Source organism: Myripristis murdjan, chromosome 6 (genome assembly GCF_902150065.1).
Source record: "Myripristis murdjan chromosome 6, fMyrMur1.1, whole genome shotgun sequence".
NCBI lineage: Eukaryota > Metazoa > Chordata > Actinopteri > Holocentriformes > Holocentridae > Myripristis > Myripristis murdjan.
Genome location: NC_043985.1, coordinates 28,712,624 through 28,782,849, shown reverse-complemented (window position 1 = coordinate 28,782,849; position 70,226 = coordinate 28,712,624). Strand labels below are relative to the sequence as shown.

The following is a 70,226-nucleotide window of genomic DNA, read 5'->3' as shown; positions in this document are numbered from 1 at the left end:
TTGATGAATTATTTGAAATGCTGACACGTGTAAACATGTTTCCCAGTTTTCCTTCATCTCGATATCTTCACGTCTCTACTAAAATTAAGGTGCATTGTATATTTCTGTAATGAAAGATGCTCCGTTGTTTGAGTGGCAGGCAGCATGGCATTAGTGTTTATGTAAGGTTGTTGTTGCAGAAATGCACAATGCAGATTTCCCTCAGTCATCTTAGTGAAGTTGTTGGGAAGATATTGGATATAATTTAATTAATTCGCTTTGCTAGACAGATAAGCAGAAATGCAGTTGTGGATGCACAGATACATGGATTTTTTTTAAGCAGTTTTTCAAAGGTGCATGAAAACAACCTACTGCAAATTAGACAGGACTTTTGGATTTTAGAGCTGTGTTTTTAAATGACTTGAGCTTGACCAAATACTGGGCCATGAACTTGAATGGAGGGATGTGAAAAGTGAAATATTCCTTTAAATGTCCAAATTATCCTGTTTCCAAAAACCATCAATTCAGTAAAACTATACTCCTTTGTAAGTAAGTTGGGCAAAAATTATATTGATTATCTAAGCCATATTTTAGTCTTTTAAATAGTGTTGGCTGAATGTTGTTGACAAAACTGTATTTCCTTCAGTAACTTATGTGTTTGTTCACCTGGCGGATGTTTTGCAGGTCGTGTCGGGTCTCAGGTTGTAGTCCCTCACCGCTGTGATCAGTATGACGTCATGTACCTCCGGCCCATGGGAGATCTTGGACAGATCATTTTTATGGCAAGAAACATATAACCACACACACACACACACACATTAATAAATGTCTTGCAGAAATGTTGCATCACTTTTGAACAGTGAAATCAGTTTGTATTGAAGTAAGTGAAATGAAACCTCTGTTGTGTTACAGGAATGGGACGCCAGGAACAAAGACTCCATCAAACGAGCTCTGGAGCACTCCAACGTGGTCATCAACCTGGTGGGCAGGGAGTGGGAGACCAGGTAAAAAAAACTACCAAAATGACCTGCGTGTCTTTTTGTGTCCACATGTTGTTTTGAATATAAGAACTAAGAAGAACACACCATACGAACGTCATACACCAGTGGCCCCATTACAGTATTATATTACAGGTTCATTTTAATACCACCAGTGTGTTCTCAGAGCACATGAATGTTGACATTTGCTTGGACCATTTAGAGTCAGCTGACAAAAGAAACAGTCAACTGTACATGCGTCTCATCATTTCCTGATTCACTTCTTTTTTTTTTTTTTTTTTTTTTTTTTTAATCCAAGCGGTCCTCACTTTACTCGACCCTCAGTGTTTATAGTGCATCTTTAATCTATTAATTAACAATGTTTGCCAGTGAATGTCTGTTATTAATTGACCTTGGCTTAGCACTTGAAAGACTAAATAAGCCCAACAGTTAAGAGGCATAATAGTTATCGTTATATTAATTAAAATAATAATAATGATTGACTTGATGAATCCCTGTACGGAAATACTATTTCACTTGTCAGCTACAGTACAGGAGCTGTTATTTTGAAGGTCCAAGGTCCCGGTAGTAGTCACAGTCCCAGCTGCACAGTGATTGTCTCCCTGTCAGCTCCAGTAGGGGGCAGTATTTACCAAAGATTTGTGGTGCCAGTAGGAGGGAGCTGCTTGGAGAAACCTGTAGATTACAGGTGTATTCCTCTTCTTTTTGCATGAAGGAACTATCACTTCGAGGATGTGTTCGTGACCATCCCCCAGCAGATCGCCAAGGCAACCAGAGAGGCCGGCATCACAAAGTTCATCCACATGTCTCACCTCAACGCTGACATCCGCAGTCCCTCCAAGTACCTGAGGAACAAGGTAGCTGGCTGGGGCTCAACCTGCCGCACTTCTGCCACATAAAAAATGCACAATAAAGTATAAATCAATTTAAAACACAGATCATGTGACAAAAAATAGAGAATGGTCTCTGGACTGAAATAATGCATTTTATCATGGTAAAATATTTGGCCATGTTGCACAGCACTGTGTATACATATAAACTGCTGCTGTTGGCTACATCACAGGGTAAAGGAGGTTAAACAGCAGCGGTGTGGTTGACTGGTGTGTGTGTGTGTGTGTGTGTGTGTGGGTGTGTGTGTGTATGATGCTCCTTTTTGCAGGCCGTGGGAGAGACAGCAGTGAGAGATGAGTTCCCTGACGCCATCATCTTGAAGCCGTCAGAGATGTACGGAAGGGAGGACAGATTCTTCAACTATTACGCAAGTAAGACGGCTCACTGTGTGTGAGCGTGCCTGTGTGTATGTGTGTGTGCTATTACTGTCTGTGTGTATTACTCTGTGTGTTTCATTACTGTCTCTTTAATGGGAATTTGACACTGGTGCATATAATCCCTTCACGGATTAAGCCAGCATATTTCACAGTTCAAAATACGTTCGGATAAAAATATGAACATGTTTTCTGATTGTTGTTTAGATATCAGTATTGTATTCATGGACAGTTCTGGAGAGGGACTGCGTGTGGAGCTGCTGTTTGCACATGTTCCTCATTGTGCTTTATGTGAGGAACATGACATTGGAAGTGACTGTGTGTTTTTCCTCCTTTCAGACATGCGCTGGTTCGGCAACGCTATTCCCCTTCTCTCCCTGGGAAAGAAAACGGTGAAGCAGCCTGTCCATGTAAGTCGGTGGGAGGGAAGGTCGGAGGGTCCTCTTAAAACACATATCCTGTAATTACAGTTACAAACATCATTATTGGGTATGAGCACCTTTCGTCCCATCACAACACATACCTGTAATCAAGAAGGTGTCCCCTGCCTGCAGCGTCACTAGAATAGAGAGGTGCCTAACCCTGTTTACCAAACATAATGTCAAACAGTGTGTGGTATTTGCCGAAAATAACTCCAACCGCTCCAGGCCAGCTATTTAACTTTGCTTTAACTGTCTCTTTTCTCCATCAGGTGGTGGATGTGGCCAAGGCTATCATCAATGCCATCAAAGATCCTGATGCCAATGGGAAGACCTATGCCCTGGTGGGGTAGGTACCCGGCACATTTTATTTGAAGCCCCATGCCAAGAAGTGTGGTTATATGGAGCAGTGGGTTTATAACTTATTCAGAATGAAGTTAAGAAAATCTGAAAACAAACTGAATAATGTGAGTAAGCCTGGCTTGAAACCCCTTAAAGACAGGCGTAAGAAATTTGAAATAAAGCCACTAGAAAGTGTGAGGAAAAAAAGCTGAATAATTAAAAAAAAAAACAGGCTGTTGAATTTATAGTGAATCGCATCAAAGTCATAATCTGTAAGTTGCACTTGTTTGAGGTGCACTGCTATCATTTACCACACTGGCACATGAACTTTGTGATAAATGAGCTTCTAGCTTCACTTTATCATTATTTATCAGTACTTGGTCATTGTTTATTGGCTTGCCAAGGTCATGAGCAACATGAGGACTCTTGTGTTGTTCCAGTCATGCCCAGCCATAGAATATATCCAGTGTGTGTTATGTTAGAAAAGCACAGTTGGCTCATGCATAGGCTTTACGTTGCAATGAATTGTCAAAGCTGTTCTTAGAGGGGTCAAGGGTCAGGTGTTAATCTCACTTTCAAAAATAAAACCAGGTAAAAGTTACTGAATGTAATTCTCATGGTGTTGCACTTAAGTGAGTCTGCATAATCAGATAGACTGGGAGTACCACTGCATTTTCATTAAATATTTTTTGTTATCTCTTGTTATGAAGTCCCAACCGCTACCTTCTTCATGATTTGGTGGAGTACATCTACGCCGTGGCCCACAGACCCTTCGTCCCCTACCCGTTGCCCCGCCCACTTTATCAGTAAGTGCCTACGTTGTGATTTCTTCTCCGAGGTTTTCAGAGGGCAGTTCTCTTCGGAGTCAATTTTGCACTGGTTTAATGCAGCTTATTTGCATTTGACCCGGCGTGTTAATGTACACCTTGCTCCCTTTTTAAAAGTGGAATTTCTTTCTTCTAGCTATTTCAAATATAGAAGGTCAGAAAACCAGAAAAACCAGAAAAGGGAGGATTTACTACCTTCTGCAGAGCTTTACACAACAAGTCAGTGCATCATTTTAGAGAGATGCCGTTTGGACTGGATATCTGTGTGACATTCTGCTGTTTCATAAGTTGTTCAGGCTCATTTTGTGGAGGACAGGTCAAAGGGGAAAAAAGCCCTCCAAGGAAGTTTGGTTTTCCCATTAGATTGACTGTCAGTTTGTCAGCAGGATATTTTTTCAAAAGCTTATGAACAGATTTCCATGAAATTTAGAGGACAGATAGACATGTTGACAATTACTTAGCATTGCTGGTGATACACATAAGGGATGTCGCCAGCGTAATACTGAAGATGACATTCCTTACTGTGATATCCTAATAATGCAAACAGCTGGGACATCTGTTATTACGGCTGTATCTTTTTTCTTTCTTGTTTCTCTTTCATGTTTCTTATTATTTTAATGTTTGTCCTTTTTCATTTCAGCTTGGCTGCTCAGATATTTGCAATGAGCCCATTTGAGCCCTGGGTAACCCCAGACAAAATCGATCGGGTAAGAAAAGAAAAATATGCACCTCCAGGGAAACCTTTGCTATGATTTTTTTTTTCATAGATAATGACGTTTTCAATCAGTTTTGCCCCACTAAACCAAAACTCTGTACCGTGTTGATTTGTCCGCAGTTTCACACGACAGATATGAAGTACCCAGGACTCCCTGGTCTGGAGGATCTCGGTATCGTTCCTTCCACTGTAGAGCAAAAGGCGATTGAAATTCTGCGTCGCCACCGTCGTTTCCGTTACCTGGAAGCTGAGCTGGATGAGACAAAACCAGCCAAGACTGTCAGCCACTGAGTTAACCCCCCCGACAAACTGCCCTGTACCAACATGGAAGTGACAAGCAGATCCCCCATGTCGTTAACAATATTCTGTACATAAATAAAGGTTTATCCTCTAACATGTTTGTCGACTGCTGAAACGTCTTTATTTGTTTTGATTAGTTGCTGTTACCACATCTTCCATAAAAGCGGCTAATGTGCACTTTGAAACCTCCAGTTTATGGTCAGCTGTCCCACACTGCTCCGCCCTCCAAAACTGCCTTCTTACCCTCAGAGCTGAAGGGGGCCACTGAACATTTACAGGTTTAACCAGTAGCTGTCGGTTTCTCTGCAGGTGATCTGCAGAGTTAGGTTGCATTTTTTTGTCCTAGCTCCAAAATCATGTTATTTTGTAGAAATAAGCCCAGCATTAAATGATTGTCAAGTGAAAGACTGCAGCTTGGTAAGTACTTCTTTTAAGTGCAAGCAATGAGGGAATGTTATCTTTTATCTTTCAAGATAAGGTGTGTTTTATTGTGGGCCTACTATTTGAATAAGTTATAAAGTCTGAGGAAATACCTGCTCCAGTATGTGGAACATCATGAATTTGACACAATGGTCCTCAGGAAAAGAGAGATGAAAGCCTTTATACGGGGAGCAGCAGTCGTTGGAGCCCTTTTACTCATCATCTGCATGAAAGTGACTTGGAGAATAAGTACGTCTGCTAAAGAGAAAGCCGCTGATGAAGATTATGTGAGGACCAATCTGGAAAGGATTGAACAGAACCTCAACAAACTGAGTGAGTATGAGCAGCAACCTAAGGACGAGCCAGCACTGCAGTACCTGGACAGACGTTTTTGCTGTTATTACTTTGGATGTAAAATCAAATAATTATGCACCTGATAATAATGTCTGGTCATTTTGAAATATAATAGTATATATATATATATATATATATATATATATATATATAAAGTAACTGCAAGAAGCACCAACTTTATTTATCCATGTGCAGTTTGCAACCTGTAACTCCCAACCTGGGGATACCGTCTTCAGAAAAGCAGCAGTAATTCATGGCTTAGCCATGCACAAGTTACTTAGGAGTTGAAGTGGACAGTCTGCATTTCAGCCATAGTTGCTGCACAGTTCCCATCCAAAGCTCTCTGTAACTTTCTAGAGTGGTTATTGCCACCACTTCAAAAAATTACACCTAATTTTACAGAATAATTTCTCACTCTTTAGGCAAGATCCTCTGCATAATAGATTGATGAACTGAATTTCACAACCCAGAATGTAGGCTCTGTTCCAAAAAGTGCAATGAATCAACTATAAACATTTGTTGTTATATTGGCATTAAATGTGAAGGTTTTCATGTGCTGACGTGTAGATGTATCATTTCCATTCACAAAGGAGCTTTGATTGCCAAGTTAACATCCAGCCACACACTGGATGGCCAGTCATGTATATTTCAAGGACAGAGTGTGCTGGGTCTGAGTAGTGTAATTTTCCAATGAAATGCGCAAAACCTCCATAGTTTTGGGCGGTTTGTACAGGTTGACCGCTTGTGTTTTGGCAATAAATAAATAACAAAAGTGACCTTCTTAAAAGTCAAGAATTTCACTCAAATCCAAGGTGATGAAACTATGAAGAAGAAGAAGTGGTTTTGGTCATATGTTTATTATGTGTATATATTTATTTAAAATATAACAGACCTCATCCACACCAATTAACAACCCAACACTGATACCGGACACTGACACATTGTCACTTTTCACTTTCTCTCAGCTTCAACCAGTTTTCCTTCTTTTTGTGGTCTTTTTTCCTCCAAAGCAAAGTTGATAGAATCATCCAGTCACTCCGGCTCCCCAACCGGACGGCTTCCCATTGTGAAGCAAAAAGTGGAACAAAAAACAGAACAAAAAGTGGTGCTGGTGCCGGTGCCGGTGCCAAAATTATACCCACAGTCACCCCTGTTTGCCAGGTGGGGGGGAAACCTGTCAGAGGTGGAGCAGACTCAGGCAGAAACCCTGTTTCAGAAATATGGATACAACGTCTTCCTGAGTGACCGGCTGCCTTTAAACAGAGAGATTCCAGATACAAGAGACAAAAGGTAAGATGACTCCAGTTTATTGGGTCATAACATTTTTTTTTTTTTTTTTTTGAACAGTGGGATTAAACAAACATGTGCTCCATGGTCCTTTAATGTGTTGTTCTGTGTAATGACAGTTTTGTACCAACATTGTGCTGTCCTGTCCACTGCTGTTTTCTGTGCTGATTATTTGATTATTCTCAAATAATTTCAAATAAATTGTCAGCCTTAAAGTTGATCAGTGGGCTATATCAGCTACAGATTGGGCACCACTGACAATCTTGAAGTAATTTTAAAAAGCTAATTTTTTTTCTTTCAAATTTAAATCATGGAAAAAACTAATCACACCCATCTCATAAAAGTCAGAATAACAAACTGATTAAAGAGAGTATACACACTTTCAGAAAAGTTGTGCTGCACCATCAGACATATCACACCTCTGGACGCCGTCAATCAGATGGGATCTTCCCATTGCCTCTGCTGTTTTGTACACCAAACACACAGGCAGTGCACCAATAGGCAGAGTTAGTAGCCACTCTGTTAATGCTGAAATCAGCTGAGTCATGCTCTGCTTTCCATTGAGACCAGCAAATTTTTGAGACCATCATCAACAAGGAGAAAGTACCACAAACAGAAAAACACATGGCTTGCAACAACCAGGACTAAGGGATTTTGTTTTTAAAACAGTACCTGAAATGCACTGGGTCTTACTGACTTTGCATTTCAATCTGAAGATTTAGTCAAAAAACACACCTTTATTCAGAAAATGTGGGGGTTAAAATACTGTTAATGTAACTGTACCACTGTTATTTTCACGTGTGACCCAATATCATGTGATTTCCAAAGTGGCTGCCAGCTCATACTTGACTTTGGTGGTTTCACCTGACTGAAAAGACTCATTAAATCTCTGACCGTGCAGATGTCTACAGAAGCAGTACCCCAATGACCTGCCAGAGCTGGGAGTGGTGCTCATCTACCTTGACGAGGCTCTTTCGGTCATTCAAAGGGCCATTCGAACCATCATTGACCGCACGCCAAAGTACCTGCTGCAGGAAATCATACTGGTGGATGACCACAGCACGAATAGTAAGTTCAGCGGACTGCATTTGTTGCAGCACTTAGAGATAATGCAATAATGCAGAGGGTGAAGCACATCCTCAGTATTAAATGAAGCTTTAAATTAAATTAACTACGCCACTTTTCAGTTTCATTCAATTTCCCTGTGAAACAAATCTGCAATTATAGAGTTATAAAGTTTTATCTTAAGTGAGGCACTCTAATTTTCATCCTTAGAGGTCAGGCTTCACCTAGATTTGGGTTTTAGTTATTATTAAAATGAGCCCTCCTACACTCTAAAGCATTATTAGCTGAAGTCCCAGGGATACCCGAGTGCAGTTTTTTTTTTTTTTTTTTTTTAATTTCATGGTCAGATTTTTGCATTCATCTGTGGTGCAGTATTCATATTTCACTGTAGATTTGATTTTCAGATGACCTTGGAGAGCAGTTAGAGAAATACATAGATGAGATCCACAGTGAGAGGCCTGGACTCATAAACAAAGTAAGGCACAAGCAACAAATGGGTCTGTCTCAGTCCCGGATCTCAGGCTGGGAGCATGCCACAGCTGATGTTGTGGCCATTTTGGATGCTCACATTGAAGTTATGGAAGGATGGTAAGTATGCAACCCAAATGAAAATATAGATTTGATGGAACCATAATCAGAGATCTTTGTATAAACTCAGGAGCTGAATCCCTTCACTCTCTTGACTTGGAGATATAATCCTGTCATACACATAAATACACAGTAAATTAGTCCTGCCAGTTTGTCTTTGTGTTGTTTTACTCTGGTGTCTGTTTTCAGGGCAGAACCTCTACTGGCGAGAATCAAAGCGGACAGGACAGTGGTGGTGACTCCTGTGTTTGATAAGATCCATTTCGATGATCTGCACGTGGAGCGTTACATCCCGTCCGCTCATGGATTTGACTGGGCTTTGTGGTGCATGTACGACGGCTTCAGACCAGAGTGGTTCAAGATGAACGATGAATCGCAACCTGGGAAGTACGTGGAACAATCAGTCTTGCATTCAGCCAGATTCCTGTTATACTAGGCCGCTAAGTGTGGCGGCCTAATGTAATGACAGTCATTTACGGCTTAACTGGCCATAAATGACTGTCAGGTCTGTAAAGAGGTGAGTTCCCCACAGGGGCCGAGGAGCTGTTTGACTTTGGTAAAAGACTTTTAGCCTTTAGCGGTGAACCATACCTTTAAATTAGTATATGACTAGTCAGCCATCATGATTGCCACCTTGGGGAACCATAGTGGGCAGTGCTGTGATAATTTCAGTTTGAATACCTATTGTCCCACTGTTATACTTTTAAATACAGCTATGAGGAGGAAAAAGAGGATTCCACTATTTTAGTCCAGATGAAGACATATTTGTTTTGATTGCAAGAGATTTTATACCAAAGAAATCCCTATTATCCAAGAAGAACATCTACAAAAACTCATTCATAACCACAGCCATAAACATATTAAATAAACAATGAACAATGGACAAAATAACTCTTACGCACTAGGACAGTTTACACATATCCAGATCTTTCACCTTGTCTATTTTTTTAAATATAGTTTTAATTTTTATACTTGCTTTTAACAATCTATACACACTGTGTTTGCTTTCAGAAATCTGTGTTGCGTGACTGTTTCTAGTCAGTGTGTTGCTGTTTTTATATGTTGAGCAACGTCAAAGAAAATTTTCTGTCACGTCAGACAATAAAGCTTTCTGATTCTGATTCTGAATCTGAAATACTTTGAAGAAACTGTTCTGTTGTCACTGGTGTTGTGCTATTATGAATTTATCGTCATTATTTTGACCAGGAGTCCCTCTATCATGGGCATCTTTGCAGCAGATAGAGTCTTCCTTGGAGAGATTGGCGGGCTTGATGGTGGAATGACAATCTATGGAGGAGAAAATGTTGAATTTGGAATCCGTGTGAGTAGTCGCAACTGTTGAGTAACGCAGAGGTGTGTCACATAGCTCCCAATTTAAAGAAGCACAGAATGCAGGCAAACAATTGACATTGTGCTGGCCTCTAATGGTTGAAAACTTTAACTTTCTGCGGTGATGCATGTTGGGATGGTGAGGTGTGGTCAAAGGTGCAGCAGAGCTAAAGCTTTCAACCCATACAGGTCAGTGCAACAATGCTTTTTATGCATTCAGCTTCTAAAGAATTTAAGGTTGAAGACTGGTGCAAATGGTCAGCTGCTGTGTTTGTGCTGCTGGCCAAACAGGTGTGGCTGTGCGGAGGGAGTGTAGAGGTGGTGCCTTGCTCCAAGGTGGCTCACATCGAGAGGGCTCACAAACCCTACGCCCGTGACCTGAGCCCTTTCATGAGGAGGAACGCCTTGAGAGTCGCAGAAGTCTGGATGGATGAGTACAAGAGGAACGTGATGATTGCCTGGAATCTTCCCCTCCAGGTCGGGTTTACTGTGATGTACTCTGAAGTTTTTAATCGTGCTCACCAATTAACGGTGCATTTATTTTATTAATTAATGCAACAAAGAACAGCATTCTCGTCAGTGTTCTTCATTCCTGTGTGCTGTATCATGTTTGTGAGAAGCGGTTATTGTTCTTGTGGTGAGATATTTGCTCTGAATTTGAGGGAATATGGTTTAGCTGAAGACAGAGCTCTCTGACCTTGACCTGGCATGTCACACACACAGAATCATGGGATAGATATCGGAGATGTCTCGGAGAGGAAGGCGCTCAGAGAAAAGCTGAAATGCAAACCTTTCAAGTGGTACCTGGACAATGTGTACACGAAGCTCAACACATGGGATAACCTGCTGGGTTATGGTGCGGTAAGAGTCATTTTTAATAATGATGAGGAAATTTGCTGATGCAATAATGTTAGTGAGCCTGGATTATGAACACGGTGAATTCAAGCTCTGGTATCAAAAGACATTTTCAGGTATTTTAATTTTATCTAGGCTTTATACAATACTGAGGCTGAGTGCTGTAAATGCAAAAATCCTCATTTTGTGATCGGATAATGTGGTTCGATATAATTAAAACACAATCAGTCAGTAGCCATGTCAAGCTCAAGCCACAAAATAAATAAATGAAAGCCTTATTGTCTGATTGTCTGTTTTAGCTGCAGAACAGCCTCTTGAGGACTCACTGTGTGGACCAGGGAGCTATTCCTGGAAGCATCCCCATCCTGTACGGCTGCCACTTCCAAGCACCACAGGTAGCCTGGCAGTGTGTCTGTGTGTCTGTAAGAAGGAAAAAAAATGATTGAAATGATAATGTTATGATTGTATAACATCAGTTATCCTTTTCCCCAGTACTCTTACTACAACACGGAGGGCGAGATCATAGTTGGGGTGATTAAATCTCACAAATATAACAGAAACCGCTGCCTGGTGGATCCGGGCACCGGCAGCACTCCGACCCTGCAGCAGTGTGAGCTGGCGAAGCAAAGTGAACTGCACATGCACTGGGACTTCCACCAAGTAAGAGTAAACTAAACTCATCTAACCAAAAATGAGTGGAATGAATGTTTAACCAGATCATTTTAGTAGTTAAAGTGTGTGTTTTGATGTGTTTTGATTTCAGTTTTTAGATGATTGGCATTATTTATTTTTTTCTACCCGTACTCCATCACAGAAGTCATTCCCAGATCCTTAAAAGCCATTTTTAATCTACACCTGACGTAACTGTGTGTATGACTTAACCATTTCTAATCTGATGCCTTTTGCCAAAATTTATCAATCCTGTTTGTTGGGTAAGTCATAGCATGCTGTGGCAGAGTATAGGTGAGACATTTTTTTTTTTAATCATTTTGTTTTGCTGGTTATATCTCCTCTGCTCAGGTTTTATAGGTCATTTCATTATTATTATTATACAAAAAAAAAAAAAAAAAAGAAAGAAAAGACTAAAAGTTACATTGCAGATGTTAAAGTGTGTTACATGTAGAGCTGGTTCACAGCAGATTCTTGCTCTGCAGCTCATGAAAGTCACATTATAATACAATTAATTATATAAACTTTTGCAGTGGGTCAGTTGCAAATGATGATCACTAATTTTTGACTCTCGATTTTAATTTTACAGGGCCAAGAGATAAGAAACAGAGCCACTAAGAGATGTCTGGAGATTGCCCAGGGACAAAACTTGTATTATGAGCTCATTATTCAGCAGTGCACGGGACAACACTGGACCATTCAGCATCTCATCAAAACTTTTTAACTTGTACATATCATCAGATCATTTTTTTTAAATAGCACTCTCCTCTGTCTTATGTCTTTTTCAACCTATTTTGTGCATATGTGTAAATAAATAAATTTTTAAAGTCCTTGTGTTAAAAATATTCCACTGGGTGAAGTTTGTGCCACAATGTGATGTGTATATATAATAAAATCTGATATCACACAGGGAGTATTAGTTTTCTGTTCTCTCCATGAGTTGACCAGGATAAAAATGTGAAATGTATGCATTTTTGTTCCATGGAGGATTTGCATGTTTCTTTTTTTTTCTTTTTAAATTCCAGACATTTTTTTTTTTTTTCTAATGTAGGACCTTGCCCTGGGCTGTATGCATAAGAACCCGTTTTAGCAATATATGCCTCAAGAAGCCACTCTTTACAATGATTTTTAAACAGCTAAAGAGCTTTACAAAACATCACTGCATGAAAGAAGAAATGTCCAATAAAAGTTCTGATGGTTTCATAAAGCCTATTTCTTTAACTAGAATATTTCTTGACCAGCACATTAATGCTGTAGTGACTAATGTGTCACGTCACCATGGCCTTCTGCTGGCCCAGCTGGGAGTTTGGCTTGGTGCATTAGAATTAAAGCACCATGCATTTTCTCAAAAAGGATGCATCATTAACACATTTCATTTTATCAATGAGACCGCCAGAGCCGACTGGCACCTCGTACGTTTGTGCACCACCTTGGAATCTGAGGGTAAATTTGTTGAAGGTGTTTTGCAGCGCAAAGGGAAACAAACTCAACTCAAGAAACAAAACCTCTTGAACACAGGAGACAGCAGTGTTACAAGAAAAACTAGTGCTCACTGTGACAGAAGCTGATTACAGCACTGACAACACCTGAGTCCATGTTACCAGCCCTCACCAGAAATAATTTGTCTACAGAAATGAGACCAAAGTATGGTGATAACCTGACAACATTACTGCTGTTTAAAGTATTACAAACAGCATCATTAAATTTCATGTGATTGTTTTATTTTTAAGTGTATTAAAGAGCATTTATCCCCTCTCACTTTTTTTTTTTTTTTTTTTTTTTTTTTTTTACATTTTGATTGGTCATTTAGAGTTATAGGTTAGGGTTAATGATTTTGTTTTGTTTTGTTTTGTTTTACATTTTAGTACTCTTTGGCTCATTGTTAAGGTTAGTTGGGTATAAATTGGCTATGGATAACTTATGGCCCTTTTCCATTAGTATCTACTCGGCTCGACTCAGCTCGCCTCGGCTCGACTCTACTCGCCTCGACACGGTTTAGGTGGTTTTCCATTACAGTTGAGTCGCACCTCGCCGTGGGTGGAGTCGCGGCGCACCGTCCAGCTCCCTCTGGATTCTTTGGGCCGCCAACAAGCTCAGAAAAGTCTCCACGTCTTTATTTGACCGCGGTCGTGGTTTGCTTGCCATTTTCCGACTTTGACAACTTCACTGACGGTCAATGCGCACGGCCGCTGTTGCCGTTTTTTTTTTTTTTTTTAAATGTCGGGTTTTGTTTTCGTGCGGGAGTCGCTCTCGTCACTCCCTGTCCAATCAGTTGCCTGCACGGCGTTAACGTCACATTTTCAGCTCGACTCAGCTCGACTCAGCTCGCTTGGAACCCCGGCTGAGTAGGTGCTAAAATGGGACCTGCTAGCAGGTACTACGACCTAATGGAAAAGCTCTTAAACCGAGTAGAGTCGAGCCGAGTCGAGCTGAGTCGAGCTGAGTAGGTACTAGTGGAAAAGGGGCATTAAAGTCTACTCCGTCGCCGTACTAGGAAACGCAAACTCACCTCCTGGAACGACGGTGGCAAATGAATTCCGTCGCCCTCCTAGGAAAATAAACAAAACAAACGCTGGCTGGTAGAGGCGCTGTGATTGGCTCAGGCGAACACTTCCGAAGGCTGCCGAAACTCCGGTTACCTAGCAACCGATATGTTTGGATCTTGAGCATCGTCCATTGTTTTTCTTCACTGAAGTAGCTCGACACGCTAGTAGCAGAGGATATCTGAGCTAAGTGAGATAAGTAGTGAGATAAGTTTTATTTGTTATTTAATTTCCTCCAACTTGAGAGCGACTTGAGCGGCAGCATGCAGCGGGTGGAGCTGCTGTCGGAGCGGGCCGCCGCCACGAACCTGGAGACGCGCCGCAGCCGGGAGATGCAGCGTCAGCAGAGGATTTTTGATAACAACATGAGAACAATCGGGGTGAGTTTTTTCTCTGTGCACTTTCTGTGTGTGTGTGTGTGTGTGTGTGTGTGTGTGTGTGTGTGTGGTTTGTGTCTGACTATATTCATAAACGTGTGCAATCATCTGTTTTGCAGGTTGATAAGGAAGCCCTGGACAATCAAGTGAGAGAAAAGCAGAAACAGGCAGAAGCGGAGAAAGAGTTTCTGGATGCACACGGTGAGTTTCTGTTTACCTGGCTGCACAAAATACCTGATTATTATTATTATTATTATTATTATTATTATTATTATTATTATTTAATGACAAGACTGCAGCATGTTAAATAACCTAAAATAAATTGTGCACAACTATAATGTCGAGGAAGGCTTCAAGGTGGCTTGCAGTTTTGCACAAGGTGCCCCTGAGTTTGTATTAAATATAAAAGTAGGATGATGTTGTTGGTTTTTTTTTTGTTTGTTTTTTTAAAGAAACAAATAATAGAGTCTGAAAAAACCCAGCCCCAGCAGGTATTAAATATGAGACTTGTTATCACTGACTTAAAAACACCCAAAGTTTAACCTCCCTGTTACCTTCAAATTTATAAACATTTTTTTAATCATCTGGAGTCAACCTGAGCACGGTCATTTCAACCTCCAGAAAATTATTATAATAAAAAGTGTTACCCAAGTTGATGTATCAGGTACTTTATGTCTCTTGTTGACTAAATAAATACAAAATGTGTTCAGGACACTGTAAATATGTCATGGTGCTAATTTTATTTACCTAATTGTCTAGATTAAATCAGGAAAAGTCATTCAATGTGAAGCCAAAAAAGATATTAATAATATATTAAGAGGCATTAAAAATTGAATGGTGTCAAATTGACCCCAAAGATAATAGAAGGGTGGTCTTTAGTTTTACCAGTTAACTATTTACATTCAACACCTCCTATGGAATTCCAAATTTGTAATGTAATCCATTTGTGTGTGTGTGTGTGTGTGTGATATTGTCCACATAGCTGCAGACATGCTGTGCGATAGCAAAGCAGCGTGCCTCCTGGACAGCAGACAGGTGAAACAGGCGCGTGCGGTGGAAAAGGCCATCAGCCAGTACAGACGGAGCTTCCAGCAGCCCAGCAGCCGGCGGGAGTTCGACCTGAACGACCCCGAGCGCCTTCGAAACACAGACGCCGAGGGCGCTCAGATGATGCTTCCAGGCCTGGTGGGCGAGGACCCGGACAGCAAGACCAGAGTGCAGAGACAGAGGGAGCAGCTCCGGCTCTGGTCCCTCCAGCAGCAGCGGGAGCGGGCGGCAGCGAGGCAGCAGCAGCGGATGGACGGTAGGGCAGGCTCGATCAGCGCAAAGACGCCATATCACCTCTGTCGCCTCTCTGTTTGTCTACTATACAGCCCATGCACAACCATCACTGCCCATACCTGCCACCCTCTCAGCCCTCTGACCTCCATTCACACACTCACTTCACTCCTCTGCCCTCAGATCAGCAGTACGACCAAAGCAGAGTCAGCCTGGACAACAAAGCTCTCCAGCTTGAGAAAATTGAGCAGGAGAGGAGGAAGGCGGCAACTCTTGCTACTACGGACTACAACCTGGCCATGGTGAGTCACTCTGCTGCCTGGTAGTCTTTCATCTTCACGTCGACAGGCTCATAGTCTCAAAATAATGGAACAACAACTTGGAGAGGGAGAAATGTTGAAAAGAGCGAAGGGGAAGTTAAATGATGCAACCTTGGAGAAACACCCTGAAAAGCAGAAGAGTTGACAGCATGTAGCCAAAACCACATAAACAAGTCGAGTCCAGGTAAATGAAAGTATAGTAGAGGTTTACTGGCTAAAAAGACTTTTCTGCTCCATTGCAAAAATGACATTCTTCACTTTACAAAGTGACACAAAATGTTTTTTGGCGTCCTCATCATGACCTCCACCTCCTTTTTCACCGCATGCCGTCCCAGTGGGCGCAGATGGAGGACAGGCAGCGTCAGCAGAAGAAACATGACGACGAGAACAATCGAGCAGACATCCTGAACCACCTGCAGGAGGAGCAGGTCGGTGATGAAGTCAGACCCATCCTGGGAGTGCTGGGAGTGCCCCGTCTGCGGCCCAGCACTGACAGGAGAGCCCCTCCTGAAAGCCTGCAGCAGATCCAGCAGTTCCAGCAGTATCAAATAGAGGAGAAGAAGGTACAGCAGGAGGAAATCACACCGGCACAACACTGAAACACACAGCACGAGCATGGTTCTTTCCTCCTCAGTGAAAAAAAGGGAGTCTGAGTCCAGCTCATCAGCAGTTGGTGTGTGTTTGTTTTTGCGTCTGCAGAGGTTGGAGCTGGAGAGAAAGCAGGAAGAGGAGCGACAGGAGTGTCTGCGCGTGGCCTCGGCTCGCGCTGCTCTGCTGCTCGAGAGGCAGCAGACGAGACTCAACAAGCAGCTGAGACGAGAGCTGGACGGCACCAACACCAAACTGGCTGATGCACAGAGACAACAGTCAGCACTTCAGTATTCTTGATATAAAACGCACACAGGCAGGCTAACTCATTGTGCATGACGGTGCATGACAAACCGTCTCACACGCTTTTTTGTGTCGGGTGTCTTTTTCTCTTTCAAGGAACCGAGCGTTTGGAAAGGGAGGCATCGGCAGCTTTGATGACAGCTTCTTCTCCAAATTCAACACCAGCAGCCGATGATGGATGAGACACTCTGCGCTGATGACTGGACTCTTAACATGAATTGGGATCAATCATTTTGTAACATAGGAAGAATCACAAAATAAATGGACCACAGAAGTAAATTATAATACATTATCAGTTTTTACATGATCTCAAGTTTATTTTAATTTTTCAGTTCACAAAATGATTAATGCTCACATTCGTGCTTATCACAGTTGGCTGTTTAAGAACGGGAGATGACACGTGCTTTCAAGTATAGTGCATTTGATTTATGTGGACATAAATAAGTCCCTCCTGTGCAAGGTTACAATCTCTGGTCAAAGAGGAGATTGAATATGACACTATTCCCATGACACTGACAAAGGAAATTGTTTTGCAGACTCTCACTGATGGTTAGAGCTCTCGCATCTCAATAAGTTGAATTATTGTGCGGTTATGACCCACAAATGGACCCATATTTTAAATCACTGTCAGCTGATAATGTTCACAAAGAATGTCTTGGCTCAGGTTTTGTAAAAGTTGAACTGAATAAATCACCCCTCATCAAAATCATAGCACCAAGTAAAAAAAAAAATCAAAATCAAATGCCAAAGGTTTTTATACCCAGCAAAAAAGTAGCAATGATTATCTCACGTCACAAAAGCCACAAATATAACAATGATAACTCATTCAGCTTATGCACTTTGAACAGTAAGCAGTGCTGAGTGGAAATATAACTGTCCACAGCAAAACGGATAAATCCAATCTTCAATAACAGTGCAAATAAAATCCTTAGCAAATAAAAAAAGACACATAAAGAAATACTTTTGATTGAAACTGTTTCTTGAAATTATTTCGGCTCAGATCCTGGTGCGCTCTGCTCTGACTGATTGCACCTCTGGCTGTATAGAGCCCGTTCCACTGGGGGGCAGTATAAGCCGATTTCAATCAAAACCCAGCTTTGTTGCAGCTTCCCACTGACCTGCATGTACAACCAGCAGAATTCACACTCCCCATTTCCATTCACAATTCAAGCTGTGCTAAAAGTTTTCCTTTCCTCAAACGCAGCATGAAGGCACAATAATCAAGTTTGACCTAAAGACATTATGACTAAAAAAACAAAAACAAACTGATGTTAAAATGAGTTTTCAGAGACAAACTTATCCCATCTTCTCTGCCAAAGAGACAGGGCTTTTTCCTGTTGCTCTGGAGACAAAGAGCTATACCTGAAAAACAACAAAGGTAAGAGAAATATCACTGGACAGGCATTTCACAGGTTTTTTAAAAGAGCTGGAAACACTATAGGACTCTAACTGTGAATACTTTATTGATCCCCAGGGGGAAATTACTTTTTGTTATTGTAACAAAAAGTAATTTCCCCCTGGGGATCAATAAAGTATTCTGAATCTGATTCTGAATCAGAATCAGAATCACACTATAGGACTCTAACTGTGCCTTTAGTTTGGTTTCTCTTCACCCGTCCAAATTTTGGGCACTTGCTTTTTTTTAATGATAATCTCATTTCTTGTTAAGTTTATATCTCCTTGAGACACACCTGGTTAAATTAAGGGTAAAAAAAAAAACCTCACCTGATGGAGTTTACAGCCAGTTGTTTGAGAGTGCCTATGTGGGAGCTCTTCCCCCCGAGGCCCACGAACGCCTCGTAGAAGTCATCGGAGAGCCCAGAGGAGCCAAACATGGCGGGGTCGTCGGAGCTGATGACCAGCGGGTGGCCCTCGGACATCAGCACAGCCGCCGGATGGTTTCGCACGTCAGCTACCAGCTTCAGCACCTGGACCATCAGCGCAAAGGAGGTTTTCACTTGTTTGCAAACTGTAGCTTCAATTAGTCTTTCCTTTTCATGTTAAAAAAAAAAAAAAATCAAAAACCGATAAGGATTTTAAACATAAAGATGCAGTTTAAAAGACAGCGGCGTACCTGGTTGGAGATGGGGCAGACCTCCACAGCTACCCCTCTCTTCCTGGAGAGATTTTTAGCCACTGGGTGGCGCAAAAGAGCAAATCCATGACCGATGCGCGACGTGTTGAACAGCAGCGCATCCAGCAGGTTCTGGTCCACCTCTGTACCCTCAAGATCTACATGTGGCAGGGAAACAATGAGTTAATGTAATATCTGTGGCTGTCACACTAACTGATGGTCCTCACATGATTTCAGAGGAGAAATTTAGTATTTATTAGTATTTATTAGTATTTATTACTTTGGTTATGCAGCTGTGCTTCTGTTAGGTGGGCCCTTTGACTGTACAACGACCCACCAGGAGATCAGAGGATCAAAGAGTGCATCTTCTTTTTAGTCACTAAAAACACATTTATACACTGGTGTTTTTGCACATCTGGTTGCCGCAGTCTGAGGCTTCACTGTCCTTTTAGTAATCCTTGTTTTTCATATCTCACGTTGCTTCATTTTATTGTATTTTGCTTCATTTTTTTCATCTAGACTTTTTCTAGCAGATCTTTCCGGCACACAACACTGGGCACATTTGTTCTCAAAATAACCACATGGATGATATATATTTATATATTTATATATCATCCCACAGCTGCCTCACATATGTGTCATTCAACTCAGAGAGCTGACATTTCAGTGCTCTGCATCTGGAGCAATATTCACATTGGACTTTGTCTTATCTGGGCAAAGTTCATCATCACCACCCCTGATATGTGTTATAAAGTGTTAACTACAGAAGATTGAGACAGAGATGCGACTCTGATATGAGAAAGATATAAAACCTGAGCACAACAGTGTTGTATTTTGGGGGTTAATGAGCTCACCAGTCTCTCCAGCATGGAAGAAGAAAGGCAGAGAGACTCCTCTCTTCGCTGGCAGAGACAAAACGTCTCTGAAGTACCAGAGGGATCTGCCGGCGTCCTCACGGCCCACCTACACACACACACACACACACACACACACACACACACACACACACAGAGGGAAGGTGAACACACTTCCAACCAACAGACATGCCGTGCCACTGCTACATCCATTTTTAAATAATTTTGTGCAAGTTTTGTACCAATTGTGATAAAGTCGAATTAAACTTTTAAGAAATTCTGATCAGCAGCGTGGCAAATCTATTGTTTTCTATCTCTATCTCTATCTATGGCCGCTGTTACTACTGTACCTGCTGCTGCTTCTTACCAGGTCAAAACCAGCCATGATCTCTGGGAAGTCTTTCTGCAGCCTCATTGCTTCCTCGATAGCCGCAGTCAACAATGTTGTATTAACACCCCTGTAGCACACACACCAAACACACTCCTGTCAGCATGGTGTGTGCTAATGAGTCAAAAAGCAAGTGAAATATTAGGGTATGAAGGATATGAATGTTAGTTTGAATGTCGTTTTTCTTGAGGTTTGCACTGCAGTCACCTGTGGACCGTGAAGATGATCCTTGCCCCAAAGAAGTCTGGGTGCTCTGCCACAAACTGCCTGGTGATCTCCTGGTAGGTCTTCAGGGTCCACGCTCTGTCGTGCGTGCTGCCGTCCAGCTCATATATCTGAGCCCCCAAAAACACAACAGGAGATGGATCATAATCAAAGAACTTACGGAGATAATGTTGCACATCAAACGTGACAGGGTGTGGTTTGGATGTGTGTAAGTTCACCTGTGGGAGTAAGGCCCGCAGTTCCAGATACATGACGTTGTCCTTGTAGAACTGGGAGAGGCCTTGGTAGTAATAGTCTCTGAAGACGGGAGCGTATGTGACCAGACCCCAGAGCGACATGAAGGCCTGCTCGAACCTCTTCCACACCACATCCTGGCTGGGGTAAAGTGCCTCTGGATCCTGATCAGTGAAGATGGTCAGGCTGGCTTTGATGCTGTCAACAAGGACAACAAGACATGGTTATTGCTGTAGATTAAATGAGAACACCGCCAGAAATGGTCCACTTAGAAAACTGGGCCAAACAGAGAGAAATGAACAGCTGTCAACGAAACTTGTCCATAAACTCAAGCTCTCTAAATTATAATGACTGAAAATTACCAGATGGTGGTTAAGAAGATACACATTTCTATATCTTTATATGAATTGAATGAATGATTTCCCTCTCTGGTTATACGACTGGAATTTAAAAAAAACAAAAAAAAAAACATCTATTTATGTGAGAAAAATCAGATAACAGAATAACTCAACTGTTACTTATTCTAAACCTGAACAAGCTGCAATTCAGAGTATGCTGCTTGCTCTTTTTTAAGGATTGTGAATGACTAAGTTCAAATAATTTAATATTGATTCAGGCCAAGGTCAGATCAAACTGATAGTATTTATTTCTTTTCACAGATTGATGAGGATGAATCAGCAGAATTGATAATCAGTGCACAGATGCAATGATTGAATTATTACACCCCTATCAGAGTTTGTTTTATTGTCTGAAGTACATAAATTAAATTTTAAATGAACCATTTGTGCTTTGCAAACCACAATAAAAAACCTGCCACCTGTTGTCCAGATCTGTGGTGTTGACCATCTTGGCCCTGAGGTGCTCCAGCTGCATCCAGGGCGAGCAGAGCGGCAGAGGTTTGGGCGAGCTGGACGAGAAGAGGAATCTCATGGACTGCTCGCCGGTGACGCACATGTAGCAGTTCGGCCGATAGGTCACGTTCATCGCCAGCCACTCGGCGTCTACCATGGAAAAGTCGTGGATGTGGAGGGCTCCCCCTGAGGAGAAAATGAAAGGGCTCGCTCTGTTGGTCTGAATTACAATTACCCTGACGATTAGTTGGACCAATGCCTAAAGACCTGAGTGTCAGGCAAAGACAACATAAAGACATCATCATTATTCGATTCACTTTGAGTCACATGTACAGGAAATACATCAACTGAAAGTCTGTGCTGGCAAAAACATTATGCATCTGGATGTTCATTTCAATAACAGCAGATGCTCAGAAAAATATTTTCTCTGATAACGCTGCTTACATTGTCTTTTCTGTTGCTTCTGATGCATGACTGGCCAGATGAGGTAGAGTCCTTAGACAAATCAAGTAATTAGGGAGTTTCACGCACACCCAAAATTATTTTTGATATTTTCATATGCACCAAACAACAGCGGGAATCCACATGATCAAAAAAGTTCACCATATAGAGCGTGAAACATGTAGCTTGGGTTCGAATACGTCCAGGAGACAAAGGCTGTGGGAAACGGTGCTGCTGATGTTTACTGAGACTGGGAGCCAGCTGTTTGTATTCTGACACCTGTTCTGAACTTCCTGGATCTAGACCCTGTCAAACACCCACATATTATACCGGTAATAACATTTACACACACAAAAAATGATACTGAAACTAATAAAAACTGAACAAAAACTAAAGATATTTAAATAATAAAAACTAAACTGAGATGAGCAAACCCACTCTGGAAACTAACTAAAACTGAACTGAATTGAACACAAAATAAAAAAATAAAAACAAAATAATAATAGAAGACTATAATAACTGTGGCACCGCTGATACCTTTGGGCATCTTCTGCAGCAGGCTGTACATGGGGCTGCTCCGGATGAGGCTCCTGGCCTTGAAGAAGTGCAGGGCGGGGGGGAAGTCCGGCTTCTTCATCTCCGCCTCCTTCAGCTGCTGCAGCCGCTGGTCCAGCCGCCGCTCTGCCGGGGACAGAACCAGCCGGCCCCCGGTCTGCATGGAGCTCTCCAGCTGCATGAGGGCCTCTCTGTAGCTGGGGTCAGGAGCTCCCAGGACCCCGCTCATCACACCGCACAGCAGCAAACAGGCCGCAGCCACGAGGGGGCGCTGCAGCTGGACGGCCATGTGGTCAGAGCGAACTGGGCCAGGGTAAATCTGATGAAGCAACACTGAAAACAGACAGAGGAAGGAGAGATCAGGAGGCTTGTGACGGCAGGTTTCGACTGAGTGACAGCTGCACCGAAGTTAAAATTAAACAGTTAATTAAAACACAAGGGCTTTCACTTCCTGCTTCCAAACCTGAGTTATTTTAGACGAAAAGAAGAAAAACCACAAAGTGCAAACCTGCAACTTTTAGTCTAGGCTCATGAAGTTTCGTATCATGGGGAAAAATAATAACTAACAAAAACAACAGCCTGAATGCTTTTTATTATTACTTTTTTTTTTTTTTTTTTTTTTTTTTTTTTTAACATAAGCTATGGCTTAAACCAAGTGGAAAACATCACAGCTGCTTTGTGACATTTCCCCCTGCAGCTCCGCTCGCCAGCTGCTGGCGACAGGCCCGTAAACAAACCAGCTGAGAGCAAGCTACCGACAGCGAAACGCGACGACACGCATCCCGACGCGTCCGTGCGCCGTGCGGGTGTTTTTGGCACAGAACCCACTTTGCCACGGCCGCGTCACGGAACCAAAACAAAGGACGGCGACGCACCGGGACTGACAGAGTGACGCTACCGAGCCGACAGTCCTGGTGTCCGCGGTGCAAAACGAACAAACTGACGCTGTTTGCGCCCGTGAAACACCTTGTTTTTATGGTGGTGTCTTTGCGCCTGTTGGCTCGTGTGCGTCTGCGGGTCTGTCATCATCGGTGAACGTACCTGTGCTGCCAGGCGGCTCGGTTTGTGCTGTCGGTAAAAAAAAAAAAAACAAGCCTCCACCACAAAGGATTGACACCGGTGCTGCCTTCACGTGCTGTCGGACTCCTCACGAGCTGTCCACGCATAGGCCGGTAAACAAAAAGGGTAAACAACCTACTGAGCAAATCTGTGAAAGTTGTATTGTAAAAACACGCAACAAATTATAAGACATAGTTATTCAGTTTAAATCAACACATATGAAGAATTAAAATTAAAACTTTGACATGATACAGACATTTCAGCGTTTTTTTTTTTATCAGCTTTTTTTTTTTAGCTTCCACTTTCAATAAATAATATTTTAAGACATTATTTGGACATGAAAATTATGACTTATGACAATAAAACTTTCTCATAGTGTAAACTTGATGTTCATGTTAGCCTATCCGGTAACATGCAACAACAACAACAGTCAACAACAGTCTATATTAATGGATTCAATTTATAGCAATGTGAATACAGAGAGAATGGTAAAGGTGAAGCATCCTATTATTATTATTTTTAGAAATTAATCATTAATCATCATTTCCTTTCCATTCTGCCACTGTCAGCTTTTAAACAATATATAATACATTTAAATAATTTATCATAAATAAAATGGGCAAGTAGGCATTCCTAAATTCATGAGACCCATAAATGAGTTGGTAAATACTTTTCTGTGCTAAGTCGAGGCCCAGCACATATGTAGAGGGGATGATATCAACACAGGGAATGATTTGCGATATGAGGATTTACGAGGGGTCCTTAAAGGCGGCGTGAATCGGCTCTGATAGGGAGCGTCGCGTCACAGCCACGTCACCGACCCCCTCCGGCCTGGGACGGGCCGGTGGAGGGATAAACAGCACCGGGACAGTTTGTGGAGAAGTGCCCGTCAAGAAGATGGAAGCTAATTGAAGCGGACGCTGCGAGGCGCTACAACAGATTAATGCATTGTGCTGCAGCGGCCCACTCGTTTTGTCTGTTTGCATTTCATTAGTTTCAGCCTTTCAATTTCTTCAACGGATTACAGACACATGCCCCATTATCACGGGATGGTGCACCCTTGTCTTAGCCGTCTTTATTCACAAAAGTGTTAATTAGAGAAGGGTTTTTAACTGTAACTGGCTGCAAACTCCTGGTCAAAACAAAAAAGAAAAAAAATCTGCTCCATTGTTGTAAAGGAGTGGCAAGCCCAGTGTAGCTGCATAAATACATTGTTTTTCTTGTTGCTGGTCAAACATAGCAACATTGCTTTCCTATAATTAGATTAGATTAGATTCAATAAATGAGATAATAAAAAAAAAAGGCCCAACGCTCCTTTTCTAAAAACCTCTTCCTCGTCATTTATTTCCCAGAACTCAAAACCAAGAGAGCGAAACAGAATTATTCAGGAAAAAGTTATTTATTTCTAAGAAATGTACAGTATAGAAAATACTTCGGTCCATTTCCAAAATAATCTATGTCAGTCAGATAAGAACTTGTAAACGTCACATAAAAATGAAACATACAGGGTCTTTTTCAATGCCACCATGCTACTGAGGTAAAAGTCAACTGCTTAAAATGAAAACAATAACATCCAAAAAAAAAAAAAAAAAAAAAAAAAAAAAGACAGCACATTTATATTAAAAACAAGTTCCGAAAAATGTACAAAAAATTCTTAAAAGAGCAAATAAATATGATTCACATTTAATCACAACTAGATGGTTTTTTTTCACTAGTGCAGAGAGATGACAGCAGAGTAAAAAGTGAGAGCGAAGTGAGAGTTGTACGCACACTTCCAACCATCCGGTGCAGAGTCTACGCACCAGAAATACACACACATCTGTACACCGTAAGACAGTTTCACAACCTCACAGACCTTTACAAAACAACACCGTCCTTCATACACTGGACAGCGCGAGTGAACACACTACCTCCGACGTGGCCTCATCCGTTAGGCCCACTAAAATCATGAGACAATTCCCTATTTTATCAAAATAGCAACACGTTCCTTGTACAAGCATCATGTGACACATTTATAACATTGTCTCACAGCTTCTAGCGTTTTCCTATTCCACCGTCCTTCTTTAAATGTTTCCTTACAATGCCTTAGCTATCTATTACTAAGGGCATTATAATGCTGCCAAACTCTATGCTGCCTATGACAGACCCTAAACTGTATAACAACAGAAACACTGCCTACAGTTTGTGTAGTTTCCAAACTCGATGGGCAGGAAGGCATGCAATCTGTACAATTAAAAGGGGACCAATAAACCGGGTCCTGGTATCAGACATACGATGTAATATGCCCACTCATCACACTCCAATATTGAAGAGATTAAGCAACAGAAGTAACCGCAGAATCAAAGTACAGACCCGTGAAAAGGACCGTCTGCACTTTCAAGGGTTGCTTCTTTTACAGAAAACACACACACACACACACGCTCACTCAGTGATGAACGGACAAATGAGTAATCACAAGAGAAGGTCAGTCGGTCAGTGCCATCATTTGGCACGGCGAACTGACAAGTTTTCCCCCGAGATGGCGAGGAATCGTAAGGCAATTTCATTAGAACATGTGAGAGCCTAAAACTGGAAGCGGTGATAGAATAACCAGTTGGTCCTGAAATGCTGACTTTACTAACAGGAGCAGGAGACAAAAGTGGAGGGATGTAGTGGTTGCCACCGACTGGCTATATGAGGTAGATTCATTTGCTGCCATCACTAAACTGCACCGAGTGGGGCTCACAGGTGCAACATTGATATGATAAGGTGTGGCGAGAAGCTTCCACAACCCACACAACAGTTACAAGAACACACATTAGTTGTTCTAAAAAATAATAATAATAATAATAATCAGTAGAAAGCAAAGATTGCTTGTGATGACAAAAGCTATGACATGAATTAAAACCGGAATGTAGATCGGCTCAAATTAGCTCCATCTCGCATCTGATGAAAAGGAAAAGCACTCTCAGACTGCTGGACAGGCTTGCTTTTTGAGAAAAAAAAAAAAAAAAAGTTGTTAAAATATAATCGGCAGTAAGCTAGGCCAAGTATTGTCACATGTCAGATAGTACAGATGTAAAAAATTCAACAGGTTTTTCACATAGATCTGAGGTGGATAAATTTGCCATAATTCCAGTCCTACTCTTCCTTGTGTTGCTCCTCCTTCAAATAATTCAGAAAAATACCCGTATATAGAAACTGTACACCCTGAGGATACATTTAGTACAAAGAATTAGGGGAGAAAATGAGAAACGCACTCGAAGGAAACAACCATGCCGGGGGGACTTGCTGTGAATGAACAGAGAAAGATGTTTAAAGGAATCTCTTAAGGAGCTACAGTGGGACAACAATTGTGGGTGAAACACATAAATGACACAATTTAAAAAAGCAAAACAGCAGGATTTGATGGTGGCCATGACGACAACTGAAAAAAAAAAAAAAAAAATCAGACTGTAGTATACAAATAGTTAATTCTAGTTCATAGGTTAGGGTTCATTTTGCGTATGTGCATAAAGCAGCTAGCAGGATGTGTCACCTTGGGAGAATTTCAGTATTCCCTCTTCTGGGACGAGAGGTAAGTCAGCTACAGTGAAGCGTTGTACTTAATATATATTCATTTATAGATATTTATATGGTAACAGGTACCAACTTAAAATAAAACTATCCAAGGCCACTCAGTAACAGGTTGTTTAGACTAATAAAATCCCTAGTGCATAGCAGAGAGTCAGATGCAAACAAAGCCCTCGTCGCCGGTCCCTCTCTGCTAGTCAAAGACATTCTTGAACAATGAAGGCAGCTTTGAGAGATGCATATATGTTTACCCCAGAACTAGAGGAGTGTGATTCAGTTGGGGCGGAAATGGACAGTAATTGGGCCTTTTTTCTTTTATTTCTTTTTTTTTTTCTTTCTGAGGACGGTTTTTGCTTCAGACAGATGATCAGTGTCTTGTCCTTTCACACGCGGCTACTGTGCTCCACTCACATTATCGTCTACTCATTCACACGTACATTCAACAAGGAAACCAAGGCAACTGCAAGGGGCCTGTGAGTTGACAGGGTTTAGGGTGACAGTCTCATAGTACCTCCTTTTCTACACCTGAGTTTAAAAATGCGTTTGGAACAGAAGATAGTAGTAGTAAAACAACAGTCCCTCTTTCCTCTTCATCGTCGGTCCTCTTCCTCCTCAGTAGATTTCCAGTGAGAGCTGGCTTCAGGTCCATCGAGCAAACATGAAACCAAGCCGAGTTCAGTGACTAAAACCAAAATCTATGACTTGAGATCATCCGCATTTGATTGCTGGGAGAGGAGAAGGCTGTCCAGTGTTCTTGCAGCAGGGCGGCCTAGTAGTTAGAGAGACTGCCCTTCGACTGGGGGAGTTAGGCTCAAGCGTCCATCAAGTGTCTTTGAGCAAGACGCTGAATCCCTTCCAGCTCCGAGGGGCTGCTCTGCAGATGACCCTGTGCTCTGACCTCCCAGTGGAGGGAATCAATTTGTGTATCACATTATTTTTTACTATCAATTATTATCATCACAATACCAGCTGCCCTGTTGGATTTTAAAGTCCAGTGGTGGGGAAATAGAGCAGAGTTTGTCCACTAGAAGCAAACCAGTAAAGGATTTACTTGGAGTTTGGTAAAATCCTACAGAGGTTCCAGGGGGAAAAAAAAAGACCGTTTTGCCCACTACCGTCTCTGTCAGCCCAGTCAGGATGCTCTTAGATCTGATGCTGTCATTCTGGTGTAAGTAGAAATTTCCTGGTGCATCCTGACAAATTCAAATAGGCAGAGGGACAGACTGTACAATCCAGATGACAGTTCCGTGGCACAGTCCGATTCTGAGGCTGACAGGCGGGCACCGCTTTGTCCAGATGTTACTTGATAACCTTCAGCCTGAAACAAAGATAAAATAATGAATTCACATTCATATTTTTCTGGACTATTTAAGACTGGACATGAACTCTACAGGCCTACTGACACCTTCAGGGTTAAAGAGAGAGGACTGGTTATGAGAGTAATAACAGTCCCATTCCCCAACTTGATAGTGTCCTGGACAGGGCTCTCACTCTGTGTAAAAGATAAGATTCCCCAACTTTTTTCATGACTTTCTCAAACTAAAAATGCTTAATTCCCATGACTTAAAAAAAAAAACATGTTTCCTTTTCTTGAACAAAATTTTAAGCAACCATTAATTATATTTAGACATTATTTATTTTGTATGGGTACTCAACATAACACAAACACAATAGCCTACAACATAAGACATAACCCAGTATACAAAAAATGTACTTGGTGAATACGTACAAATTGATTTTTATTTATTTATTTATTTATTTATTTATTTTAAATCAAGGCTGACACAATTCCATGATATTCCATGACTTGTCCCAAGACTTTTTTTCAGCTCCCTGACTTTCCTTGTCTAGAACAGACTTTTCAAAAATTACATGACTTTCCAGAAACTCCTAGACCTGTGGGAGCCCTGCCTACAGGATGGCACACACACTTCCCTCATCTTAAGAAAAAAAAAGGTATTCTCACTTACTTTGCTTATATGGTACTTGTCATAATCCCCGTTTACTGCTGGGACCGCCAGGAGCAGCCATCACCTGCTGCCTGTGCGACAAAGGTCAGACAAACAGAAATAAATGAATGAATGAACCCACTATTAAAGAGAGCTTCTCACTGCAACTATCACCACAAGGTCATTTGAGCTCCTTCATCTTCATGGAAACAAATGCTAGTAGTAACTGAATACACTTCATTGATACTATTTTGACTGTGTGATGAAAAGTCTATGGTAGCCCATATAATAAAAAGAAAATAATACTGGTAATATCATACAGGTTGATAAAACTACAAAACAAAACCATATATCAGATTACAAGAACAACTATAAACTTAATGAGAGTGGATGAGACATTTTACCCTGGGTCTAGGAAGTGTTCTAGTGCTAGGCCTCTCTGTTGGAGCATCATGCCCTGGATGGGCCCTCCAGCTCGGGGGTGTTGGTACATGGCCATGCGTGTCTGACCCGGTGAGAAGGGCAGCTGCTGGGGCCTCTGGAGGGCTTCCATCAGGTGCGGGTGAGGTCTTTGGGCAGCGTAGTGTCCCGGATCTGGGTAAGGCTGGCCGGGGTAAGGGGCTCCACTGCCAACCCTGCCAACCCGAGACATCATGTGAGGTGGAGGAACCCCACCCTGCTGCATTCCAGGGTGCACAGCGCGTGGGTCATACATGAAGCTGGAAGCCATGTGTGCAGCAGAGGTGGGGGGCTGTTGCTGTTGAGGTGGCTGGGTGCTACGGCGACGAGCAGCAGCATTATGGCTGTCCAGGTCCAGGATTTCTTTTGGGCTTTCAGGTCGTTCTGAACTCTCCTTGCTATGGGCTTGCTTTGCAGGGCTGGCACCACTGGCTTGCTCCTTGCCTTCAACCCTACCCTCTGCCGGGCCTCCAGGGTGAGGCCCAGCTTCAGACACAGGGCCAGGGGACACCAGACTGGCATTGCTGGAGCCCTCAGAGCCCATTGGTGATAGACTGCTTTCCTTCAACCGCCCGTTGACATTAGCACTGGCTATGGGTAAATAAGCACTGGGGGGCATCGGGTGGCGAGGCTGGTACTGTGATCGATGCCAGTCCTCTGAGGGATAACCCCCTCTACTGTTAGCCTGGGCATGGGCCTGGGTTTGGGGATGGGGCTGGGGGTAGTAGTGTTGCTGCTGGTACTGAGAAGGTGGGTACATGTTGGGTTGGGCCTGAGGGTGCTGCTGGCCTGCCATGTGGTAGGGGTAGGTGGCTCCTCCTTGCTGGTGGTAGGCAGGGTAATGAGCAGGGTTGTGGTGGGGGTTCATGGGCTGGTTGGGATAAGAGTGGTGAGCAGATTGAGGCATGGGCCTCGTCATGTTATGCTGGCTGTAGTGTGGATGGGGAGGGCTCCCCATGCCATACTGACCCAAGGGCCCATTATTCTGGCCTTGAGAATGAGGAGGCATGGCCGGGTTGTGGCCAGGCATAGGTTCCTTGGGTGCCTGCCTGCCCTGGTTACTACCCACTAGCTGAGTCTGGTGAGGATTTGGGCTGAAGTCCAGCTGCTTATAAATACCATTGGGTGGGGCAGATTTCATCATGTTGAGCTGCAGAGGCCCAGCAGCGCCCACTGAGTCTGCTCTGCTTGTAGGCTCACTTGGTCTCTGATCTCCACGCTCTGCTGGGCTGGGGTGTGGGGGCAGCTGGGGTGTAGGGTGGCTGGGTGGAAGAGAAGTGAGGGGAGCTGGCTGAGGGGGGCCAGGCTGGGCCCCTTGTTGGGCGCCCTGCGGCATCCCGTGCATGGTGCTGGCCTGCAGAGGACCACACTGTGGGGGGTTGTTATGAGAAACGTGATGAGGAGGGGGAAGAATTTGAGAACTCTGTTGCTGAGTGTTCTGGACCATGTGCGGGGGCGAGCTCAGAGGATGATGCTGGGGAGGGGTTCTCTGACCCGTCTGAGGTTGCTGCTGCTGCTGTTTTTGGGTCTTCTGCTGATTTTCACTCTGCTGATGTGCTTTTTCCATATGAGGTTCTTTGTTCTCCAACATTTGCAGAGAGGGATTCTGAGATGTTGCAGCATGCGCTGGTGGTACATTCTTCTGAGGAAGTGCAGAGCTCCGAATGTTTTGCTGAGGGCTGTTTTGTGACTGTTGAGGGGCCTTGGGTGTAGAGGGTCCAGCAGGACTAGTATTATTGCTGTTGTTGGGATGTGATGAGACAGCAGTCGGATTACTGGGTTGAGGGGCAAAGTGGCTAGCAGATTGTCCCCGGCCATCCACCGCCTGCTTGTGGCCCTCTGTTGAACTCTGTGGGAGCCCTGGTCCAGACGGATGCTCCTGTGATCTGCCCCAGTTAGGAGTTGGTGGGCTCTGCATCCCCTCTGCTGGCCCACCGTGGGGCTCTGTGGGGCTCGGGAGAGACGGGCGCTCTTGGCTGCATGAAATGGAGTTTTTGTCTGATGAAGCTTGGTTGGTGTTGCTTTTGTCACCCATCTTGGGTTTTGGTGTTGAACCTGTTAACACACAGAATTATACATGTGTAAACATATGAGCCTGAATCAATTCTATAATACAATGTACAATTAATATTATAGAAAAGGTATTGACAACAATATAATTTAGATCACAAGGACAAGGTAACCAAAAAACTGTGCATAAATGTCTCATTTGATCTCTTTGCCAAAACTGCACCCAGATAATACTTGAAATGATACGATGAAATGAACAACTCAAAACTCAAGCAAATATAATTTCTGATAAGCAAATCCCTGTTCCTATAATTTCACACAAAAAGATACACAGACTGGCAAGAGTTGCTCAACTGATGACATGTCATCTCTGCTCTACCCTCAAAGCAACCAGCAAGACATTTCAGCAAACTAATGAATATTCAATTTACCACTTACTGTGAAAAATAATTAAAATCAAATTGAATGAAGCAGAGGATAGAGAGGAGGGGCAATGACAGGGGCTGTGTTGATTAAAAAAAGTAACAAACTACAGTGTAGAAATAATTCTCTGTGGCAAAAACAACAGACTTGTGGTCTTTATGAGCAATGCAGACAGCTGGGAGAGAAAAAGCTGGGAGAGAAGGTCGGGTCTACCTTTGGGCTGCGTGTCTGTCTGTTGTGATGGCTGGCTGTCTGGCCCATTGTCTCTGGCAGGACGCAGCAGCTGAACCTCAAAGGTAGGAGGGGGGTGCTGAGAGGGGTGAGCTGGGGCGCTGCCAATTCCTGACGGGGGCCCCGGCTGCTGAAAGTTGCCCATGTGCTGACGAGGGACACCGGCAGGGGGTCCAGAAGAGGCTGACAGCTGCTGCAGGGCCAGCATCTCTGGGCTCTCCAGCATGGAGGCCAAGCGGGGCCTGCTAGAGGAGTCTGGGTGGGGAGCAGGGGGGCGAGACGACATGGGTCCCGGTGAGCTGACCGCAGTGGGCATTCGGTACTGGGCGCTGGCAGAGGGGTGGGGGTATCCCCCTGCTGGTTCTGGCCATGGTTTATGCCCCATTGGAGGTGGTACTCCACCGTAACTGTAGTTGTGCTGGTTCACCATATTAGGGTCTTGCATGCGCGGCCCACTGGGTCTCTCCTGCCCCTGGTGATTCATACCACTCCACATGTTGGACAGGCCCATGCCAGGAGGTCCAAACCCTGGGTAATTGTGCTGCAGTGGCTCCTCAGGGCCAGAGAATCGGTTGCCCATGGGGTGCATGGTGTGGCCCTCTGGACGTTGGCGGGCTGGGTACATGCTGGCTTCAGGAGGGGGTCCAGGTTGGAGGGCCACGGGACGTGGGCCCAAAGAGGGGCCATGGGTGGGCCCCATGTATGGGTGCTGCTGGTGTTGGGGCTGCATCTGGTGAGGGTCTGGACCCATTGGATACCTAGGGCCCATGTGGTGTCCATCACCTAAGCGATGCTATAATAAAAGATCTTTAATTAGTATACCTCTTTATAAGAGTGTTTCTCACCAGGAATAAATGAAATCATTATATTGTGTTAAAAGACACATAACATATACAAATATTTATATTTTTCAGTAGTGACCACATGGAGTAACTCTGAAACTTGAGCAGTAATGTAATACAATCTAGTGTAGACATTTTCGACTGAGATTAATTTGTGTCAGCGTACATGCATGTTGAAGTTGTGGGGCATGCGGTTCAAGGTGGGGTCTCCATGCCCAGGTATGTGACCTCGGTAGGCAAAGCGTGGGTCCATGGGCATTCTCTGGGCATACATGTGGGGACCATGGGGACCATGGGGACCATGGGGACCTGGAGGACCTGGGGGGCCAGGGGGGCGATGGAGCTGGCAAGATAACAGAGAGAAGAAGAATTTGAGATGAATATCAAGGCCAAGACAACAATTTTGGAGAAGAATAACACATTTTCACATTGCTAAAGTCCATCACCTGATGTAAAACAATAAAAGTGGTAAATGATGTGATCAGGTGGGAAAAAATGGAGAGGAACTTTTTGAAACAAAGCTAAGCTGTCCAAGTTGTACGCTGTGGCTACCTGTTGTCCTGGGTGGTACATGCCCCTGATGTCTCCTTCATGGATGTGTTGCTGGCTTGGAGGCATGCTGTGGGGGTGAGGGGGGCCATTGGCCCAGTGAGGAGGAGGGAGTGGTCGAGCAGGCTTGCTGCCCTCCACCTCTGTGGGGGTGCTGCCCTTGCCCCCCTGGGGGTTTCGTCTGCGCTGGACCTGCTCAGTGGCCTTGATCAAGCTCCCAGGCCCTGCCTGTTTGTTGCCACGGTTGCGCTTCTTCTCCTTGCGCTCCTTGTCTTCACTGCTGATGTGGAATTCCTCATCCGTGTCGCCATCTTCTGAAGGGAAGTGCTTCAGTAGCGCCCGGCTAAAACACCGCTCCAGAGACTCTGCCATTATGGTGTACTCTGCAGAAACACAAACATAAGCATTTAGGCTAAGTTCATTTGTTAAAAACATTCAAAATACCTTCACACAATCACATCCTCCACAAGCCAATGACTAGACATAAACCCAGACATATACAGGTATGGCACACCCTAACATAAGCAACCAAGTAACAGCATTTCATTTGCATGCCACACACATACATTCACTACCTCAGCTCCATACACACTCACACTCCCAAGTCTCAGCTACTCCTCAACACTCAAACGCTGCAGAACAATCTTCATGTCATGCACCTTTAGACACACACACACTCCTCTGTTCTCAGGCCAGTGCTGGCCGGCTGACCAGGTCAGAGGGCGTCAGTTGACCCCTGCTCCTCCGACCCCTTCCTCCCCCTTCTGCCCCACCCTGGGCCTCCTTACCGCTCCCCCCCCGACATCCCTCGGGAGAGTATTCAGTTGGATGGATGGCTCCAGACAGGGGGCTTAGGGGCTGGAATGTTTCTCTGGCACTGCAGGGCCCAGAGCCCCCTGAGCACTGGAGCACAGCTCAATCACTCCCCATTAATCACTGTCAAGGCTGCCCTGGCCCCGGCCCCAACACAGCACTAGGTCCAGCCCTCTTTCTTTTGCTCTACCACCCTCTCTCAACCCTTCCCAAAAAAGCATATGCACTCTAATCTCACCACACGCACTTACTAAAATTAAATTAGGTTTCTCACTCAGAAAGTGCCACCAAATGCATCCTAAAATGATTTTTAACTCTTAATGGAGGTAGAGGGGAATTTGGGAGGTGCTGTGTTCAATTACCGCTGTCTTCCCCATTGTACTCAACGCAGTTTTCAAACATGAGCTTCACATCGGCAACAAACTCCTCCTTGGCAATGTACTCCCCATCGTTGAGCTTCTTCTCAATAGTGGACAGGTCCATGGGAGTCTGAGTGTGACAGAATAACAAAATGCCAAACAATTAAAAAGGTCAAGCAATAAATCGTTTGTGAAAACAAAGGAGGGAAACTCCTAGTTAAATGCACTGGGTAAAATACAAACTCAATCAACACTCAATCAACACACAATATCTACTAAATGCCATTAGTGCAAACACAATATCTACTAAATACCATTAGTGTAAACAATCTTAACTACCATTATGTGTGAGCCATTATGTTCTCCATGGGTATTTGTACCTGAATGATCTCATGGTAATTGGGGGCATAGGAGTCATCCACGGGCTCCATGAAAGGCCAGGCATCTTTATGGGCTTTCAGGGCCTCCAACACTGGAGGAAATGGACCAGATTAAGTTTAAGAACGAAATAGAGTTTGAAATAAAACACACAAGAGCTTTCAGTAACCATTTAACTGTCTATATACAGGTGATAGAAAGGCTTACCTTTGTACAAAGCAGTATAGTCGTCATCGATTTCATAGCTGGAGGGTCAACAAGGGAACACGTTAAAATTAATAAATAGTGTGTTAAAAACTGACCACTGGGGAAGAGTCAGTGGGCAATATTAGAAATAATTACATGTAGGGGCTCTTACAATTCTTTAGTCTTGCGTGCTTTCCGGATAGGTGAGTGAGGCTCTAGATTCAGGAGTTCGGGTGGCAGGTCTTTTCCCTGAGACAGCAACCAGGCCCTTTCCTCTCGCAGCTTCCGCCTCTTTGCTCGCTCTGTGAGAGAACGATGAACAGAAGCGGCAATTAGATACACAAACAATAAAAAAAAAAAAAACATCAATGTTAAGTGGCTGCAGGCAAACAAGTGTTTTAATCGCTATTTCAGGCTCTTGAGTTACAGTTTAAAGTGCATTTGCTCCCCATTCCGGCTGTGAACTGTTAGCAGAGTCAATAGAAACCAGGCCTTCACCATCAGAAACAGCAGCAGTGCAGATCAGTGGAAAGAGAGCGATTCATCACATCTTTTCTTAGGCACAGTTGATCAAAAGACCGGGAACAGAACAGAGAGAGTGCATATATATCGCTGCTTTATCTTTTAACATGAAAGGCAGAGAGGCCTGCCAGCCCCCTGCTGTGTGGATTAAAGATGTTTGAAGGAGGATTCCACATATGCAATCCACCCAGAGAGCAGGCCAGGTCCTGCTGTTCATCTATAATACATTAATGAGGCTCCTCCACTGAAGCACAATCAGCAGTTCATTAACCCTTGACAGATGACATCAGAGGGAGGGAGAAAAGGAGAAGGGATCCTGTGATTAAAGGCCCTGAACATTCCCTCTCACAGCCCCCATGTACTATACATAAATCACAAGGCAGCGAGTGCCGCTATGCTACTGCAGATTTTTCAGGAATGAAGAGCCATGCCACAGCCATCGAGAAGTGCAGGTCTCTGAGTATGAGCTGCCCTTCAGAATCCATTCTCCCCCTGATTCTTGAGCAGGAAGAAGTGTAACTAAGGACCCCTACCTGTTCCCGACACGGCACTGATGAAAGAATGTGAAATGATTGCAACTCTTTTCACTGGTATTTGACACTTTGGCACTATGCTCCAATTCACTTTAGCACTTTGCAGCATATAATTTAACAGACAAGTAAGTGTGTGGGCTGCAGTCTCCAACCCCAGGGATGTTAATGAGGTTGGAAAATGTACTACTTCACCTATCTGTCCATCCGTTCATCTTACCCTCCACAGCCTTGACCCTCTCCATCTCTTCCCTCTGCCGCTCCTCCTGCAGAAGCCTCTCCTCTTCTCGTCGCTGCTCAGCCAGCAGGACCTGCCTGTCCAGCTCTTCATCCCGCTTCTTCTCCACCTCGGCTATGGCCTTCAGATTGTCCTAATATATTCACACAATCACATCAGTCTAGGGGCTAGGTCTCAAGGAAGGAAGCTCTCTCATGAATATAACAAGGGACAGATATCTTATAAATCATAATCCCATGAATATACACTTGCAGAAGAATGTACATTGATGTCATTTAAAGTCATAGCCCATTTAAGTCAGTCTATATCTACTTTCCACCCTCCCCTGTTGTTTTTAAAATAAAGACTATACAGCCATCTTGAAATGAACAGTTGTCCCTGCTAAACTTCTAAAGAAACAATGATTTTATGCTTTAACCTACAACCAAATCTAGGTGTTAAACAAATACCTCATAATACAAACAATACATAGAAAGTATTAGCAGGCTAAATATGTGAAGGTGTAATACATTTTCAGGAACTATGCATGCTTAGATGCAAAGCTATAGATGTGATGGTGATGCTGGCCAAATAAATACTGATCAGAGAGACAAGTATGCAGTCTTCATCTTTTTTCACTTTGTAAATAAATAACTCTCACACTGACTTGGGAAAGACGACCCACTTATTTACGTAAGTGGGTCATTTTATAGTAGTTGAATAAAAATGCATGCGGAACATTCTGATAGAGGGAACACTTTTGCATGGACCTTTTTCAAAGACATAGTTGCTGCTCTGCGATAACTGTACTTAGTGACACCAACACACACACATATGACAGTGCACATATACACTAACACAAACACTCACCTCCTCGTCCGGGTTCATGTGTTTCTCAGAGAACCGTTGTGAGGTGCGGACCGGGGCTGGGTCCAGCAGCTTCTGTTTCTGTTCCTTCTCCTATAGAGGAGACAAAAAAAAACCAGCAAAGTTCAGCTTCGACACTCACACTTGTAAAGATACACACAAACACACAGACATGCCATCACAGACAGGCCCTGGGGAGTCCTGTGCTCTTCTGGAGGAGCAGTGACGATTGAGAGGTCACAGCCTCCGCTCTCCCATCCCCCAAGTCACCAACTCTCTCCTCCTCTGCCCATCCTGCCTCCATCCCCCTGCCTTTCCCCAGGCAGCAAAGCTAAACAAGTCAAACAAATCAACCCCCCTGTGCTCCCTATGACTCCAGTAATCATCTGTAATGATTAGCACTAGAAAGAAGTGGAGATGGGGGTATGAGGGCGTTCTGTCACATTTGAGCATTGGATTACAAAGTAATAACACTAGCAGATGACTAATGCTGGACCTTTAAAGGTCTTTATGCTTACGCATATATCTTGAAATCAAAGCAGCAATTTGTTTGAAACAACACTCCATGGTGATGTAATAGTGGTGTAGAGATAGCACAGAGAAAAGAGAGACACAGGAGAACCAGCAGAGAGGTCTAAGCAGATCTTTTAAAAGCCCGTCTATATCAGGGACTGGTCTCTGCAGCTCATGTCAGAGCCCATCAGCCGAGCAGGACTGTGAATAACTGTCAGCCCGGTGCTGCCAACAGTACTGGGAAGTGTCACAATCAGGCTTCTGACTGCCTACAACACAACTATAGCAGGCCTAAAGAATGCATTAGCAGCTGGTGAATGGGTAAAAAAAAAAAAAAAAAAAAGGAAGAGGTGAGAAGGTAAAACAGGAGGGACACGCTGGGTGGTAAGAGAAAGAAAGAGATTATAAAGAGGACAAGAGTTAGGCGAGAGGCAAAGAGAAATACAGACAAAGAGAAAGAAAGATGCGCATGGCCTGTCACAGCCAAAGTGCTGAATGAGCTACAGTAGCCCCCCGCACCTCCTCCACCCCCACTCCATCTCTGCCTAGTCTCAATGCAAAGAACCAACGTATCCTGGGGCTTCACCGCTCCTCCCTGCATTACCAACAGCACTTAACTCCCCCCTTCCCAACCCAACACACACATACACACGTGAACACACAGACACACACACACACACAAGATGGAGTGCCTCTGGTGTCACCACTTAGAGGGGTCGAGAGAATCCTGCCGCACAGCAGGGCTGTCAATCAAGAGGCTCCATCCAGCCTCAAGGTGAGCTCCTGCCTGCTGTCAACGCCCCATGAAATAGCTGGTGACAGCAGCCCGTGACGCGTGGAGTGAAGGACTCGAGAGGCTGCGCACACTGTGTGTATGACATACTTAAAACGCTCACACCCACATACTATACACATACTGGCACTACATATATACATATAGTATACGAAAATAAACATTCCTCTATTGAAGACGAAGAGTAACAGAGAGAGGGCGCAAGAGATGAGAAAAACAACCAGCCTGTATGTAGGATATTAACTACATGAGCTTGTTGTGAATTAGTAAGTGTTGCTTTGTTCATTTGCATTTTCCTAATTCAAATAAACTAAGCAATAAAAACAAATCAGTATGATTAATATATAAATGTATCTATACATATTTTTTAAATCCTTCAGATAAATTATCCATGCTAAAAGGGAGATAAAGCTACCCTATGCTGGCCGTTCAGCAAGCACATCCAGTATAAATTTCATTTAAAAAAAAAAAAAAAAAAAAATCAAAACATTCAGACACTGCACATATAATGATGCATAGATATAGATAAAGATTACCTTGCTTTCTTGTTAACATTACAAACAGAAGTGCTGCAAATATAGTATACATAAAACTATATTCCATAGTAGAAGTGCCTGAACGACGACGAGTTTTACTATCAAGTGCTGGAATATGTGTTGTCTTATCTTCATAAAAATAATGAGGCATGTATTCCCCTGCCAACTATTGTTAGTGGGGGATTCCCCTTTGTCTGTTTATTCCCCTGCTGGATTGTGGGGATCTCAGCGGCACAATATTATGAGGAAGAACTGAAACGGTTGTTTAATGCTGATGTGTGTGAAGTGTACCAGCTTTATGTCAGAAGCCTTGAAAAGAAGGCAAGATAGATTTTTTAATTTGTTTTTACTTTGATTTGTCATTAATATAAAGTAAACTTCTGATGATTTGAAGATGAAAAATGCTTTAGTTGTTTCTTTATTTCGGTTGCTTGATAATGTATACGCTGTACCCGGGTCCTGGTTTGTTTGAATCTATAGTGTTTGTCAGCCCATGAAGGCTGGGTGTACAATTGTATGCACAACACAGTAATAAAAAATATCATATCGTATGATTATGACCTGGAGTTCTTTTATCATTTGAACAGTGCTCAATAAAACAAAGAAAAAAATTGTTGTTGACATTGTTTCATGATGTCCAGATATACAAGTGTGTCTCCTAGTTGCCTCAAATTAATTTGGCTTAGCACGGTACCACAGAATATTTATGGAAATGACATAGCAACTATGCTGTCATTGTGTTAAAAAATATATATTTACAGTTACTATGACTCTACAATGCTCCTATACTGCTCCTATACTGCTGGGCTAACAGCATTGCTGCTGTACTAATATTCTGCACCGACAGTAACTTTACATAGTGGGCTCATCTGGATGTGACGTGGAAATCTCTGACTATTTAGTTACAGCTGAGCATACAGTCGGTGCAGGACAAGACCCCATTCGTCCAGTGACCATTAGTGAGTGACCCCTATGCTGACACCCAACTGCCAGCAGGATACTCCTCTTCACAGCTGATGATGAAGAAAGACTGAGAGGGTTTCTATGGCAACACAGTCAGTGCACATTGTATAGGAGCAGAGGGGGATGTAGCCCACTCTCTCTCTATGAACAGGTAGGTTAGGGATGAGAAACCTCCCATCCACTTGATTAGCGCTAGATATTAAAAATATCTAGTAAAAAACACTAGTGTGAATTCACAATAGCTGCAACCACATAAATCCACGCTTGCATGCATTCACGCATACACACACACACACACACAAAATCTCATAAACCTCCTCCTAAGACCTCCATGGTAAATTTCAGCCTCATAGGTAGATGGTTGCGGTCGCTATAGGGTGGGCACAGCTTTATGCACCAATGAACTGACAGACACACGTGAGATGGCGAGGCTAACCCACACTGCCGAAAAAGGAGCTTCTGCTGAGTCCAAGGATGCTTCTCACAAGAGTCTACGCAATTCAAGAGTCATGAAAGGGGGCGTGGCTAAAGGGTAGGGACGGGGGGAAATTATCACCAATGAAAGTGTCTGTGTGTGTATGTGTGTGTGTGTCTTTGTACAAAGTAAGGCCATGTTACATGAAACCATTTAAAAGTGATGCTCCTTTTTGTTACATGCCACTCCCACTGCCGCGCCCCTTTTTGTCAGCTGGCATGAAGAGTTAATCAGCTGTCCTTTGGCTCATGACTAACCTTCTCACAAAATCTTGTGCGGGTCTGTGAACCCATCTCAAAGTTATGTGCCTTTTTGCTATAGGCCACATTGCCACACCCCCTTCAAGCCAATTGGCATCAACACAACCACACACCTTCATACACACACTCTTGACCTCCATGCCAAGTTCCAGCCTGCTGGAGCGAAAACTGTGCCTGTCAAAAGGGTGGAGAATTTTTCGTGAACCACCCAACCAACCGACTGACTGACTCACACTCACACAGCGAGCTACAGACCTGCTGGTCGCAAATCCATTCGAAAAGCTAGTTGGGGAAAACTGCATGGGTAGTGTTGGCTTTGACAGGTGACTTGCTGTGAACAGAGCTTGAAATCTCCCCGTAAGGTACTCAACAGCCATTTCCAAGAAGGATAATGATGGACAAATGAGCATGGCCCAAGGCATGGCTGAGCCCCAAGTCTGAGCAGCTGGATACAGCACGTTAGTACCCAGCTAGCGTGAGAGCACAGTTCTGTGCTCCAGTTTACAAAGTCAGGTTCAGGTTCAGGGCTTGGGGCCAACTTCATTACCAAGCTGGCGTTTCACAGTAAGGGCAAGCACAGACTGGCTTCACTTCCCTCCACCTGTCCAGCCGCTGGCCCAGTGATGGCCTCCAGGATCCCAGGAACAACTCCGGGAGGAAGCTAGTGATCAATGCCAGAACATGAACACAGCTGAATGGAGGTCGGGTTGAATCTTAAAAGTCCATCCTTGAATTTTTACATCAATATCCTCATCTCTTCCATGCTGACTTCCGAAAAAATGTTTTACTTAAAAAAGGTCTGAGGGTCCCTCCCTGAAGACGCTGAAATCTCCTCCAGGGCACTCGGAGTAAGAGTCAAGTAAGAGCAGCACAAAAGAGAAAGAATGATAAACTACACAAGTACAGCTTTATTGCTTGAGTCCTATGTCACATACCTGTTCCCCTGTCACTCCCTGCTATACACTGTGTAATACTGAAGGAAAAGCAATAAAACAGAAAAATCTAAAAATAAGAAAGGCACATGTGGCACACAACCTATACGTCAAGCCCCAATTCTTCCCTGTGGCCCCTAATTTATTACCCTGCAAGGCCATTTGAGATGCAGGCAAGAAGAAAAGACAAGGGGGAGATTTTTCTGGAGGCAAAGAAGACAGAACTTCAGAGTTATAAACTGCTGTAATGAGGACTAATGGTACAGCCTCTCTGGTGTCTGACCTTGTGCTCAATCATGCTGCTGATCTCAGGCAGGAAGTTCTGGCTGATGATGCGGTAGAGGTGGCGGTCCTGCGGGGAGGGTTTGTCCTTGATGCTCTCTGCCAGACTAACCCACTGTTCCTCTGTATCACACACGAGGGACCAAGTGCCTCGCTCCCGACCTGCTGTATCTGAAAGAGGGGGAGGCATGAACATTCAAGACATTAGACTGCTGATCCTGAGGAAGACGTGCATGCTTGGTTAAACTGTGCATCCTAAATATTGGCGTTACGAAATTAAATGAAGCACCAATACACTGTTTCATCATCCTAACCAACATAAAAATAATAGTTATACGACGTTCAAGGTTTCTGTTCAAGCAATATGATCGGCCAAGAGCCAGGTGTTATTTACAATAACATCATGGGAGCTGCATCACTTCATCTGTATTATTCCTGTCAAACTAACAGCTGGTTTTCACCTACAGGTGCTTCTGCTTCTGTTAAACAAGCCAGCAACTGACAACAGCTGAAAAAACCATCCTCCACCTTGCTATGAATAGATGTGTTTGTGAATACAGTTTAACTTTTGGTTTGTGTTGTTAGTCTGAGGGAGAAGAAAATGAAAACAAAGCGAATGTTATTATTCATAAGATTATCAATTAAACTCCTTGTAAACTGGCGGTCACAGAAGATGAGTTGAACACAGTGGAGAAGGAATGAGGTGCTGCAGGGCAGATGGAACGGGCCCTCAGCTTTTGTAACGGTTGACTAGAAAATAACATCATAACAGATGTAACTTTGCATGTAGGCTGTAAACAGTCTAACCCTCTGACTGGTTTATGCTACTACACACAAGTTTTAGTTTGGGGAGCTATACCTTTTGGTGGAGCACTGAAAACTGTAATCTAAATTTACACATTTTATTTGTGATAAAAACAATATTGCTGCTACAAAATCATAACTGTTGTATAACAGCAGTAGAACACCCGAGGTTGGCTCATGCCTGCAAATTACAGCAGTGATGTTATTTACTATAACACATGACATCTCTTGTTCTATATAGCATATATAAATATATGCTTGAACAAAGATTTAATTACTTATAAGTGGTAAAATGAGGTTCATTCACCTTTGCCAGAGTGCACGCGGTCCAGACCATTTTCTGTCTTCACTTCACTTTCCACCTCACTGAAAGACAATGAGACACTAGTCAGATCCATAGAATCTCCACAAACCGCACTGCAAAGAACAAAACTGATGAGAATCAAATGAAGAAGCCAACAGTTCTGTTCAAAAAAACAGGGCTCCTGCACATTTTAATAATTACACTGTCTTTTCCGGGACTGTTGGGGTCACCAGGCCCATGTAAATGTACAGTTTAGTCCTAATGCAAAAATAGATCAATGAAATAGAGAATTATATTCTGCGACAAGTCAATCCATGTCATTCCCTGTCTATCTTTGTCTTGGATGTTAAGGGGATAACACTGCTTCCCTGACAAATTAAAGATACAGTAAAGGGTCCGCACGTGGTTAATATGGCTGCAGATTCTATAATCAAAAATGTGTAATTAACTAATCATCACATTGCGCTGATCTTGGTCTAATAATTAGTAAAGAGCCTTTGTTAACACCTGACAAACTGCAAAGCCAATGCTGACTGAAGATTTCCAAAATGTGAATATTTATTATTTTCCAGATTTTTTTAAGGCAAATGGGAAGTGATATTTTCAACTTCCAGTCTTTTCCGTGTTATCCATAGCAGCATAAAACTTGACTAAAACCTAATCATTTGCAGACCACATGGGAACAAGCAGCCATGGCAGTTGCTGTGACAATCTGGGCATAAATTCTTATGACATACCCAGTGCGTCTGTGCAACACATGTGCAACTACCACATGCCTGCACCTCACTGGACGAGGCTGTGCTGATAGTGAGTGGGCTCTGAAAACTCTAAGACAGCTGGTTTTTTCACCTTAGCGGAGTGTCCTCCATTTTTTTCTTCTTTGGTGGTCTCCCCCTTCTCTTTTTCTCTGGTGCTTTGACCTCAGGGGTTTCACTGTAGGAAGAACAATGAGAAAGAAAAAAGATTGGACTTACAAAAATTACAGGCTTTTAACAAGGTGATTACCAATAGGGGGCCTCCGTAATTAACCTTTAACAGGCCTGTAAATAAGTGCCAAACCATTACTGCAATTACACACTTATGACACACATGAGTTTACTGTGGAGAACCTGACCAGTAGCACAGCACACACGTGTGATATAATGAACACAATTTATGTGTGCATAACAATTTACCTGAGCTTCTCTGCTTTCCGCTTGACAGGCTCCTCTTTGTACATGCGAGTGCCATAAAAATACCAGTAGAGGGCTCCATTCCCATCCTGCCCCAGGGGTTCCACCCGCAGGCTGTCTGCATCCAGGCCCTGGGAGAGGGATAAACATTTTAATAAGTCCAGGTGACATCAGTCACCATAAACATTAATTAACATGAACTGCCAACTTACATAGGAACTGCAAGAGCATTATATCGCAAAACATTACAAAGCTTTACTCACATACTGGACTATGTCCCTAAATCATGTCACCCTCATCAGATGATGTCACTCAGTCCTCTGAGCCTAGCACTGCCATGAAGCATTTCCAGTGTCTTGTTAAGTGCGTTCATAAATTCAATCTGATGTGCCATTAGTAATGGGAGAAGAAAAAAAAACCTCTAGTCCCACGGGAACAATGAAATATATCAGAGGGATTTATTATCTGATTCAGATGGCAAATATGAGGAAGCTAAGGTAAAACTGTCACATTATTGTCAGTAACACCTTAGCTGATTCTAGTAAACTTTCTTGGCCTCTAGCCAGTGATGGTTCATTGGTAGTATTTGTTTACCACTGTATTTGAGAACTCTACTACCATTCCCCCTCAATCCAGAACAAAGCACTCCAAGAGGGTTAGGAGGACAGAAAAGAGCAGAGAAGAGAGGGCCCCATCAGAGATGAAACACCTCTTTAGATCTGAATAACAACCCCTACTGCCCCACTCACTGGGGTCAGAGAGGGCTGCTCTGATTAAATAAATGGAAACTCTGACAGAGCCCTAAAATTTACGAACTGACCAGTTTGGTGCCAGAGTGCTCTCTGGTGCTCTGAGTTTAAATTTATTAACGTTCTCAATTTGCACTGAGGGACTACAAAAAAAGTAATTGATTCAAATTTGCAAATGTGGAGCACAAAAAGAAAGATAAAGCCACCAAACCCATCAAAACTAGAATTTCATTTTACTTGTAATTTCAGAGGTGGCACAGTAAAAGCAAATGCAGAACACAAAAAGGATGAAATCAGGAGCCACTCATCTACACATCATATGCACACGATCCATTCTAACTACTGAAACGGTAAAAACAGGTTCCATTTTTTTGCATTATCTCACATACGGTTACGGTTACATTAACATGGCCACTGACTTTTGTGTAACTGAATGTCACTGGCATCACAGCTCATCATCACAATTAAGTAAATAGTGGCGCAGGTATTAATTTTTTTTTAATTGTTTGGTGTCAGTGATGTGGTGGCAGTCCAGCAGTTCAGGCTGAGAGCAAGAAGACAAAAAAGGGCTTGGACTGAAGCATGTTCCCATATATCTTCTGATTAAAAATGCAACCTCCTGTCACCCTGCTGTTGTTGCTACTATCCTCTATATTTTGTTTTGGCACAGCACTCTACAAGGGGTGTAACCATCCATTGATCTGGACTGATATATCGATTCAATAATCAAAAATCCAATATAACTGGTGCTACATGAAAACATCAATCCATATCACCATCTTAAAGATATGCCTTTATTTTGAAAGAGAAAAGACGGGTAAACCAACAAATCACATGCCATATGCAAACAATGCCAGAATAAGATAAAATTCAGGAAACACAACAAAACTGGCTAAGCACCTACCACAGAAACAAAGCACTGACCCTCGTGCTTGTGTTAGTGTGTCAGAAGCCTCCTGCTCACCAGCTTTGACCAACTTTTTTCCCCGCAAAACTCTAGGCTCTCAACAGCTGCCATTTCATACTTCAATTTAAATGGAAAATAGACTGTATTTCTGTAGCACTTTTCCAGTTTACTGACCACTCAGTGTTTTACAAGCTGCCCATCAAGAGCAGTTAGGGGTTCAGTATCTTGCTCGAGGACACTTTGGCACGTTCTCTCGAGGAGCCGGGGATTGAACCAGGAACCCTCTGATTACCAGGCTGCTATCTGCTGACTACAATATAACACCATATCGTGATATAAATTGTGACTTACAACGCCTACCACTAATAATGAATGAATGATGATGCTCTGAAAGTGATGCGAGTTTGTTCCGTGGGGGAAAAAATGAATGAATTCTCATGTCATTCTTCACACAGCCGTCACATTACCAGGAATCAGATACATATCTTATCTAGGACCACATTGGAAATGTCAGATTTCAGATTTCCAGGTATTTTTCTGTTCACAGTAACATACATAAAAAATTGATCTGTGTCACACTTGATGGGGAAAAAAAAGATATAGGCCACTTTCTACTGGCTGTCGGAGCACAGCCTAGATTTTTGGATGAGCACTTTGAGCAGTGTGAAACTCTGATCATTACAAAGTGAGGCTCGGCTCTGGGATGCAGGACCAGCTCATATGACTGTTAGCACGCAGCTCTCTCTCATCTTACTGATCATATTTGCGCTGATGTTGGGCCAAAAACAAAACTCTGGACCCACATACTGAGTTGCATGACTCTGATTCTACTTCAAATGCAAATTAATGAGTCAATACACCTGTAGTGGACGCCTTCAGTAGGTGGTTTACCTTAAGCAGGTCAAAGACATCAGCAGCATCCAGACGGTAGTCACAGAGCCGGTGCAGCAGTTCCACCTGAGTTCGGGGTGGGAGCTCCTCGAAGGCGCCCTGCCTCAGTGGGTTGGGCTTCCCTTCCTCCAGTTCCCAGCGGTAGTTGATGATGTCATCCAGGTAGCTGCTAAATGCCTGGGGGCTAAAGACAAGAAATCAGACAAAGAGATTAGATTAGTTACACATGTTTTTCAAGACCTTGTAAATGTTCAGTGTTAAACTGACAGAAAACAACACCTCAAAACCAGATGAGATGTTTTAAAATCTAAAAACTGTTTACTGGTTATTTAGTTGTGCATACAGAGGAGCCAACACTTAAGCCTTTAATTTCAAAAGGAGGCTAACAATTATTTAAAGTTGTGACACATTTGAGTACATTATCTAACATCAGTCCACACAACTATATTTTCTATTGCTTTGTATTGCTTTCTCTTCTCACCGAGTCAAAACGTCAAAAGAAACATAGGTTTTGTATTGAATATAAATTAAGACAGTTAAAAACCCTGATTACATGCTTATCTGGCAAACAACAGAGAGAACCATTCTGATACAGCAAATACTTTTTTTCAGTCCATTGAGATCTGTCATAAAGGATAAATGCAACTCATTCACTTGCAAATGCCGCTCTGAAAAAGTGCACTTTGTAAAGCCAACACTAATTCTCAATATCAACTGGCTCGCTATTGTAATAGCTTAGTAGACAAACAATTCAAACCACCACAGTCGCTGGAGAGATGGAGGGGGTGGGGTTGGAAAAAAAAAAGACTAGTTTCAGTGAATGTGTGTGGGTCTGTATCATTACTGAGTGGGAGCTGGTAAACAAATGTTGGTTCTGGTTCAGATCTGGCCGATTAATCTGCACTTTTCAGTTCCTGCTTAGATGAACAGAAACAAGGGCTCGGGGCAGGGGTGAGCATCTATGCAACAGCACAGAGAAAGAAGTGGAGAAAAAAAATGGCTTATCTTGAAAGAGCAGTGTGCACTTTTCACACAGCTGCAGGCTGCCCCCTCCTCGCTACCCCATCTCTCTCCTCCTTTCTATCCCTCGTTCTCTCCAACATCCTCCTTCCCTCCCTTCCCCCGCTCCGGCGGAGCGTTTAACGCGTGCGGATGAAAAGGGCAGCTCTGTGAAAGGCCAGTGCCGAGCAGCCACCCCCAGGATGCCAGCGCCTGTCCAGTCCAATAAAGCAGGTTGTCCTCCTGTTACCGGCTGCCTGGGTGGAGAAACTGGATCATTCCTGTCTCTGTGCTTACCAGCTCACTGGTGCCACTACGCTGCTTACTGATGATGGACAGGAGAGAGAGGAGCAGGGAAGAGAGGGCCCCATAAGAGATGAAACACCTCTTTAAATCTGAATAACAACCTCTACTACCCCACTCACTTTCTCCTATTATTTAACAATGCAGGGGAGAAGTTTCTGTGGTTAGGTTTTTTTTTGTTGTTTTTCTCCACATCCTCCAATAGTAGTATTGCATGATTTCACCATGGAACCTCAGTCGTCACACGCCGTTCAAAATATGACTCCTCAGTGTGTCATCACGCACATGACACATACTTCCTGACCAAAGCGTGTTCAGGCATATGAAAGCTCCTGGGTGCTATGACTAGGTTAGTGTAGATGGAAAGATTGGTCCTAATCCTACATCAGAAATATGAATGAAACTGCAAAGCAGGGCACTAATGTCTGGGAAGAAGAGACACAGACCTGCTTCCTCTGTGTCTTCAATGTTTCATTAAAGACTAGCCCTGTGACAGCTCAGTTGGCAAGTGCCTCACATAAGCTTCCTCCATTCATTGTGCTATTTTTGGAAAGGTTAAGAGCTAGAACTACGTAGGCCTGTGTAACCTAGTTGACTCACACTGGTCAGTACAGAATTACAGTTGGATTTAAGCCATGTAACAGTAGCATGTGATCCTTCCAGCTCAGATGCCCTCATTCATTCTGATTCCTAGAAACATACTTTTTTTTTTAAACACAACCATGAAACTGCCATGTTTTTTCCTCAGGAGCTCTTTGATGAAGGTTAGCATATGTAAAACAAACTGGGCAAGGAGCTATGTAAGGCAACAGACACTTTGTGATGTAAGAATTTAACCTGCAGGATGTTCAACCTCAAAATGGGTTGGGCTTTCTAGTTTTCACTACGTACGTGATGTCAGTGCGCTGGTAGCATCCCTGCAGCAGACAGGCGATGAGGTCACCCAGGAAGTCCAAGTCCTGCTCTGACAAGGCTTTCTCCAGCTCCTGTTAACACAGCACACAGAGGGAGTCAGTGGGGGGGAAAGTTCAGTCGGTGCACAGCTGGAGAACTCTGCAGGTAGCTACAGAGTGTTCAACATTTTACAAAACTTCACCACTGCTCAGCATATAGGCAATTCACATGATCATACATAGTGACGACTGGGAGTTTTCCAGCTGGGGGCTATGGAGATGAAAGGGTTTCAAAACACATGATGTTTTCAGTGAGACAGGAAATATACGATCAATACACAGCTGATGTGAGAATGTTTGAGCTATTCAATGTCCTCACAAATTCAATATTCCAGCTCTAACACGATGCATAAAATGCAACACACCTTGCAGCTATGAGTTAGGATTATTACGAATGCTTGACAATGGTGTCAAAGTGAGGTGGACTGGCAAAGGTAGTCAGCAGGAGGGGTGGATGGAATTTGTAAGTGGTCTGACAAGGGCTCCTTGGTCTGCCAGCGGTTGTTTGGCTGGAGCCGAGGTTCAAGTTCAGCCCTGACCCCTCTCCTGCCTGGCATTGTGTGTCGGCCATTGAGGTTTTATGAAGCGGCAGTAACCGGTAGAGCAAACTCTAAAGGCCTGAAAGCACCAAGGAAAGACGACAGGCAGCAGGGGCCTAGAGCCACAACACAGCCGTGCCCCCTCCTTTCCTCCACTGACCAACCAAGCCAAAGCACCCCACACCGCTTCCCAGCATGCACCACTCTCCCCAAAGATACCTAAAGCCTCTGGGGTAGAATAGGAGGGGAGGAGAGGAGAGTGGGAGGAGAGAGAGGAGAGAGAGAAAGAGGGAGCAGGAGGCGGTGAGGGCAGAAATGCAAATGCAAAGTGCTCCATCAGCCAAGTGTCTATTTCACTTAAAGCCCCCTTTCCCAGAATGCAAAGCAGCCCTTCAGGCTGAGGACCAACCAACCCTTCTTTAGAGAACGGACATGCCGGCCTGCAGCTGACCACTCCCTGCCCCACCTCATCCTCTAAGAACTGACCTCTGTCTGTCGCACTCTATCACATACACTCACACACATCTGTATGAAATCCCCTACCTCCTCCTTCTAGAAGAAAAAAATGTGACAGTCCAAAATTAACTCAAGGACGAAGAAGCCCATTTTTATTGTGCGTGCAGTCGTCTCCCCTCAGTCTGCCCTGTCTCTAGAGGAACCTGGGTGAGCTCAGGGGTCACCAAAGGTCAGCATACACACCTCCTGGCCATGGAGAAGGACGGAAGCCAGTAGTCAACAAGTCAGCACGATGAAAAACGGGAGGGGAGGGGGGGAAGGAGGCAAGGGAGGTAGAGAACGAAGCTGAAAAACAGGATAAGATGGATGTTTCTGCTTGTGGTTGGAAAAGAAAAGACAGACTGGTCCTGCTCCTCAGTCAAGCCACAACAGAAACATACCAGACAAGCTGGTTTAGAGACAGGAGATAACAATCAGCTAAGTCCTATTACTCAAAGAGAGCATAGTGCATTAAGCTTTTGATGACCAATTTTAAAGGCTTGTGAACAACCTGCTCACGGTGGTTAATGAGTCAGATTCTAATGAATCTTTAAGAATAATTCAATAAGTGGAGACTTGAGAGGGAGGCTCACTTTAACAGTAGGACTTACTGGGTTACTGGATTGGTATGTATGAGTGAGAGAGCTATGTGAAGAGAGAAGCTAAGCTTAAACAGAGAGACCATGTGAAGGTTAAAAAAGTTGCTCAAGCTAGCACCTGTGTCAGGGCTTGTTCACAGTGTGTAGGTCATCCAGCTGGACAGCTCTGCCTTACCCATGAGCTGTATCAGTAGAGGACAGAAGGACAGCGTGTGTGTACGTGTGTGTGTGTGTGCGTGTGTGTCTGCATGTGTAAATGCATGTGCACCAAGAGATCCCGAGAGATCCTGTGTCACGCTCCTTTCCACTTCCTGGTCCCCTGTCAGGCAGCCTCTGGGCTGGAGAGAGCCCATCCATCAGAGACAAACTGCACTTTGATCACACTTTGAAAAAAAAGAAAAAGAAAAAAATGGGGGCCAGGGCCAGGGGAAGAGCCGGGAGCAGAACACAGCAGAGCAGAGCAGAGAGCTTTGCCACAGCCAAGCTGAGAAGAGCAGCCCCTGGATTAACACCACCCTGCTCCACCTTTGAAGTGCCACTCGGCAGCTCAGATGGCAGAGGGAAGGGGAATTAATGCTGTGTGCGTGCCCTTTCTTCAGCCATCCATCCAGTCGGCCAAACCCTCTGTGGCCAGGCGCTAACAAACACTCGGCTTGATTAAGGGATGTGCGGGACGCTCTGCTGCAGCTGGAAATCTCCTGCAGGACCTGCTCTCCCTTGCACTTACACACACATAAAAATAGGAGAGATCAAACTAATGCACTACAAGGACACAGCCCACAACCTTTGGCAAATAGTCTACCCACGACAAAAGCACAACATTACCCGCACGTGACTCAACAGTATAAAGAATACATAGCTTGGTGCTTCGGCTACTTCACATTAATGATCAATGGGACTCACAAGGCCCTAGATAAGAGAGTTGGATGGGCGATAAGCCATAAACAGTACAAATCATAGAGCAAGGCTGTCAGATTTATCACCAAGGTACTGCGGTGAACAAAGCAGGCTATTTCGCACTCACACTCGGAAGGACAAAGATTGGAGGGTGAGTCAAGGCTTAGTCAAAAGGTGTGTCATCACCACAGCCATGCTGCAGGCTCGCCTTGCACCCAGCAATTCACCCTAAAGGCATTTGCCACTTCTCTCACCCTCATTTCCTCTACCATTTCTTTCTCTCTGTCCTGCTTCCCTCCTTGGTTTTCTCTCTCTTATTCTTGCCCTGTACATAATTTCTCCTGCTATTCCTCTGCCCGGTGACTAAGATGAGGTACCGCAAGATCCATTCTGTAATTCCCTTGACAACACTGACACTCCCCCACTACCATTCTTTTCTTCTTTTTCCTCCTCATGTGTCCTCTCCCCCGACACATTCTCCACTCCGGTTGCTGCTAGGCCATAAGTGAGGACAGCACTCACTTGAAAACCACAAAAATTCGTAAATCTCCATCGAATACAATTCAATTAAATTAAACTGTTTGAGGCAAGGGTACCACCGCACCATCTATCCAGCTATTCAAATGACAGATATAGGAAACATATTAGGTGCCAGTTTAGCTTGCAATATGTCCCCTTGTCTCCCGCACGCACTCCTGCCAGCATCCAATTATGTCACATGGCCATATCTACAATAAACCTGGTTAACTTGATGCATATTTTCCTCTGTTTTTGCCTTCTGTCCACAATAAAACCATCATTTCAGGGAATTTCAGTGTGAACTGCAGGCTTTTAGAAAACAGCCAGAAAATGATAGAGTGGTATAGTGCAGACGGAAAATAAAACAGCATGTTCAGATTTATCTGGTTAAGTGTGGACATGGCCTTAGCTTGCCACTTTTCCTCTTTTCTTTCACACTCACTCGTTCCAGACTCTTATTACGCAGTACACTGAGGGTAGGAGAGGCTGAGCAAAGGGCAGGCTGACTGCAGAGGAGAATGAAAGCACCGATGCCTCCCCTAGGTATCACTGTGGCTTCTTTCCCCACCTCCTCCTGCTCTCCACTCACTCGCACCCGCAACCACACGGCATGCTGTAGTATGTAGGTGATAGGGCAAGCCAGCTGTGCGCAGATGAGCATGTTTGAGCTGATGCCTCAGGTGTCATTGTGGCTTTACACCTGCAGGTCGAACGCAGAGTCCTGGCATTTTGACTCAGAGGACCACAACCCCAATCTGGGACATGGGCAAATCATTGAATACAGTATGTCTCTTTCACATACGCAAAGTGCACAATTAGTTAACTACACAGGCAACGAAAATTGTGGCAGTGGCATTTATGGAGGTGGGTCTAATGGTGACAAAGCTGTAGGATTCATGCTTAAAGCACAAAAACTCCACATGCTCCATCAGCAGATGTAAACACAAAGGACATGAGCAAAAGTTATCTACAGCACACCTGCACAATGAGCAGAATAAGGTGCATCTTCCATGTCTGTCTTTAATACCTCAATCCTCTCATCTTGAAGGTGAAGGTTTTCAAAAGGAAGAGATTTTTTTGTCTTCTGAGCAGGTATCAAGACATGAGGAACGAAGAGAGAGACATCAAGACAGCAAGGCCGAGTCTGAAAAAACATCGCAACACAGCCAGCAGATTTCAGGGAACAACCGACCATGTGCATTTGAAGATAAAAATGAAATGTGCCCTAGCTTTTCTCAGTGGACACTTGTGGCCCCGGTATGTGTCCTAATCCATATCTGCGGAGGGAGAGAAAAACACAGATAAAGTGTTTGTGTGTGTCTGTCTGTCTGATGCTTGCAGTGGGTATGAAACAGACAGAGAGAAGGGGCTGTGATAAGCAATGCGTTAGGGTTTGTATCAGCAGCTCCACAGCTGTGGCAGACCCAGAGAGCCTGTGGTATCAGGGGGTTGGCCTCTCTGCCTGGCCTCAAAGCAGACACTTTCCATGCCACTGCCGTTAACAGCTCCTCCGGGGTCTATTTCACCAGCAGTTGGAGGACGTGTGGAAGGATGGCTGGAGGGGGGGAGGGGAGGCCTGTTTGTTGTGTGAAGGTTCCTCTCTTCCTCTCCTTTGCTTCTTTCATTTTTTCTTCCTCCCCCAGTCTCCTCCCACTCTCAGCTCACACATGGCTCCTCCAGGAGCCATCATCTGACAACACCCCCCACCCCCACACATAACCACCTCCTGCCACATGACAAACACGCACACACAGCCGTAACACCACAGGAAAACGCCCTCGCATCCTCAGGATGTACCATTCATCTGATCATCGGAGGAAAGCATCAGCGCCTTTGAGTTGCTGCCAACCAGACTTTATTAAGCACCAGAGCAAAAACTTGTTGGCCATCAAAGGAAAAAAAACTATGTAAATTTGCCCAACTACTCACTCCTCTTTATAGCATGCCTATGTGAAGAGCTCGGTCTTCCACAAATTACTGTCTTAAGTAGCATTTTGACACATTCAAACAGTTATGGCCTCCATGCTAAGTGGCATGCATGGTCACCATTTGCTCATGAAATTTGAACAGAAACAACCGCAAATCTAAAGAACTAGCTGCACTATCATTTCACAGAGAGAGAAAAAAAAAACAATCCTGAGACCAGGGCTTGGCAATATGAACAAAATGAAATATCACTATATTTTTAACTGAAGACTTGCATATCAATTTTGTGACAATATTGCAGGGTGACAATGGGTGCTTTCATAAGATATTAAGATGAGACATATTTGGTAAACAATCATTAGTGATGTTAATATGATGACCAAGCAGGTAAAAGCAAATAACAGAACAGCTAGAGCAGTCTAGAAAAGTTCAGAAAATTGAATCCATTCAATGTAAAGCCTTTAAAAGTAGGAACACTTCTGGCTTAATACGACTTTGCAACATCCAAAACCACAAATGAGATCTTGTCAAGTGTCTGATTTAATCTCATCTCACATTATTTTTGTAACATCAGTAGATTGCTCATCTCAAAGTGAGATGCATTAAATAAAAATAACTTCCACACTAATTCAAGTGTAAAGTGAAGTTCAACTTCCAGTAAAGTTTTATTATAGTCTCAATGTCAGGGCCAGGTGTGACAGGTGGTGGGGCTTTGGGAAGGGGTAGTGAGGGTCAGAGTATGGGGGAGGTGAAGGATGGACGCTGGACAGATCCTTCCTGAGCCAAGATCTCTCCAGACAGACTCTCCAGCCTGGGCCAGCCGGTTGGCTGTGTGGCTGAAGATCATTAAGCACAGGAGATGGGAGGCCACCCAGTGCAGGAGTGCCTCTCATACCTCCACTGCCGGCCCCACAAGGGAGGCAGGAGATAAACACATCATCAACTTCCTCATAGAAACTGTAGTTTCCCGCTCCGCTGACATCACAGTGGTCTTTCATTTCTCATTGTATACACGCCCACACACACGCCCGCACGCACACGCCCACACGCACACACAAACACACACACACAAATGAATCATTAACATTTAGCCTGCTGGCCCTGAGAGAAAAATAGTCCCTGACCAATGCAGTTGGAGACGGCAGAGGGAGGGAGCCTTGAAATGGGGAAAACAACACGAGGCAGATGGCATGCAGCCTTGAAGGAAGACACAGCAACACAAAGAACATGAGGAAGAACCTCAGCTACAAAGGGGAGGAAAAGGTGCCAATCAGAAGTACAATATAACACAGAAAACAATGTTTCATTCCAACATGAAAAGTAGCACACCAAAAATATAAGTGCATGACTCACTTTGCAAATGTAAACACAAATTTACATTTCCACTCCTCACTGTTGAGGACATCCTCACTCTTTGATCAGCCACTTCATGACAGCCTCTACTAAAAAATGAGCAATTAAAGTCAGAATTTCAGCCAATATACTACAAGGGCCTATCTTGGCCTGCCTGCCAGGGCAAATCATCACAAGAAAATGAATTTTCAGCATGGATGCAGGAACTAGGGTGTTGCAAGAGCTAGAGAATCAGCGTATTTCCCAAACAATATAGAACAAGGGTGTGTACCAATTTCGCACTGAGACCAGGAGCCACAAGTTCTTGTTTCTTGTTCCGAGGATGGCAAAGGATTTTTTTTACTGACTTACAGCAAATGCCAGGATGCCAGGCGTTGTAGAAGAGAAACTAGAATGAGGAAACCCACAAGTTACCATCAATAATTTCCACCCGTGGCCACACATAGACAGTGTTTTACCAAAATCTAAAAAAAGATAAATTACAAAACACAGGGCTTGCTGCGTTTGCGATAAACACCTCCACTTCTCCACTCTTTATACCTCCATAGGCACAATGAAGGAAGTGGAACTAGTTACTGTTTCGTTCAAAGTTTTTTTTTCCCCTTCATTTAATTTGTCCACATGGGCAATAGAAAAATCTTAATTCTATGTTAAATATCTTTATTTGTTTGGACCTGGCTATTACAATTTTTTATATAAAAATATTTTATAAATATCATGAAAGTTAATAAAAATTTGTCTTTTGACCTTTAATTTTCTATAGAAAAGCCCAAATAGGCAATGATGGGATCATATTTCAATTTCTTAGTCAGATCATAGTTATTTAGATTCACACAACTCTTATTTCTAACCTATGATGTGCCATTAAAATCATTATGTATGAAAATCCATCCCTTATGAATGAAAGCTGAGGAGAAATAAAACTATTTTTCAAATAAATAAATAACTTTAGTGATGACAGGTTGTATCTTTAAAATGTCTTCAGAAATTGCATGTGAAATCACTTCATTCTCAAGCTCTGTTACAGTTCAAAGGCCCAAAAAGCAACAGGTGAGCTCTGTATATAACATACATACAATGGCACCGTCCAATATTTTGAACACATAAAAGTGAAAAAGGACCCTTGTGTGAGCTCAGGTTGATTCATTGCGGAGAATTTCATGAAAGGCACCGGCTTACAAATCATTTGCCCTCTTCCTCCTGACAGCTGTTCGGTCAACCCAGAGCAAAATAGATCTAACAAAATAACAGGCATCCAGAAACGAGAGCAAAGCCGTTTGTGTGCCAGCCAGAAGTCTTTGTTTCTGCCTGTTGCCTAGTACAATCAGTCTAGTCAGCCAAGTGTGTGCCAGTCTGCAGCCCCCTAAAGCCTCACAGACCCGCACACCCTCCTCCTCTAAAGTCCCCTTGCCCCAGGTCCCACACATCTCACTAGCCTGTGTCTTTCTAACAAACAGCCCCCACTCCCCCAACACACACACACACACACACACACACACACACACTATGCAACTTAAAGTTTGAGACTCTTGGGGTGACATTCCCGTTGGTAACATCACTCCCTCCCTCTTCCCTCCATCCTTCTTTCTCTCTCCTCTATCTGTTTTCTCCAGCAACATGCTCGAGAATAAATCACCATCCTTATTACCTCGTCTCACTGTGAAGTTGCATCACACACACACACACACACACATACACACACACACACGAGAGAGAGAGAGAGAGAGAGAGAGAGAGTAAACAACACAATAAAAAACACTGTTTCCAGGCAGGCTAAACACACATATCAACCAGCAACTCTTGAGCTTTCGAGGGCTCCCACTGGGCGAGACCTGATTTGGTGAAGTTCTTGCTTGTCTCACTCACTCCTTCTACTCCACCCTGCTTCACAACCAGCCCCAATAACACATTTGAGAGGTAGCTCTCACCATCCTTGGGGGAGCAGAGTGAGCGAGGGAGTACAGAGAGCGAGAGGGAGGCCGCCCCAGACTGGAGACAGAGAGAGGGAGCCATGGGGAGCTGCAACAATGGAGCTGGCTGAAACAAACCCCAGTGTACGCGCCCCTCTGCCTCCCCCTCTGTGCACACACTCCCCATGTGAAACCATCTGATGCATGTGCTGCTGCTCTCACTTGTCAATCACAACTGGGGGAGGGGGGAGCCGCCCCCTTACAATGAAATACGGTTGTTAAAGACAGACAGCACATACAAGGGGGGCAAGAATGTGTGTGTGTGTATGTTAATAAAGGCAAGGTTCTTGATCCTCGAGGGGTAATCGCAGAGTGTGGAGGGGGGAAAAAAGTATTCAAGGCTTTATGTGTAGGTTGATGTGGAAAAGAAAGTGTCAGAGGTTGCTGTCTGTGAGGCAGTAAGAGGAGATGAGCTGGGGATGTGTCAGTGGGTGGGAGAAAAGGAAAGGAAGGGAAAGGAAGGGGAAGGGGAGGGTGAGGGATGAGTGAACAGTACAGATCTGAGATTAGAAAACTCTGGCAGGCAGCATAGTGCTGAGATATAGGATATAACAAATGCTATGTGATGAAAGGATCATTGTTGATGTGTGTGGGGACTCTCTTCTCCTTCACAGTGTTGACAAAGAAGCTGAGCAGGCCAGGGTTGAAAGGTAAAGATATTCATGATGAAAGTCATTGACCGCTGAGCCCTTTCAGGCCTTGAAGCTCTCACAGGCCAAACGTGGCCTGCTGCCCTATCTCTCGTTGATGGCACGCATCCCACAGCTAACACTTTCTACCAAACTCCCCAAATTCCTGCCTCCAGCTGCTTTTCTAGAGATACCTTCCCACACGTCACCACCACAACCACCCCCAATTGCTCTCACTTCAAAGCCCTCTAAGTGAGGCCAGGCTGGCAGCACACCTTAAGTGACTGCTATCTGCAAGTTATCTCCTTCAGAAACTGGGAATCAGCAAGCGCCTGTCTGAGGTTGGGCCATCATGGAGCAACACTTAAAACCTAGACCACCCCACCCCACCCCTGCCCTTTAATCCATTTGCTTTCTAGACAACAGAAACAAGGACGTGCTCACAGGCAGCTTGCTCTCGCTTATTTACCAGATCTAATAGGACTAAATCTTCTTTTACAATCACACTGGGGGCTTTGGGAAGAATAGGAACCCCCCCTCCAGATAGGCTGCAGAAGCAGCAGCCAGCACCCAGTCAGAGCAGAGAGCCTCCAACCTCCAGGGGGAAGGGAAAGAAAGAGCCACCATCTGGGGTTTAGTCATGGTGATGCCAGGGCTGGGGCTCGGGAAGGGGACGGGGTAGAGGGCCCAAGCTGGAGCAAGAGCTGGTTATGGGATGGGGTAGAGGGATGACTGATGGGCTGGGAGGCTCGTGGAGCAGTAGACAGACAGACTAGTCCTTAGAGAGAGGTGCCAAGCATAAGACTGGAAGAGAGAGAGAAGGTGATGGAGATGGAGCCTGAGGAAGCAGACGTGGTGCAGGAGTCCAGCAGGTGATGACTAAGATGATATTTCATGACAAATCAACAGGAAAAAGGATGCAAGAATAAAGGTTTAGTTTGATATTTAAAGTGCAAAATGAAGTCGAGGAACAGAGAAGCGCTGGATTTGAAGGGAAGTTGGAGGAGGAATGAACATGTGGGAGTCTACTCATCACTTTAACAGACTGGACAGTAAAATCCAATTAGGCAGGGTATTAGAAATGTCTTGAAAATAAGTCAATTGCAGGAAAACGACGATGAGCTTAACCCTGCAAACATATAATCACAATACCCAAATGTGGATACCAGCATGACAGATTGAATTCATTGCTGATTTTTTATAAATTTTCATACCTTGTAGGGATGGGTCGTGAGTTTCAAACCGCCACAAAGTTGTAAAATCAGTCAAGTAGTTAATACAACTGTCACCTTCTCTTACAAACGTGTTCAGTTTGATTGACATCCTCACAAAAGCAGGCAAGAGAGCAGAGAGCCACACCCCGGTGAAATGGGCTAGATTGTTGCTACTGTACAAATAGGAGAAACGAGATGAGACAACCACAACAGTCAAGACGTTCTGTGTGGAACCCCTTTAAGACAGTGGGGGCCCATCCACAAATCAACAATCAATGGCTAGCTTTTATCAGACAAAGTAAGTCTGAGGTAAGTAAATTGTCAATATGGAATCGAATTTTTGCCTGAAATGCCCATCCCTTGTACCTTGCACCAAGCGTGTTGTACAATCTGACGTGCTATTTCAACATTACCTCCAGAGTGTGTGCACATTCAGATGGCATGTGAATTGCAATAGTTAAAGGAAGTATGACAGTGGACTGCAGCAGTCACCACACAGTTCAATAAAGTCAAACAGCTGAAAACATGGCAACAGTGTCAAACAGTCCGTTATGTCTTGGATCTAAGTCCACGTGAAAAATGATGACAAAAACTGGTGCCAGAAGTGAAACATGGAGATGCTTTGCTTTCAGATTCGACAACAGACACCAAACCATTAAAGCCAATAGTGCAAAAGTTGCCCAAGTAACACTTAAGGAAGTAGGCTAACTTGGTGAAGTAGGGCAGTATGGTTGTTTTGGGTTTTTTTTTAACAGTTGCGCAGTTTTACCATTTGCTTGTTTTACTAATGCTCTTGACATTCTTCTTTTCTTCTTCTGATTGCAGAGCTGAGTATACATTAAGTTATTCAAGTTATTATTGATGCCATCTTATGAATCATCCATATGGTGCAAAACTCTGGCATCATCACAGTATAGATGCCGTATAGGTGAAATCACCTCTTCTCCCTGCAACACACAGAACTGCAGGCTGGCTTTGCCACTGACACAGGATGGTCCCAGATGGTTTTTCTTTTTCTAAGCCTAAACTCACTGATGTTATCTGTTATGGTCAGAAATGAGGACTGTCAGTTCTATTGCAGGTTTGCCTTATCTTGTGAATTCCACAGGCTCCAAAAAAAAAAAAACACATTAAAAACAAGGCACAGAGACATACTGCTGCCTTGACTAATGCCCTGTACTATGTTGAACAACGTGTGTACTGCAGTTTTATTGTGACTTTATTATGCAGCTAATCATCAACTTTAATGGATAATTTACACTATTTCCATTACTGTGCACTGACATGACCTCCAGGAAGCAAGGCACAAATTAACTTCTAACTGTTGTAGATGCAATTGTGGGCTTAGGGATAGACAACTAAGATAGAAAAAAAACGACACTGGTGTGCAATAAATTCACTAGTTGGGAGAGCAAGCCTTTGCACACTGAATGCTGAAGCAAATATCGTGCTTTGTTTTCTCCCCATGTGAACACTTTTACAAATCAGACACATTTTAATTGATGCACCAAGTACACTCTGAACTTGGACAGATTAAACTACAAAATAAAGGCGGTAAAATTAGTGCCAGGCTCCCATCTCTCTTTGGCTATCACAAGTTTAATAATAAACGTTCCCAAGACAGGGGCCAATTTCCTTCACAGCTCCCAACATAGATGGCATCGGACAGATGATGAAGATATATGGAACAGAGGCATGACGATGCACCAAATAGGCTACCAGCAGAGAACAGAATGGGAGGGTGACCGGGACTTTAGCTGGCACCAATCTAGCATGGGGGGCGGTGGGTCGATGTGTAGGGGGGGCAGTCTTTGGCTAGAAGGGCTGTGCCTGGCAATGAAGGGCACATCATCGAAGATCCAACCACAGAGGCCTGGAGCGTCTGGAGGCTTTGGGATTTCAGGGATCATTTCACAGCCACATAGCCAGGAAATCAAGCATACTCTGCAGAGACAAAAAGCCAGGCTGGGGGGTGGGCGGGTGGACAACTGGACAGCCATGTTGACCCTGTGTCTCTTTCCTGCAGATTACAGCCACTTTCTTCACTCCCATCCTCACTCACTCGCTCTCCTTCATCTCTGGACCACTTTTCTCCCCTTCCCCCCCAAAGTCATTCTTTCTTTCTTCTCCATCTCACACACTCCACCCTTTATTCCACGCATGCACACACACACCCCGTTTCCAAGCTTTCTGCCCTCAGCCTGGGGAAAGAGGAAACCAGCGACAGTGAAGTGTATCAACGCAGGAACAATGTGCAAGGAGCTGTTTTGTGAGACTTGCCAATGAGATAGGGGGGAGAGCCCCTTCATTATCACTGACCAGAACCGAAGAAAGAAAAGAGATGCCCCAACAACACCACAGCAGCACCTTCGGCCTGGATCACTGAGTTTGTTAATATCCAGCCCGGTTGCAGTTTCACAAGGTACAAAAGTTCTGCTCTCCAAAGTGGCATTCATTACAAAAGTCTCCATTATGAGAAAAAGGATCTGGTTTGTATCCAGTCAGCAACTATCACAGTAGTTAGTTAGTGATCCGTCTCCTCCATCCCGAGGTCTTCTTACCCACTGATTTCTGACCTGCACACAGGACAGGACACAAAGCCCATGTAGAGACCCCTAACTTGCACAGAAAAAAAGGAACATTTGCTGTTTCCTCTGTCATGATAAAGGCAACTAGACCTCAGACTAGACGTCCTGTCAGCAACAGCAACTAACATTGTGGAGGTATGCATCCCGAGGCCCTTATGATTCCTCTGCCAATGCTGACACCAAAGGACAAAACCAGAATAGAAGATTAACAAGAAACTATGAACATGACATGCACAGTTGACTGAGGCACTCAGCCACCACAGCATTGACCCCTGCTGTCTATTAGGACAGGCTGACAGAGACCCAGCTCACAGCACAGGACAGCAGCAGCCAATATGGGAGGCTCTGTCCACAAGGCCTGATGGAACGTCGGGGAATGTTGACACTAAGACCTGGGCCCGGCTGAAATCACTCACCGGCCTCAGTCTGTCATGACCAGTGACAGCCACTTCCTGCCCTCCACCTCCTCCTCTTTTCTACCCGGTTAGGTAACCCAACCTATACACTCAGATAGAATTGCAAAGGGAGCTGACTCTTCACATCCCAGCATACTAACACGAGAGCAGTCAAAAGCCAAGGCAAGCAAGTGAGAGGGAGAGAATAAGATGAACTTCAGGTTGAAACACTGGGTCAGGCTGTCAAATTTTATTTACTACAACATACAGCACGTGGATCAGCAGGGCTCATCCTTCAAAACTCTGCATGTGAAAACAAAGGTACAAGTAAATGAGGGTAAGTGCCAAACGCTCTCCAGACAGTGCCCAGGCCAGCTTGTCTTGTTCCTCCCAGGAGACAGCGTGAGACAAAACAAGCATACATGACAGTTTCCTCTTCCGTCTAAACACCAAGTCTCAGAAAGTAAACACATGCTGAATCCAAATCGCTGGCTGAGCCCGACACAGAATTTTATTATAATAGTCTGGTATGGATTGAAGTGCTCAAAAAGAATGTGTGAGCTCACAAGGGTGCAAGATTGCATGAAAAGGTGCTAATGGGGCATTCCCAGGTGACATGACAATTTTCATATCATAAGTAATGCAGTGAAATGAGAGAAAACTAATTAATAGGCCTTTTATACTGACTGAAAATCTCACTATGCTCAGGACCTGATCTCTGTATAAACAGGTTAACCAAGTACTATTTCAGATTCATACTCTGAACCCTGCGACAGTCCCTGGCAATTATTGGCTTTGGCTCCAGTTGGCAGAAGTGTAAATCAGTCATCTGCTAATTTCAGACCGAGAGGCACAATGATGCTGGACACTCTACATTTTACATTGGCAATCCTACCTCAGAGTAACTTTAACTGATGTAATGTGATAAATTACCAATGAATCACCATCTTTTGATTAAACTCTGATGTATGTTCACAGTAAAGTGGCTTGAACTCTGCCTTGTAGTTATAATAAAGTTGCTGTAGAAGACTGTACTGGAGTTAAAAGTCAGAGAAAACTCTGTTTCAGTCAGGCTGCAAGATCATAACATCAGTTAACCTGGAAGTGAAATATTTAGTCCAGGACTTTTGCTAACATAAACGTCCAAGTCTTTGTTATAGTGCAACAGTAGTCCTGGGTAAGAAATATTAAATATATTGTAAATATAAATCCAGGTGCTTTGTTTAGAGGTTGTGGAGTAAAATCTGCCCAGCAGGGTAGAATAATCTCTGGAGGTCTGCAGAGAGCCCCCTGAAAACCTCTTACAGACTTTATCAATAGCCTTAATCTCTTCACAGGAGTATAGTGCAAGTCTGCCCTTTTGGATTCAGCATCCAGATCTAAAGTAACAATTTTTTGCTGGTTCATACCATTAGCTGACAAAATGAGAGTGTAGGTGATTCTAATTAGGACATTAACATACCTTATCTATCAGGCCCGACAGGCCCTACACTGCTAGCTGTCCTCAGGTATAACTGTCTACATTATGATTACTGATTATGTGAACTTCAGCGATAATGTGACTGTACACACCACAAAGTTTACAGAATTGACTGACATGTTAATAGTACTGTTCAGATGTGTTTGATCAATTCATAAGTCAATCTATTCATATGTACAATTCATCTCCGCCAGGTGTAACGCTGTGGGTGGAGATATTGTTTTCACTCCTGTGTGTGTGTCTGTCTGCAGATGATTTCAGAAACTACTGGGCCTATCAAATTTTTGTGCACACATCAGCCTGTACCATGAAGAATACCATATGATTGCTGTGTGTCAAAACCTCTGCAATATATTTGTTTTGGATACTTCCACTCTCTCCATTCACTTTCTGCCTCGCACAAACCTCTCTCTCTCCATACAGCAGTCACTCGGCACAATTCACTGTCTGCCTCGCTCTACCACACAGCTTTCTTGATATTCCTCTCTTCTCTTACTACTTGGTAGATACGTCGATTTCTTAACTGAGTCACTGTCCACCTTGCTTGTTTTTTTTCCCCCCTATTGTGGCCATGTCTGCTCTGATCGCAGGTGAAAAAATCCAACACATGCACTGTGTTTTTGGGCGAGTTTACCACTGCTGACAAGCAAGCTGGTCATGAGAAACACAACACTGTAGAAAATACTGGACAGGGAGTTCAAATAGGTTACATAGCCTGACAGCACAAATTATTCTTATTATACATTATTTAAAATTATTACTTCATATTTCAAGGATTGTTTACATAATCGTTGCGGATCTTTAGAGTGTGTGTGAGAGAGCAAGAAAGCGACCCTAGTATTAATTTAGAAATTTTCTATTTGAATTTGTGCTCTTTTGAAACCGGTTTCTGTCAAAAGCCATATAACCTCTGGCAAAGAGCCACAAACGGCTGGCATACAACTGTTCTGTATTATATTTGAATCATACAGTAATTTTACTGGTAATTTGAAACGTGTTTGACAACACAATTACCTGCTTAGTCTCTCTTGATTTATGGTAAGCATATATGGTAGCTCGGAGCTGGGTAGCCTATGGTCCGGAAAAGGGGAGAAACACCTGGCAGAGATCTACAATCTACTGAGTGCACTCTTCTAGTTCATGTTGAGATCAATGCATTCAGATCATTACAGCCTGATCTTTCCACTGGCCAATCATAATGACAAGGAGGAATTCAACAAATTTCCTTATGGGTGTCTATTCTTCACAACAACAGCAACCCTGGATTATAAGGGTACAATTTTGACACAACCATCAGTCTCAACTATTTTTGAAAGCTGAAACTGAGCAAGAGATGACTTCATGTGGAGCAAGGGAGCCCACAGTCTGACTCAGGCTCCATCCACATCTCTGTTAGGCTAATCATTTACTTAGACAAAGTCATCCGCTCAACTCCCAGACAAGTCAAGGCCATAATCAAAGACACTAGATCCTATTAGACCTGGATTTGTGCACTATTGACTAAAAAAGCCACCAGCTTTATTCAGCACAGCCATTTAGAAATACCCCACTAGGAACCAAAAGCAGGGAGGAAAATGAGCAGGGACAAACGTGAGTCATGTAAACTCTTTAACCCCACCACGGAGTCAGTCATCACATACGCAACATGTCATTGTAGATTAGAGCAGACAACAAATGCTTTACTTCGCTTTGAAGCAACTCATGAGTGCTGGTAACCTCTGTGGGTCAGCTCAATTCCAGTGGATTAGACATGCACGACACTGGTTCATCCATTACAGTATTAATAATACCGATGACTCAATCAAAACCTGCAAGAGCAAACAAGGTGCACAATAGGATTCAAGAGTGACAGGTAGCCATGTGGGTTTCAGGATCATCTCATGACACAGTCGGCTGGTAATATGGCTGCCAAACTGTTGTTAGTAATTGTTCCCTGACTCAGTGAGTTGTGTTAGGTTGTTATTACAGTTCCCAGTGCAATAGTCTGTACTGTGAATAAGATGAGACAAGTCCATTACCGGGTACTCTGATTCAACAATTTCACCCGAAACAATTTGATATAAAACGAAGGGGAAGGCTTCACAAGATTAATTCTTTCTACACTGACACCTCTTTGCACAAACACAATTTTATATTTTAATAGATTGAGATGTACTTTCCACATATCATCAGCCAAAGACAGAGGCAGGACGTCTCTAATGGGCATTATCATGCGGAACTATAAAGCTATTATTAAGACTGCTTACTACAAATAACTGCATTGAGAGCCAAAGGAGTTATGACCTTGAGCACTGAGAGTGTCTGATTAAGATGTCAAAGTATAAGGCCAGTCCATCCATCTCAATATTTCTTTGAAATCTAGCTGTAGTGGGTGGATGCGGCACATGTGATCTGTGCTTAGTGATGCGTTTAAAGACAGATAAATCATCTGCTCTCCGTTATTGCGGGACGTTGCTGGCATTAAACCAAACGGTGCAAAACCATGCTTGCTCTACAGAAACGGGATGTTTGCGACACTAAAAATCAAGCACGCTCGGTCTTACCGTCACTGGCAAGAAGTAACCCATTAATAGTTTATTTGTGTACTTAAATAAAACAGTGTCATGTATTTTCCACAGACCACCACAAACATTTATAGAGCGAAACGCAACAGCACAGGAGACCCTCAACTTTCATGTAAACTAGGCGCAATGCGATCCCCATCTGCTTTGCCCCTCATTTAATAACAAAGCGATGCCTGCGTGTGTTTCTCTCCCGAAGGGGGTGGGGGTGAATGACTGATGGAGACTGTTGATGCGTGATGTTGACCTTACCAATTTCTTTTAAGTGCGATCATTCCTCGATGGATCAAACAATCTCTATTAACTGTAACGTGATTCCACACAAAATGCATGCTCGAAACAAGCTCTCCGTGAACTACAAGGACAATCAAGTGTCCAGGGAGAAGAATGGAGTAATAAAGTTAAATTATGTAATCGTGGTGCAGTAAATTTCGTTTATTCTGTGATACAGCAAAGATACGGGCTGGCGGGTTCGTCTCTATCGTTTGGGATCTGGTTAAAATAGGAAATAAGCGTTTAAACCATGGCTTCTAGAGGTAAAACGAGAATAGGGCGAGGAAACAATGCCTGAAAGGCATCTGCGTCCCTATGGCTACCCAAGCCAGATGGCTTGCAACTGCAAGACAATAAACTCGAACCTCAAGCCATGAACTTAACTTTATTTGAAGGAAAAACACGAGCACTAGACCACTCGAATGCCAGGACAACAACCAGCTTACTATTCAAGTTAGTGTGACTTCAATGTACAGCTCACAGTAAAGCGCAGCAATTAAATAATAGGAGTTCACCAATCAGTTGAATGCTCACAAGTTTGCCATTGCTTTATGACTTTGTTTAGACACACATTCCTAACAAGCATCATGCTGGACATTTACCTTTTGTCCAAACGCGATCTGAGCTAAATAAAGTCGCTTCACAACATAAACAGGAGCGCGATGTTGGTGTCTCGCCAAAGGAAAACAAATAGGAGGCACATGGTTTTGTTATAAGAGCACCTTATGGCAGGGAAAGGCGCTGGAGCATCCTGAGGCAGACCAAATTGCTGTACGGACCTCGGACCATAAAAAAAGCAAAAGATTTAATTTACTTATAGTCAACTAACTGGCGTGATGACAGGTTTTTCAGCTGTGGGGATAAGCAGTTATCCAGTAAAGCTAGCTTTTAGCGACGCTAACTAGCTGGCTAGCGCGTTACCTAACAGGATTGCCTTAGTAACGTTCACACAGGAGAAGTTCACAGAACACACAGCTAACTAAGCTGGCTAACCAGTTAGCTCGTTATGCAAAGTCCCACTTGACAGACCATGTACCCCACAAGAGCTGACACAGAATAACTTTTAATTTCTGTGATAAAAGACGTTTCTGTTATTACGTGTAGCAGCACTGGTGATTTACCTCTATTTCAAAGTCTGGAAGGTGGAAGGCTGTCCTGAACAGCGAGCAGAAGTGGGCTATGGCGGGTACTTCCCACCAAGACTGGATCTCTTCCACAGAAATTGTACATCCCTGGGACATTTTCGGACTGGAGAAATTGTGTGACGTTTGTTTCTCACATTAGAAAGTAGTTTCTTCAATGACTTATGGAGACTCCGTGGCGTTAAAGTCCTTTACAAATGTGAGGAAAGTTGCCGCTGACGTCCAGTCCGGACGATTGCCATTGCGACCCGGGGAAGCGCTACAATCTGTTTCAATCAGAGTCGCTCCAGAGCTGAACAGATGGGGGAGGGTGATACCAACGCGCGGCGAGGAGGGGTGAACTGTTACGGAGGGTGCCACAAAAAAGTTTACATCATCATTACCAGCTCGTACACTACACGACTTTTTGGTCTGCTCAAGCTCAACACCCCAAAATAAACAAAACATATACCCGAATTAGTTTTTTTTGTTGATATCGTAAACCCTTACACTCAGTGTCACTCCCTCGACTTGATAGTGCGGTCGCCGTTTAAAGGGAATGCTTGTGAATGGTGAATGAAGTACACTCCTCAAAAGTTTTAAGGATGAGCCAGGCAGGTAGTAAAGTCACTTTCACTTTGTGTCAACCTGTGCGCTTTGGGGGGGCCGTGTGGAAATAAGGTCAAAATTAAACCTGAGGTGTTTATTTTTATTTTTTTTTTCTTTTGATTCTTAAGTCCCATTGTAGGTGACAATCTTATATATCACCTCTTATTTCATCCACATCATTTATTGCAGTGGTAGCAGTGCAAGTTTTTATCAGTCTCAGACAGCACTCAATCGCATGATCATGGTTGATGACAGTGAACTGCAAGGTAGAGTCGTTTATTTTTGTAAACAACGCCGCTGTGTGCGCCTTTTGTGCAATATATTACACTCGGGCTCCCCCCATTGTAATTGGTGAAAAGTGCATGTAGGATGCAAAGGTAGGTTTGTGCCCAGTGTGAGGCGAGGGCTGACACACTCTCCCCTGAAAAGGCTGTTGGCAAAATTAGAGGATTAAAACATTTCCCCCTCCAGTCGTGTTGAAGGTCACCCATTTGTTTAAATGTCAAATCATATCAGTGCCAATATTGCTTTGTACTTTCTAGTGTAGGTGGAGGAATAAACACAAATTCCGTAAAAGCAAAACAGATTATCAAATAGTGCTACAATGGGAAATTTAAAAAAAAAAAAAAAAAAAGCGAACTGTGATCTTTAGTCAGCTATCATAACAGGAAAAGAGCCATGACTATCAGCAATAATTCCAGCAATTCAGATATAATTTCAATAAGGCAGATTTTTTTTCCTCTTAAATGACACTTTAATTCATATTGGTTTAGCACTCCTTTGTATGATGCACAGTATGCTTTGAATCTGCCACATCTATGTTAATGTTAGCCGCAAAACAGTGGCTAAACTCTGTTCTGCAAATAAAAAGGTAGGTAAACTCAATTTAGGTGAACTAACGCTGCACCACACCTATATTTATCAATCTGACCACATTTTCTGGGGATGAATTTCCTCTTGGATTTGGCTACCTGGATTGTACACGGTAGAGACAAGTATGCATGCGTCACGGAGGGCCCAGCAATGCAACAACGCACAAGACTACACCTGGTGATCTCACAGGGGAGCTAGTTTCTCCTCTCTGGTTGAGGTTGTGTTAATCAGTAGGAATGGCCTGATGTTTGGTTGGAGCGCCTGCCTGCAGACACCTGGCCCTCTGTGGCCTATTGTTCGCTGCCAGTCTCTGCTATAAGGTGATACTGATTGTCAGTACTGGAGCAGGGCAGTGGTGGTCAGCCTTCAGTGATGTCAGTGCAGTGATGTGGCTCTCCCTTGGGAAACTCAGTCCCACTTCATGCTGTGTTGTTGCTAGGATACAGAGCAACCCAGTAGCTATCCAGTATAAAGTGGTTTTGGGCAAGCTGAACGTCCCAGCTAATGGTGTTTCTCTAGGATACAAGCTTCCCTTTAGCCCTCAAATGTATCCTGTGCTCTAAATGAACTTTTACTTTGGAGGAACACATCTGAGTCCATCAAACATTACTGTATGTAATGATTAATTCATTCATTTGATCAGACTCAGACTCAAGTTTAAAGGCCAAATAAATTATAATGGATTTGGTAATACAACATTTTAAATAAATCATTCAATAAAATAAAACAAAGTATTATAGAAACAGAAGTTAGAGAACAGATCTCCCAGAATGGTAGCAATACATAAGTGTAAGTAATGTAAGTAGCACATACAAAGGTAAAAATAGAAATATAAGAAAACATATTTATACATTATGCAAATGATTCCCTGTTGGAACTAATTGAGTTGGTAAGAAGCTTCTGAAGTCAGTGATAATATTATAAAAATAGTAAACAGGAATTTATACATGTCTAGGGAGT

General features: G+C 43.6%; 5 protein-coding genes across 6 annotated transcripts in view; 3 read left to right on the top strand and 2 right to left on the bottom strand.

The window, feature by feature from the left end:
* Positions 1–4,945, top strand: part of ndufa9a (NADH:ubiquinone oxidoreductase subunit A9a) — a 6,401-nt gene extending 1,456 nt beyond the window's left edge. The window contains exons 3-11 of the mRNA XM_030054405.1: positions 664–761; positions 892–983; positions 1,693–1,834; positions 2,137–2,239; positions 2,582–2,652; positions 2,934–3,010; positions 3,714–3,809; positions 4,471–4,537; positions 4,666–4,945. Coding sequence (XP_029910265.1) covers positions 664–761; positions 892–983; positions 1,693–1,834; positions 2,137–2,239; positions 2,582–2,652; positions 2,934–3,010; positions 3,714–3,809; positions 4,471–4,537; positions 4,666–4,836 — 917 coding nt within the window. The 3' untranslated portion in view covers positions 4,837–4,945. The remainder of the gene's footprint in view (positions 1–663; positions 762–891; positions 984–1,692; positions 1,835–2,136; positions 2,240–2,581; positions 2,653–2,933; positions 3,011–3,713; positions 3,810–4,470; positions 4,538–4,665) is intronic.
* A 469-nt stretch (positions 4,946–5,414) lies between these two features.
* On the top strand, positions 5,415–12,136 carry LOC115361012 (probable polypeptide N-acetylgalactosaminyltransferase 8). Its single transcript, XM_030054247.1, has 11 exons — positions 5,415–5,676; positions 6,630–6,909; positions 7,808–7,974; positions 8,376–8,559; positions 8,749–8,946; positions 9,766–9,880; positions 10,180–10,365; positions 10,612–10,749; positions 11,043–11,138; positions 11,236–11,403; positions 12,002–12,136. The coding sequence occupies exons 1-11, from the start codon at positions 5,415–5,417 to the stop codon at positions 12,134–12,136; spliced, it is 1,929 nt and encodes a 642-aa protein (XP_029910107.1).
* Positions 12,137–13,003: 867 nt separating this feature from the next.
* On the top strand, positions 13,004–16,996 carry ribc2 (RIB43A domain with coiled-coils 2). Its single transcript, XM_030054246.1, has 8 exons — positions 13,004–13,056; positions 14,201–14,335; positions 14,452–14,533; positions 15,315–15,635; positions 15,794–15,912; positions 16,266–16,493; positions 16,630–16,796; positions 16,918–16,996. Exons 2-8 carry the CDS (start codon positions 14,219–14,221, stop codon positions 16,994–16,996), a joined length of 1,113 nt encoding a protein of 370 aa, XP_029910106.1. The 5' UTR covers positions 13,004–13,056; positions 14,201–14,218.
* Positions 16,997–17,117: 121 nt separating this feature from the next.
* On the bottom strand, positions 17,118–23,557 carry ada2a (adenosine deaminase 2a). 2 transcript variants are annotated; one of them, XM_030054706.1, is made up of 10 exons: positions 23,485–23,557; positions 22,426–22,776; positions 21,414–21,633; positions 20,581–20,794; positions 20,345–20,472; positions 20,117–20,207; positions 19,750–19,858; positions 18,896–19,053; positions 18,547–18,749; positions 17,118–18,183 (listed from the first exon to the last, which is right to left on the bottom strand). In XM_030054706.1, exons 2-10 carry the CDS (start codon positions 22,730–22,732, stop codon positions 18,093–18,095), a joined length of 1,521 nt encoding a protein of 506 aa, XP_029910566.1. In that variant the 5' UTR covers positions 22,733–22,776; positions 23,485–23,557; the 3' UTR covers positions 17,118–18,092. The 2 variants fall into 2 exon arrangements, with proteins under 2 accessions (XP_029910566.1, XP_029910567.1); XM_030054707.1 differs by lacking the exon at positions 23,485–23,557 and adding an exon at positions 23,410–23,474.
* Positions 23,558–24,881: 1,324 nt separating this feature from the next.
* cecr2 (CECR2 histone acetyl-lysine reader) lies at positions 24,882–68,058 on the bottom strand. Its single transcript, XM_030053311.1, has 19 exons — positions 67,785–68,058; positions 49,164–49,258; positions 46,971–47,154; positions 44,427–44,554; positions 44,101–44,184; positions 43,255–43,313; positions 42,145–42,314; positions 37,393–37,482; positions 36,526–36,676; positions 35,426–35,555; positions 35,275–35,312; positions 35,070–35,161; positions 34,693–34,819; positions 33,521–33,900; positions 33,135–33,311; positions 32,109–32,919; positions 29,408–31,517; positions 29,025–29,095; positions 24,882–28,372 (listed from the first exon to the last, which is right to left on the bottom strand). Exons 1-18 carry the CDS (start codon positions 67,902–67,904, stop codon positions 29,044–29,046), a joined length of 4,998 nt encoding a protein of 1,665 aa, XP_029909171.1. The 5' UTR covers positions 67,905–68,058; the 3' UTR covers positions 24,882–28,372; positions 29,025–29,043.
* Between the last annotated feature and the right edge of the window lie 2,168 nt (positions 68,059–70,226).

Coding starts and splice junctions, on each gene's coding strand:
- LOC115361012 (XM_030054247.1), top strand. CDS start 5,415: ATGGTCCTCAGGAAAAGAGAGATGAAAGCCTTTATACGGGGAGCAGCA. Junction 7,975..8,375: donor GGATGACCACAGCACGAATA/GTAAGTTCAGCG, acceptor TTTGATTTTCAG/ATGACCTTGGAGAGCAGTTA. Junction 8,947..9,765: donor GATGAATCGCAACCTGGGAA/GTACGTGGAACA, acceptor TATTTTGACCAG/GAGTCCCTCTATCATGGGCA.
- ribc2 (XM_030054246.1), top strand. CDS start 14,219: ATGCAGCGGGTGGAGCTGCTGTCGGAGCGGGCCGCCGCCACGAACCTG. Junction 16,494..16,629: donor ATCAAATAGAGGAGAAGAAG/GTACAGCAGGAG, acceptor TTGCGTCTGCAG/AGGTTGGAGCTGGAGAGAAA. Junction 16,797..16,917: donor GCTGATGCACAGAGACAACA/GTCAGCACTTCA, acceptor TTCTCTTTCAAG/GAACCGAGCGTTTGGAAAGG.
- ada2a (XM_030054706.1), bottom strand. CDS start 22,732: ATGGCCGTCCAGCTGCAGCGCCCCCTCGTGGCTGCGGCCTGTTTGCTG. Junction 19,859..20,116: donor TCATGGCTGGTTTTGACCTG/GTAAGAAGCAGC, acceptor GTGTGTGTGTAG/GTGGGCCGTGAGGACGCCGG. Junction 18,184..18,546: donor CTGGCTGTAAACTCCATCAG/GTGAGGTTTTTT, acceptor GTTGTTTTTCAG/GTATAGCTCTTTGTCTCCAG.
- cecr2 (XM_030053311.1), bottom strand. CDS start 67,904: ATGTCCCAGGGATGTACAATTTCTGTGGAAGAGATCCAGTCTTGGTGG. Junction 43,314..44,100: donor ATGGAGGACACTCCGCTAAG/GTGAAAAAACCA, acceptor ATTGTCTTTCAG/TGAGGTGGAAAGTGAAGTGA. Junction 32,920..33,134: donor CCCACAACTTCAACATGCAT/GTACGCTGACAC, acceptor CTTTTATTATAG/CATCGCTTAGGTGATGGACA.